This window comes from Arachis ipaensis, chromosome B8 (assembly GCF_059453495.1).
Source record: "Arachis ipaensis isolate K30076 ecotype BB chromosome B8, ASM5945349v1, whole genome shotgun sequence".
Classification (NCBI taxonomy): Eukaryota; Viridiplantae; Streptophyta; class Magnoliopsida; order Fabales; family Fabaceae; genus Arachis; species Arachis ipaensis.
The window spans coordinates 38,725,614-38,797,702 of NC_142443.1; the positions used below are offsets into that span (position 1 = coordinate 38,725,614).

At 39.1% G+C, this 72,089-nt stretch overlaps 2 protein-coding genes, 1 long non-coding RNA gene, 1 other non-coding gene and 2 pseudogenes across 4 annotated transcripts; 3 read left to right on the top strand and 3 right to left on the bottom strand.

The window, feature by feature from the left end:
• Positions 1 to 8,190: 8,190 nt before the first annotated feature.
• On the bottom strand, positions 8,191 to 9,861 carry LOC148547747 (uncharacterized; annotated as a pseudogene).
• A 4,343-nt stretch (positions 9,862 to 14,204) lies between these two features.
• LOC148547748 (small nucleolar RNA R71) lies at positions 14,205 to 14,308 on the bottom strand. The gene has a single exon (XR_015897879.1). It is a non-coding gene; the product is annotated as a small nucleolar RNA R71 (small nucleolar RNA).
• A 17,158-nt stretch (positions 14,309 to 31,466) lies between these two features.
• LOC107610922 (uncharacterized) lies at positions 31,467 to 31,820 on the top strand. Its single transcript, XM_016312901.1, has one exon. The coding sequence runs from the start codon at positions 31,467 to 31,469 to the stop codon at positions 31,818 to 31,820; it is 354 nt and encodes a 117-aa protein (XP_016168387.1).
• An 8,552-nt stretch (positions 31,821 to 40,372) lies between these two features.
• On the bottom strand, positions 40,373 to 48,426 carry LOC148547749 (uncharacterized). The gene is made up of 2 exons (XM_088497495.1): positions 45,634 to 48,426; positions 40,373 to 45,555 (listed from the first exon to the last, which is right to left on the bottom strand). The coding sequence occupies exons 1-2, from the start codon at positions 46,172 to 46,174 to the stop codon at positions 45,200 to 45,202; spliced, it is 897 nt and encodes a 298-aa protein (XP_088353621.1). The 5' UTR covers positions 46,175 to 48,426; the 3' UTR covers positions 40,373 to 45,199.
• A 3,086-nt stretch (positions 48,427 to 51,512) lies between these two features.
• Positions 51,513 to 52,068, top strand: LOC107612304 (uncharacterized). Its single transcript, XR_001613684.3, has 3 exons — positions 51,513 to 51,630; positions 51,808 to 51,889; positions 52,015 to 52,068. It is a non-coding gene; the product is annotated as an uncharacterized LOC107612304 (long non-coding RNA).
• A 183-nt stretch (positions 52,069 to 52,251) lies between these two features.
• LOC107610924 (receptor-like protein 13) lies at positions 52,252 to 58,673 on the top strand (annotated as a pseudogene).
• Positions 58,674 to 72,089: the final 13,416 nt, after the last annotated feature.

The window sequence follows — 72,089 nt, forward strand, 5'->3', positions numbered from 1 at the left end:
GCAGTTCAGAGGCGGGAAGAACTTCGCCCACAACCCGAAGGTGAAGTAGAGCAAGTCCAGATCGGAGATATCCCAGACAAAACAACCAATATTAGTACGATCCTAAAAGGAGACATAAAAGAATCACTCATACAGTTCTTACGAGATAATGTCGACCTCTTTGCATGGAAGGCTGCAGACATGCCGGGCATAGACCCCAAATTAATGTGCCACAAGCTGGCGGTCTACCTAGGATCTCGGCCAGTACAACAGAGACGAAGAAAGCTCGGACCAGAATGATCCCAAGCTGTGGAAGAGCAGGTACAAGCTCTACTGGAGGCAGGATTCATAAGAGAAGTCACGTACTCACTATGGCTAGCCAACGTCGTCTTGTTGAAAAAATCAAATGGGAAGTGGTGAATGTGCACTGACTACACTGATCTCAACAAAGCCTGCCCAAAAGATCCTTACTCACTCCCAAGTATCGACGCGCTGGTAGATGCCTCCTCCGGATATAAATACCTCTCGTTTATGGACGCATATTCGGGATACAACCAAATCCCAATGTATCCACCCGACCAAGAAAAAACTTCATTCTTAATCCCAAAAGCAAACTACTGCTACATCATCATGCCTTTTGGTCTTAAAAACACGGGAGCTACTTATCAGAGATTAATGAATAAGGTCTTTACGGATCATATCAGAAAAATCATGGAAGTCTATGTAGACGACATGTTGATAAAGACGCAAAGTGAAGAGACGCTATTGTCTGACCTGACCCAAGTGTTCGACACTATAAGAAGGCACGGCATGTGACTCAATCCTGCAAAATGCACCTTCGCAGTAGAAGCTGGCAAATTCTTGGGTTTTATACTCACACAAAGAGGAATTGAGGCAAATCCGGATAAATACCAGGCCATACTTGACATGAAGAGCCCGACTTGTGTCAAAGAGGTACAACAACTCAACGGGAGGTTGGCAGCCTTGTCCAGATTTCTAGCCGGATCGACAATAAGATCTCTTCCCTTCTACTCCACTCTAAGGAAGGGAAAGAAGTTCGAATGAACAACGGAGTGCGAGCAAGCCTTCCAAGATTTCAAAAGATTCCTGGGACAACCACCTATCTTAACTCGGCCACGGGAAGGAGAACCACTCATATTGTACCTCGCAGTAGGAAGTCAAGCAGTAGCCTCAGCACTAGTTCGAGAAGACCACAGTGGGCAATAACCCGTATACTTTTTCAGTAAAGCATTACAAGGATCTGAGCTGAACTACCAAAAAATAGAAAAATTTTCCTACGCCCTCATACTAACATCTCGATGACTTTGTCCATACTTCCAAGCTCACACCATTAGGGTTCGGACCAACCAGCCTATAAAAGGGATTTTGCAGAAAACAAACCTAGCAGGCAGAATCTTGCAATGGGCAATCGAGTTGTCCAAATTTGATCTTCAATACAAAGCTTGGACAACCATCAAATCACAATACCTGTCCGACTTCATCACAGAATTTACAGACACCCCGGAACTCCCCATAGAATGGAATCTCTACGTGGATGGTTCCTCAAATAAAACTGGAAGCGGCGTGGGTGTGATAATTGAAAGCGACCAAGGAATCCAAATTGAACTATCCCTCAAATTCGGGTTCCCTGCCTCAAACAACCAAGCAAAATATGAGCCACTACTAGCTGGTTTGAAGCTGGCTAGGGAGGTTGGAGCTCAAAAGCTTATCATCTTTAGTGACTTGCAAGTAGTCACTTCACAAATAGCAGGGAGCTACCAAGCCAAGGATCCCACCATGAAAAAGTATTTGGATAAAACCAGGGAACAGCTCGGACAACTCGGGGAATATGAGATCCGCCACATACCCCGCGAACAAAATGCCTGAGCTGACGCACTCTCAAAGCTAGCCAGCACCAAACCATGAGGCAACAATAGAAGCCTCATCCAGAAAATGCTGTAGAACCCGTCAATTTCAGAAGAGGAAAAAGTTCTAGCCATAACAGGTCTGGATCAAGGATGAATGACTCCCATAATTAACTACCTCAAAACAGAAACACTCCCCACAGATGAAAAGGAGGCAAAGAGGTTAAAACGGGAGGCACAATACTACACTATCATAAACAATACCCTATACAAAAGAGGGATCTGAATACCATTGTTAAAATGTGTACCGACTTCCAACACAAAAGAAGTCCAAGAAGAGATACACAGTGGCATCTGTGGCAATCACCTTGGAGCACAAGCACTTACCAAAAAGGTACTCTGGGCAGGGTTCTATTGGCCAACTTTGCAAAAAGAAGCCACGGACTTCGTAAAAACATGTCCATCATGTCAGAAACATGCCAACTTTCACATCGCCCCGCCAGAGGAACTCATCAGCGTGACCTCACCTTGGCCATTCACAAAATGGGGACTCGACCTTCTCGGACCCTTCCCTCAGGGATCGGGACAAGTTAAATTCCTCATAGTAGGGGTAGACTATTTCACAAAGTGGATCGAGGCAGAACCTCTAGCCAACGCCACTGCTCAAAGAAGTAAAAAATTCCTATATAGGAACATTGTCACAAGGTTCGGGGTTCCATACTCCACCACCACAGACAATGGCACCCAATTCACAGATGCAGGCTTCAGAAAGTTAGTGGCCGACTTAAACATAAAACACCAGTTCACTTCCGTAGAACATCCCCAAGCCAACGGACAAGCCGAGAAGTAATCCCTGAAAGAGACCTGAACAAGGTCCAAGAAAGATGATTACAAAAATAACTTAGAAGGGCCCGACATGATGAAGTCGGCCCAAAACATAAAAGTTATAGAAGTAATCCTTGAAAGAGACCTGAACAAGGTCCAAGAAAGAGGATTACAAAAATAACTTAGAAGGGCCCGATATGACGAAGTCGGCCCAAAACATAAAAGTTATAGAAGTAATCCCTGAAAGAGACCTGAACAAGGTCCAAGAAAGAGGATTACAAAAATAACTTAGAAGGGCCCGACATGACGAAGTCGGCCCAAAATATAAAGTTATAAAAGTAATCCCTGAAAGAGACCTGAACAAGGCCCAAGAAAAAGGATTACAAGAATAACTTAGAAAGATCCGACATGACAAAGTCGGCCTCCCAAAAATCCTAACATTATAAAAAGTAATTCATAGCAGAGACCTCATAAAAGGTCCAAACAAAACAGGATTACTAGAAATAACTTCAGAAGCCTCAAAGGAATCAAAGCCACAAGCAGGAAACGCAAAGGCAATCCAAAGAGGTTGAGCAACAAGGCTCCAACACTGCCAAAAACCTAAAAAAGGTACCAAGATAGATAAAAACTGACATGGTATTAAAAACATGAAGTTATAATAAGAACAAGCTCAAGAGGCTACCCAAATCAGCCCCAAGAACTTGGAAGCTATTTTGTTTTTCAAAATGAAGTTGTGATGCACGAAATTGTGATCATCAACAATGGCGCCAAAGGACTTGGAGCTCTCAAACGTGAATCAAACTTTGTCACAATTCCGCACAACTAACCAGCAAGTGCACTGGGTCGTCCAAGTAATACCTTACGTGAGTAAGGGTCGATCCTACGGAGACTATCGGCTTGAAGCAAGCTATGGTCACCTTGTAAATCTCAGTCAGGCGAATTCAGATGGTAATGGAAAATTGATAATTAAAAGATAAATAAAACATAAAATAAGGATAGAGATACTTATGTAATTCTTTGGTTGGAATTTCATATAAGCGTATGAAGATGCTTTGTTCCTCCTGAACATCTGCTTTCCTATTTCCTTCTTCCAATCATTCATACTCCTTTCCATGGCAAGCTTTATGTTGGGCATCACCGTTGTCAATGGCTACTTCCCGTCCTCTCAGTAAAAACGTTCCAAATGCGCTGTCACCGCACGGCTAATCATCTGTCGGTTCTCGATCATGCTGGAATAGGATCCATTGATCCTTTTACGTCTGTCACACGCCCAACAATCGCGAGTTTGAAGCTCGTCACAGTCATCCCTTCCCAGATCCTACTCAGAATACCACAGACAAGGTTTAGACGTTCCGGATCTCAGGAATGGCCGCCAATAATTCTAGCCTATACCACGAAGGTTCCAATCTTAGATTAGAAACCCAAGAGATACGCATTCAAGCCATTGCTAGTAGAACAGAGGTGGTTGTCAGACACATGTTCATAGGTGAGAATGATGATGAGTGTCACGGATCATCACATTCATCAAGTTGAAGAACGAATGAATATCTTGGAGAAGAAATAGACTTGAGTTGAATAGAAAAACAATAGTACTTTGTATTAATTCATGAAGAACAGCAGAGCTCCACACCTTAATCTATGGTGTGTAGAAACTCCACCGTTGAGAATACATAAGAACAAAAGGTCTAGGCATGGCCGAATGGCTAGCCTCCCAAACGTGATCAAAGGATCAAAAGATAATCCAAAGATGAAAATACAATAGTAAAAGGTCCTATTTATAGAGAACTAGTAGCATAGGGTTTACAGAAATCAGTAATTAATGCAAAAATCTTCTTCCGGGCCCACCTGGTGTGTGCTTGGGCTGAGCATTGAAGCTTTCATGTGTAGAGACTTTTCTTGGAGTTAAACACCAGTTTTTGTGCCAGTTTGGGCGTTTAACTCTAGCTTTTGTGCCAGTTTTGGAGTTAAACGCCAGAATTCTTGAGCTGTCTTGAAACGCCTGTTTGGGCCACCAAATCTTGGGCAAAGTATGGACTATTATATATTTCTGGAAAGCCCAGGATGTCTACTTTCCAACGCAATTGAGAGCGCACCAATTGGACCTCTGTAGCTCCAGAAAATCTACTTCGAGTGTAGGGAGGTCAGAATCCAACAGCATCTGCAGTCCTTTTTCAGCCTCTGAATCAGATTTTTGCTCAGGTCCCTCAATTTCAGCCAGAAAATACCTGAAAACACAGAAAAATACACAAACTCATATTAAAGTCCAGAAGAGTGATTTTTATTTAAAAATAATAAAAATATAATAAAAACTAATTAAAATATACTAAAAACATACTAAAAACAATGCCTAAAAGCGTATAAATTATCCGCTCATCACAACACCAAACTTAAATTGTTGCTTGTCCCCAAGCAACTGAAAATCAAATAGAATCAAAAGTAGAGAATATACAATGAATTCCAAAAACATCTATGAAGATCAGTATTAATTAGATGAGCGGGGCTTTTGGCTTTTTGCTTCTGAACAGTTTTGGCATCTCACTTTATCCCTTGAAGTTCAGAATGATTGGCATCTATAGGAACTCAGAATCCAGATAGTGTTATTTATTCTCCTAGTTAAGTATGTTGATTCTTGAACACAGCTACTTTATGAGTCTTGGCCGTGGCCCTAAGCACTTTGTTTTCCAGTATTACCACCGGATACATAAATGCCACAGACACATAACTGGGTGAACCTTTTCAGATTGTGACTCAGCTTTGCTAGAGTCCCCAATTAGAGGTGTCCAGAGCTCTTAAGCACACTCTTTTTGCTTTGGACCACGACTTTAACCGCTCAGTCTCAAGTTTTCACTTGACACCTTCACGCCACAAGCACATGGTTAGGGACAGCTTGATTTAGCCGCTTAGGCCAGGATTTTATTCCTGTGGACCCTCCTATCCACTGATGCTCAAAGCCTTGAATCCTTTTTATCACCCTTGTCTTTTGGTTTAAAGGGGTATTGGCTTTTTTTGCTTGCTTTTCTTTTTTTCTTTCTTTTTTCTTTTCTCTCTTTTTTTTTCTTTTTTTTTTCTGCAAGCTTTTTACTGCTTTTTCTTGCTTCAAGAATCAATTTTATGATTTTTCAGATCATCAGATAATATTTCTCCTTTTCCCATCATTCTTTCAAGAGCCAACAATTTTAACATTCATAAACAATCAAATTCAAAAATATGCACTGTTCAAGCATTCATTCAGAAAAAACAATAGTATTGCCACCACATCAAAATAATTAAACTGTTTTAAAATTTGAAATTCATGCACTTCTTTTTCTTTTTCAATTAAAAACATTTTTCATTTAAGAAAGGTGATGGATTCATTTTCATAGCTTTAAGGCATAGACACTTAGACACTAATGATCATGTAATAAAGACACAAACATAAATAACATAAGCATAAAAATTTGAAAAACAGGAAAATAAAGAACAAGAAAATTAAAGAACGGGTCCACCTTAGTGATGGCGGCTTGTTCTTCCTCTTGAAGATCTTATGGAGTGCTTGAGCTCCTCAATGTCTCTTCCTTGCCTTTGTTGCTCCTCTCTCATGGTTCTTTGGTCTTCTCTAATTTCATGGAGGAGGATGGAATGCTCTTGGTGCTCCACCCTTAGTTGTCCCATGTTGGAACTTAATTCTCCTAGGGAGGTGTTGATTTGCTCCCAATAGTTTTGTGGAGGAAAATGCATCCCTTGAGGCATCTCAGGGATTTCATGATAAGGAGTTTCCTCATGCTCTTGGTGAGGTTCTCTCACTTGCTCTATCCTTTTCTTAGTGATGGGCTTGTCCTCATCAATGAGGATGTCTTTCTCTATGTCAATTCCAGCTGAATTGCAGAGGTGACAAATGAGATGAGGGAAGGCTAATCTTGCCATAGTAGAGGACTTGTCTGCCACCTTGTAGAGTTCTTGGGATATAACCTCATGAACTTCTACTTCCTCTCTAATCATGATGTTATGAATCATGATAGCCCGGTCTATAGTAACTTTAGACCGGTTGCTAGTAGGAATAATTGAGCGTTGGATGAACTCCAACCATCCTCTAGCCACGGGCTTGAGGTCATGCCTTCTTAGTTGAACCGGCTTTCCTCTTGAATCACTCTTCCATTGAGCGCCCTCTTCACAGATGTCAATGAGGACTTGGTCCAACCTTTGATCAAAGTTGACCCTTCTAGTGTATGGGTGTGCATCTCCTTGCATCATGGGCAAGTTGAATGCCAATCTTACATTTTCCGGACTAAAGTCTAAGTATTTCCCTTGGACCATTATAAGCCAATTCTTGGGGTCCGGGTTCACACTTTGATCATGGTTCTTGGTGATCCATGCATTAGCATAGAACTCTTGAACCATTAAGATTCCGACTTGTTGAATGGGGTTGGTGAGAACTTCCCAACCTCTTCTTCGGATCTCATGTCGGATCTCTGGATATTTGCCATTTTTGAGCTTAAAAGGGACCTCGGGGATCACCTTCTTCTTGGCCACAACTTCATAGAAGTGGTCTTGATGCACCCTTGAGAGGAATCTCTCCATCTCCCATGACTCAGAGGTGGAAGCTTTTGCCTTCCCTTTCCTCTTTCTAGAGATTTCTCCGGCCTTTGGTGCTATAAATGGTTATGGAAAAACAAAAAGCTTTAGCTTTTACCACACCAAACTTAGAAGGTTGCTCGTCCTCGAGCAAAAGAAGAAAGAAGAGAGTAGAAGAAGAAGAAATAGAGGAGATGGATGGGGCTTTGTGTTTCGGCCAAGGGGGATGGGTAGTGTGTATGTTGTGTGAAAATGAAGGAGTGAAGATGGGTTTATATAGGAGTGGAGAGGGGGGTATGGTTCGGCCATTATGGGTGGGTTTGGGTGAGAAAGTGGTTTGAATTTGAATGGTGAGGTAGGTGGGGTTTTATGAAGGATGGATGTGAGTGGTAAAGAGAATGGTGGGATTTGATAGGTGAGGGGTTTTTGGGGAAGAAGTATTGAGGTGATTGGTGAATGGGTGAAGAAGAGAGAGAGAGGTGGGGTAGGTGGGGATCCTGTGGGATCCACAGATCCTGAGGTGTCAAGGATTTCTCATCCCTGCATCATGTGGCGTGCAAAACGCCCCTTGCTGCCAATCCTGGCGTTAAACGCCAGGCTGCTGCCCATTTCTGGCGTTTAACGCCAGCTTCTTGCCCATTCCTGGCGTTAAACACCAGTCTGGTGCCCATTTCTGGCATTAAACGCCCAGTAAATTTGCCAGACTGGGCGTTTAACGCCCATTCTGCTACCCTTACTGGCGTTTAAACGCCAGTAAGTTTCTCCTCCAGGGTGTTCTATTTTTCATTCTGTTTTTCCTTCTATTTTTGCTTTTTCAATTGTTTTTGTGACTTTCACATGATCATCAACCTATAGAAAACATAAAATAACAAAAGAAAATAGAAATTTAACATAAATAAGTAAAAATTGGGTTGCCTCCCAACAAGCGCTTCTTTAATGTCAATAGCTTGACAGTGGCTCTCATGGAGCCTCACAGATGTTCAGAGCAATGTTGGAATCTCCCAACACCAAACTTAGATTTTGAATGTGGGGGTTCAACACCAAACTTAAAGTTTGACTATGGGGGCTCTGTTTGACTCTGTATTGAGAGAAGCTCTTCATGCTTCCTCTCCATGGTGACAGAGGGATATCCTTGAGTTTTAAACACAAGGGAGTCTCCATTCACTTGAATGATCAATTCTCCTCTGTCAACATCAATCACAGCTTTGGCTGTGGTTAGGAAGGGTTTGCCAAGGATGATAAATTCATCTATACACTTCCCAGTTTCTAGGATTATGAAATCAGCAGGGATGTAATGGTTTTCAACCTTTACCAAGACATCCTCTACAAGTCCATAAGCCTGTTTCTTTGAATTGTCTGCCATCTCCAGTGAGATTCTTGCAGCTTGTACCTCAATGATCCCTAGCTTCTCCATTACAGAGAGAGGCATGAGATTTATACTTGACCCTAGGTCACACAGAGCCTTCTCAAAGGTCATAGTGCCTATGGTACAAGGGATGGAGAATTTTCCAAGGTCTTGTCTCTTCAGAGGTAATTTCTGCCTAGTCAAGTCATCCAGTTCTTTGATGAGCAATGGAGGTTCATCCTCCCAAGTCTCATTACCAAACAACTTGGCATTTAGCTTCATGATTGCTCCAAGGTACTTAGCAACTTGCTCTTCAGTAACATCTTCATCCTCTTCAGAGGAAGAATACTCATCAGAGCTCATGAATGGCAGAAGTAAATTCAATGGAATCTCTATGGTCTCAGTCTGAGCCTCAGATTCCCATGGTTCCTCATTAGGGAACTCCATGGAGGTTAGTGGACGTCCATCGAGGTCTTCCTCAGTGGAGATCACCGCCTCTTCCTCCTCTCCAGGTTCGGCCATGTGAGACGTGTTTATGGCCTTGCACTCTCTCTTTGGATTCTCTTCTGTATTGCTTGGGAGAGTACTAGGAGGGAGTTCAGTAATTTTCTTACTCAGTTGACCCACTTGTGCCTCTAAATTTCTAATGGAGGACCTTGTTTCAGTCATGAAACTTTGAGTGGTTTTAATTAGATCAGAGACAATGGTTGCTAAGTCAGAGTGACTTTGCTTAGAATTCTCTGTCTGTTGCTGAGAAGATGATGGAAAAGGCTTGCTATTGCTAAACATGTTTCTTCCACCATTATTGTTGTTGAAACCTTGTTGAGGTCTCTGTTAATCCTTCCATGAGACATTTTGATGATTTCTCCATGAAGGATTATAGGTGTTTCCATAGGGTTCTCCCATGTAATTTACCTCTTCCATTGCTGGGTTCTCAGGATCATAAGCTTCTTCTTCTGAGGAAGCTTCCTTAGTACTGCCTGTTGCTGCTTGCATTCCAGACAGACTCTGAGAAATCATATTGACTTGTTGGGTCAATATTTTATTCTGAGCCAATATGGCATTCAGAGTATCAATCTCAAGAACTCTCTTTTTCTGAGTTGTCCCATTATTCATAGGATTCCTTTCAAAAGTGTACATGAATTGGTTATTTGCAACCATTTCAATGAGTTCCTGAGCTTCTGCAGGCGTCTTCTTTAGATGAAGAGATCCTCCAGCAGAGCTGTCCAATGACATCTTGGACAGTTCAGACAAACCATCATAGAAAATTCCTATGATGCTCCATTCAGAAAGCATGTCAGAAGGACATCTTCTGATCAGTTGCTTGTATCTTTCCCAAGCTTCATAGAGGGACTCACCTTCTTTCTGTCTGAAGGTTTGGACTTCCACTCTAAGCTTGCTCAATTTTTGAGGTGGAAAGAACTTTGCCAAGAACGCATTGACTAGCTTTTCCCAAGAGTTCAGGCTTTCTTTAGGTTGTGAATCCAACCATGTCCTAGCTCTGTCTCTTACAGCAAAAGGAAAAAGTATAAGTCGGTAGACTTCAGGGTCAACCCCATTGGTCTTGACAGTGTTACAGATTTGCAAGAATTCAGCTAAGAACTGATGAGGATCTTCCAATGGAAGTCCATGAAACTTGCAATTCTGTTGCATTAGAGAAAATAATTGAGGCTTAAGCTCAAAGTTGTTTGCTCCAATGGCAGGGATTGAGATGCTTCTCCCATAGAAGTCGGGAGTAGGTGCAGTAAAGTCACCAAGCACCTTCCTTACATTGTTGGCATTGTTGTTTTCGGCTGCCATGGTTTCTTCTTCCTTGAAAAGCTCTGTTAGGCCCTCTAAAGAGAATTGTTCTTTAGCTTCTCTTAGCTTTCTCTTCAAGGTCCTTTCAGGTTCAGGATCAGCTTGAACAAGTATGCCTTTATCTTTGCTCCTGCTCATATGAAAGAGAAGAGAACAAGAAAGTAAGGAATCCTCTATGTCACAGTATAGAGATTCCTTGAGGTGTCAAAGGAAAAGAAGAATAGAAGGAGGAGGTAGATAGAAGAGAATTCGAACTTATCAAGAGGGATAGAGTTCGAATTGCACCTTGAGGAGGAGTGTTAGTCCCTTAAATAGTTGGTTGTGAGAAGAGGGGAAGAATTTTCGAAAATAAATTAAAAAGATTTTGAAATAATAAAAAGATATTTGAAAATTTGATTGAGATTTTCGAAAATTAAGATTGGGAAAGAAATAAAGTGGTTTTTGAAAAAGATTTTGAAATTAGAAATTAAAAAGATATGATTGAAAATTAATTTTGAAAAAGATGTGATTGAAAGGATATGATTGAGAAGATATGATTGAAAATCAGACTAATGATGCCAAGGCATCTTAGGCTAGTTTTACTAGCATTTTTCTGTTAGTTTTAGTTGTTTTATGCATTTTCTTGAGCTTAAAGTAACCAAGAATGGTTAAAAGAAGAACAAAGCAATGAACCATCCGAACAATATGATTTTGATGCAAATTCCATGAGTTTTAGTTATATTACTTGAATGCTATGAATGGAAGATGTCTCATGAAATTTTGCAAGACTTTGATGCAATTGTTTGGATGATTTCAGGGAAGAAGAGGCTAGGCAAGGAAGCAACAAAGTCAATAAAGGAAGCTTGAATATCACATGTGGAGTTTAAGTTCCAGTTTAAGCCTAAACTGGAGCTTAAACGCCAGAATGAAAGTCTCACCAAAGAAGCATTTCCACGTTTAACCTCCAGTTTAACCTTAAACTGGAGGTTAAACGCCAGAATGAGGATGCCAATCAGGAAGCATGTCCACATTTAACCTCCAGTTTAACCTTAAACTGGAGGTTAAACGCCAGAAATGGGAAGTGCACCAGGGAGCCATTTCCACGTTTAAGCTCCAGTTTGACCTTAAACTGGAGCTTAAACGTGTTCGACCAAGTTTTTCCTCCAGGGTTGCTTTCTCCATTTCCACGTTTAAGCTCCAGTTTAACCTTAAACTGGAGCTTAAACGTGTTCGACACCTCCAGGGCTACCTTTCTCAGCTTCCACGTTTAAGCTCCAGTTTAACCTTAAACTGGAGCTTAAACGTGTTCGACACCTCCAGGGCTACCTTTCTCAGCTTCCACGTTTAAGCTCCAGTTTAACCTTAAACTGGAGCTTAAACGTGTTCGACCTCCAGGCCTACCTTTCTCAGCTTCCACGTTTAAGCTCCAGTTTAACCTTAAACTGGAGCTTAAACGTGTTCGACCTCCAAGGCTGCCTTTTCTACCTCCACGTTTAAGCTTCAGTTTAACCTTAAACTGAAGCTTAAACGTGTTCGACTAAGTTACCCTCCAGGGCTGCCTTCTTCCATTTCCACGTTTAAGCTTCAGTTTAACCTTAAACTGAAGCTTAAACGTGCTACCACAAAAGGCATCACTGGAAGTGTCTGGCGTTTAAGCTGCAGTTTAAGCTTAAACTGCAACTTAAACGCCACTCTTGGAAAAGGTTTCTGGGCCAAAAATATTGTGGTTTAAGTTAGTATTTGAGCACAAACATTAACTTAAACTTATTCTGGTATGAAACCCAATTGAACATCATGGTTTATGGGATTGGGCCTGAAGGATTGATGAGTCTGAAATTTCAATTTATTAAGTCATGTGTCATTATTTGATTATCACTAAGTTGGCTCAATGAATGTTACAGAATTTGGATCAACAGCCTCATCAAGATTATGGATCATAAACCCAAGGCAAAAGGAAAGCAGGGAGAGGCCTCAAAGCCCAAGAAACACAACAGAAGCTCAATATAGAAAGTGTATAAAGAGGATAGAATTTAAGTTAGGAAGGACTTTTACCTTTTCATTTAGCTAGTTTTCATATCTTTGTAATTGAATTCAGAGCTATGACTCACTAAACCCCCTTTCATTGGATTAGGGAGCTCTATTGTAATTCAATGAATCAATAATAGTTTATCTTCTTCTTCAATCTTTTCTCTTGAATTTTGTTAGAAAGCTTCTCGATCTAATTCCATTGGGTAGTTGTCTTGGGAAAGAAACTACCCATAATTGGAATCCTTCGGAACCTTGGGAAAGGAATGGAGGATTCATGCTAGAGAAGCTTTCTCACAGTGAATTGGATTGGGGTTTGGATGGATATTGTGACATGTAATCCTACCAAATTGTGGTTCATGAAACTGTGTGGTATAATCAGTGATCGAGCATCATCTCTTCTTATGAACATTTAAACCAAGGGATTGGGAATTTGTTTGTTTTTAGAGAGAATTGGTGAGCCAAGGGATTGGGATCCAATCATATAAGATTGCCAAGCAAAATTCAATGAACGCATTGGTTGAGGAAGAGATAAACATGTTTTGATTCGGAGATCTCAATATCTCCTAACACCCAATGAATTCCCCATTTCTGATTTCCACTTTCTTTTTACATTCTGCAACTCAATTCATGCAATCACCCCCACTCCCTTTTAATTTTCAGCAATTTAGCTTCTGCTCTTTAATTCATGCAATTTAAGATTCTGCCATTTAAATTCCTTGTCATTTCAATTTCTTGTCATTTACGTTTCCCGCCAATTTTACATTCCGCAATTCTCATCTAAATCTTGATTCCGCTCAACTAGAACATACTTCTAATCCGAATTGCTCACTCAACCAATCCTTGTGGGATTCGACCTCACTCTATTGTGAGTTTTTACTTGACGATAACCGGTGCACTTGCCGGAAGGAATTTTGCCGATCGTGCAATTTCCTAAATCGTAGCATAACAAGTTTATGCACATCAAGTTTATGGCGCCGTTGCCGGGGATTGGTTTTCGATTGACAATTCTCCAATTGGAAGTTAACTAGATTGAGCATTTTTTTTTGTTTTGATTAATTCAGTACAAGTTACTTGTTGAATTTTAATTTCTGCACTCTGTTACATGCTTTCTTTCTTTATGCCTTTAAATTCAAGCAACTAACTCACTGACTCACTAACTGTTTGAATTAATTCCTCAATTGCTCTAACCATACTCTTCCATTAACCAAGAGTATTTCACTTGTTTGTTGCCTGTGCTGTGTTCTTGTATGACAGGTAGGAGAGGAGAGACATCAACTCCTCCATATACCGAACCAGAGAGGACCCTTCATAGACTTAGAAGGGAAGCAAGAGGGAAGAGAGTACTGGGAGAAGAAGAATCTGAAGGAGAATATGAGGACGATTTTGAGGAAGCTCTAGATCTCAACATGGATAGAGAAGTTCACAACCATGAGAGAGCTGATGGAAACAATGCCATTCCTGAGAGGAGGGTTCTTAGTTCATACATAAACCCAACCTCTGGGAATTGTGGTAGCAGCATTCAGAAACCACCCATTCAGGCCAACAATTTTGAACTCAAACCACAGCTAATATCACTTGTGGAGAATCATTGTTCATTTGGTGGGAGTGCTAATGAAGATCCCAACCAACATCTCACAAAATTCCTGAGAATTTGTGACACTGTGAAGTCCAATGGAGTCCAGGAAGATGCCTATAAACTGCTTTTGTTCCCATTTTCACTTAGGGACAAGGCAGCTAAGTGGCTGGAATCATTCCCAAGGGGGAGTCTAACAACATGGGATGAGGTGGAAAGCAAGTTTCTGGCACGTTTCTACCCCCCACAAAAGGTCAATAGGCTTCGATCTGAGGTTCAAACTTTTAGACAACAAGATGGTGAAACTCTCTACGAGGCATGGGAGAGATTCAAGGATTTGACAAGGAAATGCCCACCAGACATGTTCCATGATTGGGTGCAATTGCATATTTTCTATGATGGACTCTCTTATGAATCAAGGAAGGCTGTAGACCATTCATCAGGAGGTTCATTGAACAGGAAAAAGACTGTGGAAGAAGCCATTGAAGTGATTGAGACAGTGGCTGAGAATGAGTACTACTATGCATCAGAGAGGCACAACACTAAGGGAGTCATGGAGCTGAACCATGTTGATACAATTCTAGCCCAAAACAAGGTGTTTGCCAAGCAACTAGCAGAGCTTACCAGGCAATTAGAAACAAAGCAAGTGGCTGCAATACACACACAAGATCAAGAGGAAGTAAGCATTGAAGGAGGTGATTGGGAAGAGGCCAACTATTTGGGAAACCAACAAAGGCAATCATATGATCCACATTCCAACACTTACAACCCAGGATGGAAAAATCACCCAAACTTTGGGTGGGGGAACCAACAAACCCAACCACAAAACCACAAACCTTACAACCACAACCAACATAACAATTCCACATACCAAAATTCCAACCAAAGATCATACCAAGCCACACAAAACACTTACTCCCAACCATCATATCATGGCCAAAATAATCAACCTACCCAACCTAATCCGAACCAACAATTTCAAGATCAACTAAACCGGATAGAAGGAATGATGGCAACCATGAGTCAAGACATAACCGAATTGAAAAGCTTCAGGGATGATGTGAGAGCTACCTTAAGAGACCATGGTGAAAAACTCAAGAGGATGGAGTCTCAAGTAGGAGAGCTATCTCAACAGGCCCCCAAATCAACTGCAGTGTTCCCTAGTGACACAGAAAAGAATCCTAAAGGGGAACAAAAGAGAGTGAGATGGGAAGAATGCAAGGCCATCACCATATTGAAGGAAGTTTCAGAAGAAGAAGGAATCAGGCCCTCAGAGCAGGAGCCAGAAATCTTGAAGGAAGGTGTGGAAGAAGTTAAGCAGGAAGGTGAAACTGAGCAAGCCAAGGAACTGCAAAAAGGCACGATGGAAACATACCAACCAAAAGCACCATTTCCTCAGAGGTTAGGAGGAGGTGAAAAAGGGAAAACCTATTCAAGGTTTTTAGAGACATTTAAGTCTCTCCATATCAATATTCCCTTTCTTGAGATTCTCCATCAAATGCCTACACACATCAAGTATTTAAAGGAATTGTTGAGCAAGAAAAGAGTTTTGAAGGGAGGACAAACGGTAACAATGAACAAAGAATGCAGTGCCCTCATCAAGAAGGATACAGTCTCTAAGAAAACAGACCCAGGAAGTTTTCATATTCCTTGCATCATAGGAGAAACAAAAATTGACAGAGGATTCTGTGATCTAGGAGCTAGCATAAATGTGATGCCTCTAACTCTTATGAAGAGGCTACAACTGAATGAGGTGAGATCCACTGATGTAATCATACAACTGGCTGACAAAACTCAGAAGCAAGCTGAAGGAGTGGTTGAGAATGTGCTGGTGAAAGTGGGAGATTATTACTTCCCCACAGACTTTGTCATTTTGGACATGGAGGAAAGCTACCTACACCCTATCATTCTGGGAAGACCATTTCTAGCCACTACTAGAGCGCTCATAGATGTAGAACAAGGAGAGCTAATTCTGAGAATACATGATGAACAGCTCATTTTCAAAGTTTTCAAACCTGCATTTGAGCCTGAACCAGAACCTGAAAAGCCTAAGGATGATAGTAGCCATCTGTGTTTGGAGGAAAGTAATCCAGCAGCTGAAACTCTAAAACAGTCCTTGGAAGGCAAACAAGAGTTGCAAGAGTTAAAGCCACAAGAATCAATGGAAACAGATCAGAAGGATCTTCCTAGCATAAGGGTCAATGAAGAAATCCTCAAGAGAAAGGGAAGAATGATAGGGAAATTACCAAGAGGGTGGAGAAACAAGAAAATTCCCACTGAAGGTTTTTCCCCGGGAGATAAAGTAATATCAAGTCATTATCTGCCAATCCCACCTGGCCTCAAAACCATTCCTTCCCAGCTCCCTCAAGTGTTCACAATCAGGAAAGTTCTTTCTATGGAACATTTAGAGGTCATGAAGGAATCAAGTGGGGACGTTTGCATAGTGAGAGGAGAAGACGTCAAGCACTACAATCCACCCTAACAAGGGACAACCGTCAAGCTAGTGACGTTAAAGAAGCGCTTCATGGGAGGCAACCCATGTTTTTAATATCCTTACTCTTTTTTTGTTTTGTTTTGCATCTAATAAAGCATGGTTTCTTATGCATGAACTTGAATCCTCAGGACAACTGCTGAAAGAGTGCACTAAACATTGCATATAAAATACAATTTGTCTCTAAGTTTGGTGTGCCTGAGGGCACCCCAAACTCTATTCAAAATGCATTCAATTTTTCATGCAAAGAGCACAACCAAACATTAAGTTTGGTGTTCCTCTTTGAACACGGTTCATGAAAAGCAAGAAGTTCCTCTGGATTTCGAAATTCATGACAAGTAGACCATTCGCATGTTTTAATACTTTGATTTCAATTACTTAGGTTAGTAAATTTGTTTAGCATCAAAGAGCCAAAGTAACTATGATTTATTAGAATTATGCACATTCATTAAGGACAACCAATATGGATTTCATGTCATCAGGAGACTTTACCAAACACTAAGTTTGGTGTCCAATAATAAATGTGCATACATACAAAAGTCACGGCTATAAGCTCATGAAGTTAATCATTGATTTACATGTGCAAGTACTATTCATCATTCACATGGACCGAAAAATGATAGCACACTTGTTTGCTTGTGCAGGTACAAAAGAAAAGACAAAAATGGAGGAAAAAGACAAAAGGAGGTACGGTGCTTGGTCAAAAAGAAAGTTCACAAGTCTTTGAAGCTAACACATGGGAAAAGGAAGTTCTGCAAGAAAAGATTGCTACATGTACAACCTAATGCACCCAGAATACTTCCAAGAAAATGAAAAGCAATTCGTCCTTCTCCCTAAATCATATATTTACCATCAAGCCACCCTTCACAAGCCACCCTAGCCGTCCATTTTTCACTTACGGCATTATAAAGAACCACTTGGGGAACGAGTTCAACACCACCAAATCTCCTTCATGCACATTTCCTTCATCATAGCATAAACTATCTCTTGCCGAAAACAACCTCCCCACACTTCCAACAACACTTCTTGCTTCACCTTGTCAACCTTAGCTTGTCACTTACCCCAAAATTAAAGAACAAATGGCAGCTTCATCTAGCCACAAAAGAAGAAAAGACAAACAACCAATGGAGGAGAACAGGGAATTCGATGCAAGGAGATACAAATCAGTTTTCCATGAGATTCAAGCCGAATGGATGAGACCTAAAAGGGTACTAGCTGAAGTTCCCTTTGACCTTGAAAAGGATGAGTTCCCAGGTGTTTGGGAGAAGATCAAAAAGAGGAAGTGGGAGCTCCTGACTAAGCCAATCACTAAAATCAACATCAACTTGGTGAAGGAGTTCTATGCAAATGCAGTGAGGGAAGACTCAACCAAGAAACCCACATACAAAAGCTATGTGAGAGGGGTGGAAGTTGACTTCAGTCCCAAAGCAATCATGAAAACTCTTGGCCTGAAAAACATACACTTCAGCCAAGCAAGTTATGAAGAAAGGATGATAGGAGAACCTGACTATACAACTATTGCTGAAGACCTTTGTGCCATCAGAGCTGAATGGGTGAGAAAAACAAGAGGGGCTCCAAGAGTCTTGAGAAGGGGAGACCTAACACCGGAAGCTAAAGGGTGGTATGCAATAGTTAGGAGATCCATCCTACCCACTGCAAACTCTTCAGAAATAGTCCCTAAAAGAGCCATCTTGCTTCATTGCATTATGGTGGGAGGGGAGATCAAAGTTCATAAACTCATTGCTGAACAGATACAAGAGTTTAGTGAGAAAAGTGACCCTGAATCTTGGCTCCACTTCCCTAGCACCATCATTAGATTATGCATCGATGCCCAAGTACCACTTGAAGATGAAAGTCCTAATTGGCTATATCCTGGATTGGCCATAACTGCGTACAGAATGACTCTTGGCCCAACTCCTCCAAGACATACAAGAAGAAGAAATGAAGAAGGGCAACAAGCGGAAGCCGAGCAAGAAGCAGAACAAGAAGGACAGGAAGGAGAAGACAGAGAAGAAGAGCAAGAAGAGCAAGCAATTCCAGAAAGAAGACAACGAATTCCCAGAGACCCCATGGATATGAGCAGAATGCAGGAAATCATGGAAGGAATGTCTCAACAATACATGAGGTCTCAGGAGAGACAAGAGGACTTTCACCTAAAAATGATGGATATGCAAAGGAACTTTGAATCAAGATTCTTAGATCTGCAAAGGGAACAGAATTTACACTTACAGGAATCCTTCAGCCACATATGCCAACACCAAGATGCCAATGTCATGGCAATCAAGGAAGCCACCACTTTACAGAATGCAAGATACTCAATCCAAGCTGATTACAACATCAGTTCGCAAATCAAGCTTAACTACATAGGAGAACATCTACACAAGATGGACCCAGCATTCCCAGCTTTTGATGAGTATTTCAAAGGGAGAAAAGAAGGAGAAATAAACAAGGCAATGATCCTTGAAAAAGGAGTGGAAGAAACGATGAAAAAGGCTGGATTCTGGAAAAAGCTCATAAGAAAAGACAAAGGAAGCACAAGTGGTCAAAAAGAGGCAGGAAGCAAGAAGAAGCAGGATCCCAAGAATTAAGAAGAACCAAGCAATAAATAAGAGGTGGTCTCGTTCCTTAATAATCAAATGATAATTGGTGAATTGTCTTTATGAGCTTTCTTTCATTATGAGTCATTTAAGTTTTAATGTGAAGTCTCTAGTATGTTTGTCTGTCTATTGCTTTGAATAAAGTGAATGCCTAGATGTTTGGATATAACTTCACCTTCTTAAACAAATGCTTGCTATGCTTGTTCTGTTTCCGAAAATAAAAGAAAAGTTTGAACAAAAGTAACTTGGCTCAATTAGTGACAAATCAAGTAGAATTAAGTGGTGGTATGCATGCTTGATTGTTTAGTCAGATCACTGGAAATAGAGTGTAGAATTATCATTTTTATGTAGAAATTGAAAACTGTCTATGGATCTTGATGAATAAATGTCTTTGGCCATGAAAAAGAAAGAAAAGGAAGAAGAAAAAGCCACTGAAAAAGGGCAACCAAAAAGAAAAAAATTGAGAAAATAAGCTAGGCACCAATGGTTTGAACTTCTGAGACAAATGCCTGTGGTGTTCATGTATTAAGGATATGCTTGGATAAATAGGTTCTGAGGAGTGTTTCAACACTTGGTAACTTGGGTTAACTAACCCGGGATTATCAACCAAAAGTCCATTATCAAGAGCAACCTAAATACAAAACATTTAGTCACACAAAGAGGTGCTGGGCACCAATGTCTCAAGAAGAAATGTGAACTAAAATGCCTGAAGTGGATATGTGTAGTGCACTGATAAGAAAAAGAAAATGCCAAAGGCTTGTGCAACACATGACACTAAGCAAACAAGGAGCAAAGAAGCTCTAAGAAAAAGAAAAGAAAAACAAAGAAGAAAAGTGCCAAGGACATAAGAATAACAAGAGGCCATAGCAGTGTTTGATGGATGCAAGGAAAAAGTGATAATCTTACCTGATAAGAATGAAAAAGTGATGCTGCAACTTTCTGCATAAAACCCTTCTGATGAACTTCAAATGCTTGCTAATATAGCCAATGTAATTGCTTTCTGTTTCATACTTTCTTCTCAAATAACTCAGGACTTGCTTAGGGACAAGCAAGTATTAAGTTTGGTGTTGTGATGCCAAGGCATCTTAGGCTAGTTTCACTAGCATTTTTCTGTTAGTTTTAGTTGTTTTATGCATTTTCTTGAGCTTAAAGTAACCACGAATGGTTAAAAGAAGAACAAAGCAATGAACCATCCGAACAATATGATTTTGATGCAAATTCCATGAGTTTTAGTTATATTACTTGAATGCTATGAATGGAAGATGTCTCATGAAATTTTGCAAGACTTTGATGCAATTGTTTGGATGATTTCAGGGAAGAAGAGGCTAGGCAAGGAAGCAACAAAGTCAATAAAGGAAGCTTGAATATCACATGTGGAGTTTAAGTTCCAGTTTAAGCCTAAACTGGAGCTTAAACGCCAGAATGAAAGTCTCACCAAAGAAGCATTTCCACGTTTAACCTCCAGTTTAACCTTAAACTGGAGGTTAAACGCCAGAATGAGGATGCCAATCAGGAAGCATGTCCACGTTTAACCTCCAGTTTAACCTTAAACTGGAGGTTAAACGCCAGAAATGGGAAGTGCACCAGGGAGCCATTTCCACGTTTAAGCTCCAGTTTGACCTTAAACTGGAGCTTAAACGTGTTCGACCAAGTTTCTCCTCCAGGGTTGCTTTCTCCATTTCCACGTTTAAGCTCCAGTTTAACCTTAAACTGGAGCTTAAACGTGTTCGACACCTCCAGGGCTACCTTTCTCAGCTTCCACGTTTAAGCTCCAGTTTAACCTTAAACTGGAGCTTAAACGTGTTCGACACCTCCAGGGCTACCTTTCTCAGCTTCCACGTTTAAGCTCCAGTTTAACCTTAAACTGGAGCTTAAACGTGTTCGACCTCCAGGGCTACCTTTCTCAGCTTCCACGTTTAAGCTCCAATTTAACCTTAAACTGGAGCTTAAACGTGTTCGACCTCCAAGGCTACCTTTTCTACCTCCACGTTTAAGCTTCAGTTTAACCTTAAACTGAAGCTTAAACGTGTTCGACTAAGTTACCCTCCAGGGCTGCCTTCTTCCATTTCCACGTTTAAGCTTCAGTTTAACCTTAAACTGAAGCTTAAACGTGCTACCACAAAAGGCATCACTGGAAGTGTCTGGCGTTTAAGCTGCAGTTTAAGCTTAAACTGCAACTTAAACGCCACTCTTGGAAAAGGTTTCTGGGCCAAAAATATTGTGGTTTAAGTTAGTATTTGAGCACAAACATTAACTTAAACTTATTCTGGTATGAAACCCAATTGAACATCATGGTTTATGGGATTGGGCCTGAAGGATTGATGAGTCTGAAATTTCAATTTATTAAGTCATGTGTCATTATTTGATTATCACTAAGTTGGCTCAATGAATGTTACAGAATTTGGATCAACAGCCTCATCAAGATTATGGATCATAAACCCAAGGCAAAAGGAAAGCAGGGAGAGGCCTCAAAGCCCAAGAAACACAACAGAAGCTCAATATAGAAAGTGTATAAATAGGATAGAATTTAAGTTAGGAAGGACTTTTACCTTTTCATTTAGCTAGTTTTCATATCTTTGTAATTGAATTCAGAGCTATGACTCACTAAACCCCCTTTCATTGGGTTAGGGAGCTCTATTGTAATTCAATGAATCAATAATAGTTTATCTTCTTCTTCAATCTTTTCTCTTGAATTTTGTTAGAAAGCTTCTCAATCTAATTCCATTGGGTAGTTGTCTTGGGAAAGAAACTACCCATAATTGGAATCCTTCGGAACCTTGGGAAAGGAATGGAGGATTCATGCTAGAGAAGCTTTCTCACAGTGAATTGGATTGGGGTTTGGATGGATATTGTGACATGTAATCCTACCAAATTGTGGTTCATGAAACTGTGTGGTATAATCAGTGATCGAGCATCATCTCTTCTTATGAACATTTAAACCAAGGGATTGGGAATTTGTTTGTTTTTAGAGAGAATTGGTGAGCCAAGGGATTGGGATCCAATCATATAAGATTGCCAAGCAAAATTCAATGAACGCATTGGTTGAGGAAGAGATAAACATGTTTTGATTCGGAGATCTCAATATCTCCTAACACCCAATGAATTCCCCATTTCTGATTTCCACTTTCTTTTTACATTCTGCAACTCAATTCATGCAATCACCCCCACTCCCTTTTAATTTTCAGCAATTTAGCTTCTGCTCTTTAATTCATGCAATTTAAGATTCCGCCATTTAAATTCCTTGTCATTTCAATTTCTTGTCATTTACGTTTCCCGCCAATTTTACATTCCGCAATTCTCATCTAAATCTTGATTCCGCTCAACTAGAACATACTTTTAATCCGAATTGCTCACTCAACCAATCCTTGTGGGATTCGACCTCACTCTATTGTGAGTTTTTACTTGACGATAACCGGTGCACTTGCCGGAAGGAATTTTGCCGATCGTGCAATTTCCTAAATCGTAGCATAACAAGTTTATGCACATCAACTAAAAAGAGAAAGTTTTGAAATTAAAGTTGATTACTTGACAAACAAGAAATTAGAAGATATGATTCTAAAATTAAAACTTTTGATCCTTTCTTAATAGGCAAGTAACAACTTGAAAATTTTGAATTAAATCACTAATTATAACAAGGATTTTTGAAAATAAAAAAATGGAAAGAAATTGATTTTGAAGAGATATGATTGAAAAGATATGATTTGAAAAAGATTTGATTTTGAAAAATTATGAAGATTTGAAAAAAAATTTGAATTAAAAACAAAATCTTCCCTCTAGTGTCATCCTGGTGTTAATCGCCCAGAATGGCATCCATTCTGGCGTTTAACGCCCAAAATCCTACCTTTTTGGGCGTTAAACGCCCAGCCAGGTACCCTGACTGGCGTTTAAACGCCAGTTTTCCTTCTTCACTGGGCGTTTTGAACGCCCAGCTTTTCTGTTTGATTCCTCTGCTGAATGTTCTGAATCTTCAATTCTCTGTATTATTGACTTGAAAAGACATAGTTTTGAAAATATTTTTGAATTTTTGATGATGAGAAACAATAAAAATGCAACTAAGATCAAATAAACAATGCATGCAGGACACCAAACTTAAAAATTTTCATATAAGAGACACTAACAAATTGAGAATGCATATGAGAAACAACAAAACACACAAAACAAGAGAATTTAAAGATCAGAGCAATGAAATCATCAAGAACAACTTGAAGATCAATGAAGAACATATTGCATATTTTTGAAAAATGCAAGAAGAATGCAATTGACACCAAACTTAAAAATTGATACTAGACTCAAACAAGAAACATAAAATATTTTTTGTTTTTTTTTTATTTTATAAATTTTTTTGTGATTTTCGAAACTTATATAGAAAAGAAAATAAGGAGAATCAAAACTTTTAATAAGAATTCCAGGAATCATGCAATGTTAGTCTAAAGCTTCAGTCTAAAAAGATTAGATATGGTTGGCCAAGCTTCAGCAGGACATTACATTCAGCAGCTAAATTGATGAGAATCAATCAGCTTTTGTGATGATAAGAACATCACCTTGAAACTCTAGAATTCATTCTTAAAAATTCTGAAAAATAAAAAGAAAAGTACCTAATCTAAGCAACAAGATGAACCGTCAGTTGTCCAAACTCGAACAATCCCCGGCAATGGCGCCAAAAACTTGGTATGCGAAATTGTGATCATCAACAATGGCGCCAAAGGACTTGGAGCTCTCAAACGTGAATCAAACTTTGTCACAATTCCGCACAACTAACCAGCAAGTGCACTGGGTCGTCCAAGTAATACCTTACGTGAGTAAGGGTCGATCCCACGGAGACTGTCGGCTTGAAGCAAGCTATGGTCACCTTGTAAATCTCAGTCAGGCGAATTCAGATGGTAATAGAAAATTGATAATTAAAAGATAAATAAAACATAAAATAAGGATAGAGATACTTATGTAATTCTTTGGTTGGAATTTCATATAAGCGTATGAAGATGCTTTGTTCCTCCTGAACATCTGCTTTCCTATTTCCTTCTTCCAATCATTCATACTCCTTTCCATGGCAAGCTTTATGTTGGGCATCACCGTTGTCAATGGCTACTTCCCATCCTCTCAGTGAAAACATTCCAAATGCGCTGTCACCGCACGGCTAATCATCTGTCGGTTCTCGATCATGCTGGAATAGGATCCATTGATCCTTTTGCGTCTGTCACACGCCCAACAATCGTGAGTTTGAAGCTCGTCACAGTTATCCCTTTCTAGATCCTACTCAGAATACCACAGACAAGGTTTAGACGTTCCGGATCTCAAGAATGGCCGCCAATAATTCTAGCCTATACCACGAAGGTTCCAATCTTATATTAGAAACCCAAGAGATACGCATTCAAGTCATTGCTAGTAGAACAGAGGTGGTTGTCAGACACATGTTCATAGGTGAGAATGATGATGGGTGTCATGGATCATCACATTCATCAAGTTGAAGAACGAATGAATATCTTGGAGAAGAAATAGACTTGAGTTGAATAGAAAAACAATAGTATTTGGTATTAATTCATGAAGAACAGCAGAGCTCCACACCTTAATCTATGGTGTGTAGAAACTCCACCGTTGAGAATACATAAGAACAAAAGGTCTAGGCATGGCCAAATGGCCAGCCTCCCAAACGTGATCAAAGGATCAAAAGATAATCCAAAGATGAAAATACAATAGTAAAAGGTCCTATTTATAGAGAACTAGTAGCATAGGGTTTACAGAAATCAGTAATTAATGCAGAAATCTTCTTCCGGGCCCACCTGGTATGTGCTTGGGCTGAGCATTGAAGCTTTCATGTGTAGAGACTTTTCTTGGAGTTAAACGCCAGCTTTTGTGCCAGTTTGGGCGTTTAACTCCAGCTTTTGTGCCAGTTTTGGAGTTAAACGCCAGAATTCTTGAGCTGTCTTGGAATGCCTGTTTGGGCCATCAAATCTTGGGAAAAGTATGGACTATTATATATTTCTGGAAAGCCCAGGATGTCTACTTTCCAACTCAATTAAGAGCGCACCAATTGGGCTTTCGTAGCTCCAGAAAATCCTCTTCGACTGCAGAGAGGTCAGAATCCAATAGCATCTGCAGTCTTTTTTCAGCCTCTGAATCAGATTTTTGCTCAGGTCCCTCAATTTCAGCCAAAAAATATCTGAAATCACAGAAAAACACACAAACTCATAGTAAAGTCCAGAAGAGTGATTTTTATTTAAAAACTAATAAAAATATAATAAAAACTAATAAAAATATACTAAAAACGTACTAAAAACAATGCTTAAAAGCGTATAAATTATCCGCTCATCAAGTTGCTATACAAGCAACTAAAAGAGTGTCAACAGTCGGCAACACTACAAAAAGGAAGTTTAAAAGCCCACAGGCTGGGCTATCTACACAAAACATTTACATAATCAGGGAAGATCCGAAGGCTTCTCGGCAGCACGAGGTGAAAGAGGGCGAGTCTGAATGGGCACAGCATCCACAGTCTCATCATCCCGATTTAAGATTTGACAGTCAGGTTCTGACACGGGATGACCGGCCTCAGCTGAAGGAGCTGAAGAAGTCAGCACCACAGAGGCTTTGGCAGCAAGCACAGAGGGAGGTTCAACATCATCGTCATCAGGGTCGTCAGGGACAATCTTGCCATCCTTTACAACATTGTCCAGGCTGAAGAGAGTAAGGTCGACCTCGGGAGCAAGAAATCGAACTTGCTCCTTCAGGTTCTCTTAAGCAGCATTTACGCTGCCTACAAGGTAACCCTGGAGCTCAGCATAATCAACCCGGGCGGACTCCAACTCCTCCCTGAGACGCATCACTTCCCTGTAGGCCGTAACATAACTATCCTTATGCCTCAATGTTGTATCTTCAGCCAACCTCACCGAAGCCGCCAAGGCAACAGAACTAGCCTTTTCGGTCTCCAACTCCTTCTCCAGCTTGGTCACTTTCACTTGGAGCTCCTCCTTCAAACCCTTCATACGGTTGAACTCTTGCTTAGCCTCCTCCATAAAAGCTTTGGTAGCATGAAGAGGGAGGTGTTAGGCAGTTCGGTACAAGGCAGCTCCCATATGCGCCATCTTGACGCTACTCCGAGTAATAAAATCCAAGTGGCGAAGGAGAGAGACATCGTCGGTAGGAATGGTACCGTAAGGACCAATCTGCTGATCGACAAACTCAACCGCGTCAAAGTCAGGGGCATCAAGGTTGAAAGGCTCAGTTGTTTTTTGTTTTTTGTTTGGAGGAGCACCAGAAGTAGCGACATAAACTTAAGAAGGATCAACCAAACGAACCCGGGGAGTAGGGATTACCTTCCTCACCCCCGGTGAGCTCGGTACGGCTTCGACTAAACCTGAGATGATCCCTCACCGACTGCCTTAGCCGAGACGTTTTGAGCTGTAATAGCCTTCCTTGCCCTCTTAAAGGCCTTCATGGATTTATTATTCTTAATCATCTCTGCAAACAAAACACAACAGTGGGAAACCAAGTTATGAATCAGAAAAGAGCTTACAAGAGATACAATCGAAAAAACAATCAAAACAAAAAAATTGACCACTACCCAGCTCAGCTCGGAGGAGAGAGGGGTTGGCTAAAAATTTCTTGGTGTCGAGATGGGGAGGCTGCCCCCAGTTTTCTTCCAGCACAATCACAAAAGCTTGCTCAGCCTCATCTAACATCTCCCACGTATATTTAGATACCATTACATTCTTTTGCCATTCCAAAGGAAAGGCAGGCTCATCATTTTCATCCAGAAAAAAGGGCCGAGCTCCTTCAACAGCTCGGACCCTAAAAAAGTAATTCTTGAAGTCATGGAAAGATTCATCAAACATGGAGAAAACCTTTTTTCCCTAGGAAGCTCGGAAAGAAACCCAAGCGGCTTTCTTCTTAACCACCCCAGGCTTTGTCAAAACAAAGAGATAAAAGAAGAGGGATTGTGAAGCAGGGATACCGAACTCATGACACAACAACTGAAAGATTTTTATAAAACCCCAAGAATTGGGGTGAAGTTGGGATAGAGCTACATTACAGGACCAAAATAGGTTGGTCTCAAAAGAGGAAAAAGGAAGAGTGATATTCATTTGACTAAAAAAGAAGTCGTAGGCATAGAAAAAGGGGCGCTCTCCAGTAATTCGGGTAGAAAAGCAGATCCTCTCCTCAGAGTTTAGAGATACAAGCTCATAGTTCTTTTCATCACCACCATTACCACAAATCCTATGAAATTGCCTAAGTTGCTGACAAAACTCAGAGTCAACCAACGAAACACATAGAAGAACCATGGAATCCACCCAATCAGCCATGCCCTCAGGGACTTAGGAAGACGTCTCAACAATATTTTTGTGAGAAGACATGAGGCCAACTAATCCTACAACAAGAAAAGAAGATCGGATTACTAAAAAATATCTCGGACAAAAGACAAAACAACTCAGCCAACATAATTCAGCGTAGTATAAACAATAAAAAAAACCCCAGGATCCACACCAAAGATCTAGGGGCATCCTTTGGAGGCAGGCACAGAACAAGGACTTAGGAAAACCCACAAGCTCATACCTTGATAGCGACCCCTTTCGACTAAAACGACACTTTGAATAAAAGGCCATGAGCCACGGGTAAAACCATCAGAATAAACTACCCTCCAGACCCACAGTCCCAGTTCAGTCAACAAACGAAGCAACCAAATAAATATTTCAAGAAGAAGTCATCAAAGACACAGCCTTTTTCAAGAATAATAAAAAATAGAAGTTATCTTTTGCAAAATTTGTCAAAGGAGCAACCTTTCGAGAAAGCAAGTGGGTTCGTGCATATCACAGAAGAAGAAAAATAAAATGACAATAAGCAAGAAGATGCACGAAGATTCAAACTTTCTAAAGTCAAAAAAGGCACAATGCAAGCGACGAGGAAAGTAAGAAAGAACCAACCTGGAAAATGGGAGAAAACCCTAAAGAAAGGCTGAGAGCAGAAGCAACAGAAAGTAGAGCCACCTCTCGAACAGAAAGCCTCACAGAAGTAGAAAATGGAAGATGAAATCTAGAGTCGCCCTTTTCACAATAAGGAAAGCACTAATAAACTCCAAGATACGACACAGGGAAGAAATACGAAACCCACAAATTTCAGAAAACAGAAAGAGAGAAAGAAAGGGGAAGTAACGGAGAAGAGAAACCGTTTTTTGGAGTGTGAAATTCAAAAATAAAGAGGCTGAGAGAAACGGGGTAATTAAAAACCAACTAATGAGGATATTAAACTCCTTGCGTATTCCCAAGGCTAAAGAGCGCTAATGTCAAAGCGCGCGCTCTTAAGAAGCAAAAGAAAACGTTCCATATTCAAAAAGATAACGCTACAAAGATGAAATCGACAAGATGCTCGAGTTCGGCTTCACCAGAGAAGGATCGAAGTCTTAAGAACTAGGACTCGACCTCAAAAAGAAAGACCGAGCTCGAGCAGGGGCACTGTTCATACCCTGGCTCAAGCTATTCGACCCAGGATGTTCAGTAACAAGGCGACCGACCCCTTTAGGTCAGACTATCCGACCTCTTCTCAAAGAGCTTGGCCAAATCGACAGGAAAGCCCAAAGAAGGGCCCAAAATCAAGGAACATGACCCAAATCCTAAGGCAGTCCAAGCCTATAGAGAGAAGGGCGGTTCCCTTGAAGATAAGCTGACCTTGCCCAAAGATAAGATAAGATAAAGATAACTAACTTATCTTATCTAAAAAGGTCACTCCACACTACTATAAATACACTGGAGCACCCAGGTATAACTCATACTCTGATTTTACTAAAAACCTGTTTAATACCCATGCTAACTTAAGCATCGGAGTCTCTTGCAGGTACCCCCCACCCTCCGGTGACCAAGGATCAACAGTGCAGCCAGTCCAACAAGTTGGACACGACAGCTCCAGCCGCCACCCACCAGCCGAACACGTCATCTCCGACCAGTACAGAAGATCTCGTCCGAGATCGACCTACAGTTTCAGGTAACCCTCGGAACAAGCATCTATATTAGGGGTGTATATAAAATTCAGTGAAGACAAATTTGCCTTGATTGACTCTAAATAATGATCAGGTCTATTTTTAAAATTTTTACTCGATCTTAGATCTGGTGAAATCATGGATATTACTTTCGGGCCACTCTAAAATTGGATCTAGATCAGGTGAAATCTGGATCTTGATAAACTTTATGTAAAAAATTATAATACATTTATTTATAAAGAAGAAAAAACATACTTGTTAATTATTACCGAAAAGTTGAATTCATATTTGAATTTAAATTTGTCTATAAATTCTAATTTCATATTTTTTTTTATCTATTTCTCAATTCAACAAATGTGATTAAAAATAAAATAATAAATTTATAATTAATATAATATAATAATAGAATTAATTTAATATATATATTAGTCTTTTTAAAGTGTACTAGATAAAACTGGGTTCGTCTTGATCCAGACCCAACTTCAAATAATAATGGAACCGATTTTTAAAATTCATATCAATTCTATACCTAGTAAAATCACATCAAAATAGCTCCAAAATATTTGAATTCGACCTGAATCTTTGAGCCGATCCGAAATATGTACGCCTCTAATTTCATAGTTGAGTACAATATACACGATGGGTCATTTTGAAGGATAGTATCTCTTTGAGTCTAATGTTTAAAAAAAGAAATCACATTTTTAACAGTTTAGCCTAAATGTTAGTTAAATTATTTAAATAACACACAATATATATATATATATATATATATATATATATATATATATATATAGTGGGAATCAAAGAGGGAGTCATGGAGAAGGAGAGATTAGTAGCCTACGATACTAGGCCAACTCTTAGTTGGCAAGAAAATACTTAAAAAGCTAAGTCTTAAGTCTTAACTATCTAAAGAATTAATAATTCATATTACATGAGTAATAAAATAAAAAGTAAAAACTCATTATAGTTTGATTTCATTTCCATAAAATTAATTCTAAGAATTCTAATTCTAACTCTATATGTTACTCAAAATCAAAATATGGAAATTAGCATTGAGAGTTCCAACTTCAAAGGAAACCAAACAAAATAAAAAAAATTGTTAAATGACCAATATTTTTAGTAAAAAAATAAAAAAATAATTAATTAATGTTATTTATATAAAAAAATATTAATTACTTAATATTTTTTTCTATAACCTTTTAACTTTTTTACTAGGGCTAATTGACTGAAGACTCAAGAGAGTCTATTGTAAGCGGTCAACTCAACAACTTCATCCAAAATTAAAATCTATCTACCGAAGCATTCTCTGCTAAATAAGTTGTGTTACGGACTCACACAGTCCAGCCCGATTATCTGGCGGGTCGGGAACACCGCTCCGACCCAAACCCAAACCATCCTCCATGATAGGAAATTCGACGGGTCGGTCCCCCGCGCTCGGCCCGAAGTACGCGCAACTTGCCACTACACGGCTCAAGTCACCGCGCCCAGCAAACCGGTCGGGTCGGTATCCTCGGGGCAGCACCCGAAGCCCCGACCCGAAGTCCGAAACGACCTACTCCTCCCACATGGACTAGGACAGCTCACGGAAGCTTCTTAGCCAGTGGGCTAGGTCATTTATGGGCCCACCCAGCACAGTATATAAGAGGAGAGGTCAGCTCTCCCCCCAAGGTACGCACTATCTTACCTAATTTGGCCATCACATCGTACAGACACTGACTTGATCGTCAGAGTGTCCTTGCAGGTGGCCGTCTCCCTTTGTCCACATCACCTCTGGCGTCGCCAGCCTTCAACCCACATTTCGATTCCCGCTCCAAGTCACGCCGAGGCCTCACCCTCTCGTTCTCTCTTCGATACCCGACTCGACTAGGCCCCGATAATCCCAAGTACCAAACATTGACGTCGTCTGTGGGGAACCTGGAGCAGACATGGAGCAATTTCCCACGTTGGAGGAACTTTGCGAAGGAGGAGGGGCTCGCCTGAGTAGGGCGAGTTTGACGGCCCGTGCCGCCGAACAGCCACGATCCTCCATTCAGCCAAACCAACCAATCTACACCAAGACCCCTGAAAGGCATCCCTTCGGAGGGACGGGAGCCGACAGCGCCAAGATCATGCAGGAAGTTAGACACAGAGTACAAAACCTTGAAAGGGAGCTGATCCCACGGAGACGCTAGCCGGTCCCGCACCCGCTCCTCTCCCCGAAGATACGAGAACAGAGAAAAGAGCTTGACAAAGCGCGAAGATGAAGCACATACGCAGGCGACCTCACGACCTACCCAAGGTAGGTCTGAAAGCCACGGGGAATCCCAAAAGGGAAAAGCCAAAACACGGCTGGAACCCGTCATCATGGGGGCCACCCCCTTCCACCCGTCGATCCTCAAGGTCCGGCTTCCAAGAAATTTCGACAAGCCAACGGACATGAGGTATGATGGGACTAAGGACCCCCAAGAGCACCTCACAGCATTTTAAGCAAGAATGAATTTGGAAGGGGTAGGCGACGCGGTTAGATGCCGAGCATTTCCCGTAACGCTGGCCGGCCCAACAATACGATGGTTTAACGCGCTCCCGCAAGGATCCATCACGGCCTTTGCGGACATTTCCCAAAGCTTCCTGGCCCGGTTCACGACACGCATAGCCAAGGCGAAACATCCAATGAACTTGCTGGGGGTTACCCAAAAACCCGGGGAGCCGACCAGGAAGTTCCTGGATAGGTTCAACGACGAATGCTTAGAAATCGAAGGCCTCACGGACTTGGTTGCCAGCCTCTGCCTAATAAACGGCCTACTAAACGAGGACTTTAGAAAACAACTCACCACCAAGCCTGTCTAGACCATGCGGGAAATTCAAAGCGTGGCTAAGGAATACATCAATGATGAGGAGGTGAGTTAGGTTGTAGCAGCCAACAAATGGCAGCTCTTGAACCCCTCAGTTCGCCAGACCCCCCAAGTCGACAGGTATAAAGAAACTCCCAGGGACGGAACCTTGGCCAAGCAAACCCCACGAGTAGGGAGATTCACGAACTACATGCCACTCACGGTGCCCATAGTAGAAGACTACCAGCAAATTGTGGATAAGGGAATCCTATCCAAGACTAGACCATTGAAAGAGAGAACAGGAGGCAACAAAAGCCTTTACTGTGACTATCATAAGGGGTTCGGTCACAAGACCCAGGATTGCTTCGATCTCAAAGATGCTTTAGAACAGGCCATCTGAGAAGGAAAGTTGAGCGAGTTCTCCTAACTCATCAGAGAACCAAGGAGATGAGAACGTGAACGCTCCGAAGAAGATCATAACCGGGCTGTCAAGCCAAGACAAGAGCCTATAGGGAATGCCGACAACCCCCAACTTTCGTGGTCAACGTCGTGGTCAGACGTGACAACCCCTCCAAATCTAAGTCAGCAGCAAAAAAGGATATTCGGGTCCTATCCATCTCAACATGAGGTACCGTCGCCCCAAGCAGAGGACCTCCCCTGATATCCTTTGGCCCAGAAGATCAATGGTTCCACGATCTTCCCGAAAATCCCCCCATGGTGATCACAGCGATGATCGGCGCAGGATTAGTTAGACGAATTCTCGTTGATACAGGAGCCGACTCCAACATCCTGTTCAGGAATGTATTTGACGCCATGGGACTCAAGGAGTCGGACCTCAAGAATCACCAACACGGGGTCATGGGGCTAGGAGATAACTACATAAAGCTCGACGGGACGATCTTTCTCTCAATTTGTCTAGGAGCCAGTGACACCAGGAGGTCGGTTATGGCGGACTTCGTAGTCCTCAAAGACTCCACAGCCTACAACATCATTCTGGGGAGAAAGGCCATCAACGAGTTCTCAGCCGTAATATGTACCAAATTTCTAACAATGAAATTCGTAACGGACAAGGGAACCGTTGGCACTATTAGGGGAGACTTAAAAGCGGCGGTCGCCTGTGACAATGCCAGTCTCTCCCTAAGGAGAGAGTCCAAGAAGGCAGTCGGCGTATTCTTAGCAGACCTGGATGTAAGGATGGAGGACAAGCCGAGGCCAGAACCAAAGGGGGACATGAAAAAGTTCCAGATCGGAGAATCAACAGAACAGTTTACCTTCGCAAATAGAAACCTGCCTCACAAATTCAAAGGACCCCTCATGGAGGTTGTAAGGGCAAACAGCGACCTTTTCGCATGGACACCGTCAGACATGCCGGGCTTGGATCCCGAAGTCATGTCCCGCCGGCTAGCCGTCAAACTAGACGCCAAACCAGTAGCCCAACAATGAAGAAAGATGTCTCAAGAAAGGGCTAATGAGGTCGCCAAACAAACAGCTGGGCTACTGACATTAGGATTTTTGCCAGTAAAGAATTTTATAAAAACATTCGCGTTGTAGATATAGTCTCTAAACCGACGGAAATCCCTTTGTACAAACGTTTTGGTTGTCACAAGTAACAAATCCCTTTGAAATTGATAACCGAGTATTCAAACCTCGGGTCGTCTTCTCAAGGAATTGCAGGGAGGTGTTCTTATTATTGGTTATGAGTCTTGTAAATTGGGGGTTTTGAAAGTAAGGAAGCAGTATGTTGAATGATAAGAAAAATAAATAATAATAATAATAAAATAAACTCTTGGCGAGGTATTAGAAATTGGAAGTCCAAACTTAGTTATCCTTATCAATAATAATGAAAGTTGAATCTTAATTCCACTTAGTCAACCTTTACTAAAGTAAAGGAAAGTCAAGGGATTAATTAGTTTGATCTTCGAATCCTATTTATTTCCTAAGAAAAGATTGGGATTATTGAAGTTCAATTCAATTGGCAAGATAACAATTATCAATTATGCTGTTGAATTGGATAACTCCTGAGTTACTGATTTCTTAACCAAAACCAAGAATGTAAAAAGCTAAATATAAATCACAAATCTGAAAATACCTCAATTGCATTAATAAAGAAAATCATAACACGAAAGCCATAAGCCAATTATTCAAAAGATAAATATCAATTAAAGTACTAAGGTGAATAAAAATGGAAACAAAATTAAACAGAAAAGAACATTAAACCTGGGATCGAGAGTCACTCCTAAAACTAAGAGAAGTCCTAAATCCTAATCCTAAGAGAGAGAGAGAGAGGAGAGAACCTCTCTCTCTAAAACTACGTCTAAAACATAAAAAGTGAATTATGAGAGCCTCCTTATGAATGGATGCATTCCCCCACTTTATAGCTTCTAATCTGTGTTTTCTGGGCCGTAAACTGGGTCAGAAACAGCCCAGAATTCGCTGGTCCTGAATTCAACCACGCTGGATTTCCGTCACTGCGATGCGGCCGCATAGATCACGCGGTTGCGTCACCTAGCGTCAGAGAAACTATAGCATATTATTATATATCAAATCAAAGCCCCAGACGTTAGCTTCCCAATGCAACTGGAACCGCGTCATTTGGACCTCTGTAGCTAAAGTTATAGCCGTTTGAGTGCGAAGAGGTCAGGCTGGACAGCTTAGCAATTTCTCCAACTTCTTGTATTCCTTCCACTTTTGCATGCTTCCTTTCCATCCTCCAAGCCATTCCTGCCCTATAATCTCTGAAAACACTTAACACACATATCAAGGCATCTAATGGTAATAAGAGAGGATTAATAATAAGCAAATATAAGATCAAAGAAGCATGTTTTCAATCAAAACACATAGTTAGGAAGAAAATATAAAACCATGCAAATAGTATGAATAAGTGGGTAAAGAGTTAATAAAAACCACTCAATTGAGTACAAGATAAACCATAAAATAGTGGTTTATCAACCTCCCCACACTTAAACACTAGCATGTCCTCATGCTAAGCTCAAGAGAAGCTATAAAGATGAAGAGGAATGGTATGAAATGCAACCTATGAATGCAACTAAATGCTAAATGCTTTTACTTACTTGGTTAAGAGTAAATAAGTTCTCCAAGACAAATACAAATTAATTTCTACTAATTCAAATCATACAATAAAAAGCAAGTGAACTTGTAAGAAGACAGCTCATGAAAGCAGGGAACATAGAATTTAAGCGTTGAACCCTCACTGGAAGTGTATATCACTCTAATCTCTCAATTGTATAGGGTAATTCACTCTAGTCTTCTCTAATCATGCTTTCTAAAACTTTGTTCTTTATCTAACCAATCAACAAAATTTAGTATACCAATGCAAACATCATGAGGTCTTTTCAAGGTTGTAATGGGGCTAAGGTAAGGGTAAAGATATATATATATAAGGCTAAGTGAGCTAACAAATTGAATCCTTGACTAGTCTAAGATCTCACCTAACATATACATACTTTATACAATTTTAAAATACTGTACCTAACTACCCAAATTTTTCCCACTTGTATTACATGCTCATGTATCAAACTTATTTTTGAATTTTATCCCATGTGCATTGATTCTTTTTATTTTGCATTTGGGGTAATATATTTTTTTTTTCATTTTTTCTTTTCTTCTTCTTCGCTCTTTTTTTTTATTTTTTTTATTTTTGTATCCCCTTATTTAATTACTTAATATATTTTTCTTTAATGCACATGGTAATTTAATTATTTTGGTTTCACATGAGCATGCTTCCCAAATTTTCAAATAACTTATTCAATTTAATTCCCTACTTTTTCATATCATCCCATGTTCCCATAAAATTCCCCACACTTAAATTTTACACAATATCTATCTTAAGCTAACCAAGGATTCAACTTGGGATTCTTATTTTGTTTTTCTGCTTAAGGCTAGTAATGTGGTTATAAAACAGAAGGGATTTAAAAGCTCAAGGGGGCTAACAAGGGTGATGTAAAAGGTAGGCTAATTTTGGGATAAGTGAGCTAAAATCAAACAATGGCCTCAATCATATGCAAGCATGTAAATACACTAAATATTGGACATATAGAATGGAACAAAGTAAAGATTACAATCATAGAGAAGGGAACACACAGGAATAAAATATTTATGGTTAAATAATGTAACCATATAAATAAGCTCGAATCTCACAGGTTGTGTGTTCTTTAGCTCAAAAACCATGTTCCAAATACAACTTCCAAACAAGTTTAACACAAAAAATTTTTTCAATTTAAATTAGTGAAATATTATAAAAATTTCTTGAAAAAGAAAATATTACTTCAACCAAGTAGTAACTAAATGCATAAAATCAAATAAACATGCAATTAAATATGCAAATGTAACAATTAACAAAGAAAATAAAATATTGGTGTTTGAGACAGGAAAGTACTAACCCATGGAGATCGGTATCGACCTCCCCACACTTAAAGATTGCACTGTCCTCGATGCATACTGAGATGTGCAGGTGGACGGGTTGTTTCAACTGTTGCTTTTCTCTAAGGATTGTGCAGATGGACTTGTCTGTCTCCCCATGTAAACGTCTTCCGGTTCTCTTCCTGGTGGCCATCCTAAAAGAAAAAGGGAAGAAAGGTAACCCAATAATAGAGATAAGAAAATAAATGAAGTATGGTTGGGTTAATACCGAATGAAAAAGGTCTCATTTACATGGAAGCTTCAACATGTACGTGAGAAAAAAATAGAAGCCATGGCATACCAATGGTGCAAAATTTGCAACAATGGGGAAGAGTGTGGGTAATGAAAATATCAATATAAGTACATGTCAATGCAAGAGGAGTACAAGTATCATAAAAATTAGCATTGATTTAAATAATGTTATCCAATCAGAATAAAACAAGTCATAAGCACCAAGATAATACCAGAAAAGATATAACAGTTGAATAAGAACATTTGAACACCAATAATTTTAGAAAAATAAAAATATGCACAAAATTAAAATACAATGAATGAAAGTATGTAAATAAATAAAATAAAATAAAAGATAAGAAGAATGAGAAGGGAAAGAAATAAAGTAAGAAAGAAAGAAGAAAGAAGAAAAGATAGAAGAAATTAGGATTGGGAAAGAAAAATAAGATAATTGGCACTAATCTGGATAGGTTGTGCGACGCTGGCGACGCGGACGCGTGGGTCATGCGATCGCGTGGCCTGATTTGTGCGATTGGCGCGAGTGCAGCCTCGCATTCGCACAACTCTCTGTTTGAGATGTATTTTTGCAAAAAATCTGGGTGACGCGGTCGCGTGGTTGACGCGATCGCGTGGATGGCCTATTTCCAATATGACGCGGACGTGTGGGTGACGTGTTCGCGTGGGAGGGCTTGGGCTTCCAACACGAGTCCAGCCCCATTCCAGCTTAACCTTTAGCCATCCACCCTTGTGACGTCGATTTACATGGCACGCGGCCGCGTGGGTGACGCGGTCGCGTGGGAGGCCAAAGTTCCCATGTGACGCGGACGCGTCGGCGACGCAGTCGCGTGGGTCGATTTGTGCCACTGGCACGCCTCCAGCCACACTCCAGCGTGACTCTCTGTTCGTTTTTATTTTCTCCCCTCTCCTTGCGACGCGGATGCGTCGCTGATGCGGTTGCGTCGCGTGGCATTTTTTTTTAATCTGAAAAGAAAATGCAGAATGCAGTGTTAATATGAATGTGATGCAAAACTCCAGGTTCAATAAAATTAAATAAAACTCAAAAACAAATAAAACTAAATAAAAATGAAAAAGGAACTATCATACCACGGTGGGTTGTCTCCCACCTAGCACTTTTAGTTATTGTCCTTAAGTTGGACATTTGGGGAATCCTTTGTTATGGTGGCTTGTGCTTGAACTCATCCAGGAATCTCCACCAATGTTTATGATTCCAATGTCCTCCGGGATCCCAAACTAGGCGCAGAAAGCCTTCAAGTAAGTTAAAGCATGTGACAAGGCCCCAAGAGTGCTGATTTCTAGATTGGATTCCGGGGTCCCAAATCTTGCTTTTGCACCCGTCTTCTTGTTGATCATCATGATTCCATCCGGGTGGTAGGCAATCTGAATTCTCTCTAAAGCGGCTAAACAACTTCCTAGACCCATTCAGTGGAGCTTTACACCAACCTTTACATTTAAACTTTAAGCTTTCAACCATAATGAACCTTGCAGGACAATTCTTACCACTGACCATTTTCCTCTTACTCTTAATGCCACAAAGAGCTCTAAGTTGACCATCCGTCTCCAGTAGCCCATATTCAAGTGGGATTAGAAAGCTAAGGGATATGAATTTTACCCACTTGAATGTTGTGAAGGATGATGGCAACTTAGGGGGAGGGGTCTCCAATAACTTTGGCAAGGTGATTTCAAGCTCCACTCCCTTGTGCTCTTTGACTACTTCCACCTCTTTGCAAGCTTCTTCAATTTCAACCTCTTCCTCTTGGTAGCTTTCTTCCAATTCAATTTCTTCTTCATTGCTCACCAAGGGCATGGGAGGTTGTACTTCTTCTTCTTTAATCTCCATCTCTTGATCAACCTCTACAAAGTCTTCAACCATGATCTGCCTTGGAGGTTGTACGCTCTCTTCAACATCAACATCAAACACCATGGAAGGAGGCTCTGTGACTGGACTTTCCAATGGAGGTACAGCATCTCTTAAGTCTGCAACCACTTCTTCCTTTTTAATAATTGTTGCTTTGTCCAGTTGTTTAAGGATGAAATCGTACTCATCCTCGATGATTTCCTTTCCATGACAACTCCTTTCAACTACTCCTTTATCTTCAAGGGTCTCTCCTACCTTTACCCGTAAGGCCTCCTCTAGCTCCTTATGAAGTATGGATTCGCGAAGATGATTCCTTTTTTCTGTTCCATATCAATATCATAATTGGGATCATCTTGCTCTTGGATTGATAGATGTGGGTGCTCTTCTATGGAGGGTGGTGATGGGATGAAAAGATCATTATGTGGTTGAAAAGGAAGTGCACCAGAGCTTGAGGGTTGGATTTTGGAGGTAGAGAGTTGGTTCATGCGGGATATAAGATTTTGGAGTGTAGAGGTGAGACCAATGATGTTAGAGATGAGTATATTGTTATCCAATGGAGGTTGGGGTGGATCTATGTATGGCTCATTCGGTTCATAGGGTGGTTGGTATGGTGGATGTGGGTTAGGGTCATATGGAGGTGAATGGCGGTAGTTGGCTTGTGAGTGTGGTGGTTCAAAGTTGTGTTGAGGAAAGGGTTCATAGGCATATGATGGTGGTTGTTGATAGTCCATTGGAGGTGGTTATTGCCATAAGGGTTGATCAAATCCTTGTGGTTCCTCCCATCTTTGATTGTTCCAACCTGGATGCCTATTCTCATTGTAATTTCTTCTTCCTACAACATAATTGTAACCAGACTCATAGCCAAAGGGGTGAGAGTTCATAGTAGTAAATAAAAATTAAAAATGAAAATAAAAATAAATTTAAATTAAAAGTTTATTTAAATTTTGAATTTGAAAATTAAATTTTGACATTTGAAATTTGATTTTTGAAATAAGATAAGATAAGATAAAAATTTTAAAAATAAAAATCTGAAATTTTTTTTTTCGAAAAAAAATTAATTAAAAATATTTTTAAATTTAATGAGGAAAGAGAAAAACAATAAAATGACACCAAATTTCAAATTTTTAGATCAAAACGAAGAAAACAACTAAGAATAGCTTGAAGGTCAAGATGAATGTGAAGAACAACTTGAAGATCAAGATGAACACTAAGAACAAATTTTTGAAAAATTTTTTTTAATAACTAAATAAAAACAAATAACCTTTTAATTTATGGAAAAGCAAAAATAAAAACAAAAATAAAAACAAATAAACAAGCAAAAATCAAAAAAATATTTACAATAACCAATAATAAGGCACACGTTTGCAATTTCCCGGCAACGGCGCCATTTTGACGTTAGGATTTTTGCCAGTAAAGAATTTCATAAAAACATTCGCGTTGTAGATATAGTCTCTAAACCGACGGAAATCCCTTCGTACAAACGTTTTGGTTGTCACAAGTAACAAACCCCTTTGAAATTGATAACTGAGTATTCAAACCTCGGGTCGTCTTCTCAAGGAATTGCAGGGAGGTGTTCTTATTATTGGTTATGAGTCTTGTAAATTGGGGGTTTTGAAAGTAAGGAAGCAGTATGTTGAATGATAAGAAAAATAAATAATAATAATAAAATAAACTCTTGGCGAGGTATTAGAAATTGGAAGTCTAGACTTAGTTATCCTTATCAATAATAATGAAAGTTGAATCTTAATTCCACTTAGTCAACCTTTACTAAAGTAAAGGAAAGTCAAGGGATTAATTAGTTTGATCTTCGAATCCTATTTATTTCCTAAGAAAAGATTGGGATTATTGAAGTTCAATTCAATTGGCAAGATAACAATTATCAATTATGCTGTTGAATTGGATAACTCCTGAGTTACTGATTTCTTAACCAAAACCAAGAATGTAAAAAGCTAAATATAAATCACAAATATGAAAATACCTCAATTGCATTAATAAAGAAAATCATAACACGAAAGCCATAAGCCAATTATTCAAAAGATAAATATCAATTAAAGTACTAAGGTGAATAAAAATGGAAACGAAATTAAACAGAAAAGAACATTAAACCTGGGATCGAGAGTCACTCCTAAAACTAAGAGAAGTCCTAAATCCTAATCCTAAGAGAGAGAGAGAGGAGAGAACCTCTCTCTCTAAAACTACGTCTAAAACATAAAAAGTGAATTATGAGAGCCTCCTAATGAATAGATGCATTCCCCTACTTTATAGCCTCTAATCTGTGTTTTCTGGGCCGCAAACTGGGTCAGAAACAGCCCAGAATTCGCTGGTCCTGAATTCAACCACGCTGGATTTCCGTCACTACGACGCGGCCGCATGGATCACGCGGTCGCGTCACCTAGCGTCAGGGAAACTATATCATATTATTATATATCAAATCGAAGCCCCGGACGTTAGCTTCCCAATGCAACTGGAACCGCGTCATTTGGACCTCTGTAGCTAAAGTTATAGCTGTTTGAGTGCGAAGAGGTCAGGCTGGACAGCTTAGCAATTTCTCCAACTTCTTGTATTCCTTCCACTTTTGCATGCTTCCTTTCCATCCTCCAAGCCATTCCTGCCCTATAATCTCTGAAAACACTTAACACACATATCAAGGCATCTAATGGTAATAAGAGAGGATTAATAATAAGCAAATATAAGATCAAAGAAGCATGTTTTTAATCAAAACACATAGTTAGGAAGAAAATATAAAACCATGCAAATAGTATGAATAAGTGGGTAAAGAGTTAATAAAAACCACTCAATTGAGTACAAGATAAACCATAAAATAGTGATTTATCAGCTACTAGAAGCTGGGTTCATCGAAGAACTCGAGTACTCGACATGGCTGTCCAACATCGTCCTCGTTAAAAAAGCCAACGAGAGGTGGAGAATGTGTGTCGACTATTCCAATTTAAACAAGGCATGCCCTAAAGACTCTTTTTCCCTCCCCAACATCGACACCATGGGGGACTCGGCGGTAGGGTATCGTTTTCTCAGCTTCATGGATGCGTACTCCAGCTATTACCAGATCCCGATGCACCAGTCTGATGAAGACAAAATGGCGTTCATAACGCCATGAGGCACCTATTGCTACAAAGTAATGCCATTCGGACTGAAGAACGCAGGAGCCACCTACCAAATACTAATGAACAAAGTCTTCTATGACCTTATCGGCAAGACGGTAGAGGTTTATGTCGACGACATCTTGGTGAAAACAGTAGAACCAAGCAACCTTATAGACGACCTCCAAGCTGTCTTCAAAGCACTAAGAAAATTCAAGATGAGGCTCAACCCACTCAAATGCGCATTTGCCATGGAGGCCGGAAATTCCTAGGCTTCATGATAACACAAAGAGGGGTAGAGGCCAACCCAGACAAATGCGAAGCCATCCTCAAAATGACAAGCCCAGGGTGCGTCAAGGATGTGCAGCGACTCACTGGGAAGCTCACGAATCTATCCCGGTTCCTCGGGGCCTCAGCAGAAAGGGCCATCCCATTCTTCAACCTAATGAAGAAAGGAATCGCCTTTGAGTGGACCCTGGCATGCGAAGAAGCGTTCAGCCATTTCAAAAAGATACTCTTAAAACCTCCCATGCTCAGCAAACCCAGAGAAGGAGAACCTCTGTACTTATACCTGGCGGTGACCACACAAGCCATGGCGGCAGTCCTCGTCTGGGAAGAAAACAAAACTCAATGCCCAATATACTTTATCAGCAAAGTACTCCAAGGGGCGGAGTTGAAATACACCAAGTTGAAAAAATTGGCTTACGCCCTACTAACCTCATCTAGAAGGCTAAAGCAGTACTTCCAAGGGCACGCAATCATTCTGAGAACCAACCAGGCCATTCAGTAAGTCCTCTAGAAACCCCACCTCGCGGGGAGAATGATGGCATGGGTAGTAGAGCTGTCCCAATATGACTTACAATACGAGCCCAGGTAGGCAATCAAAGCCCAGACAATGGCAGATTTCCTGGTGAAGGTCGCAGGAGAAGCACCCGACATACTGAACACACGGTGGAAGCTCCACGTTGACGGAGCATCCAACCAAACATTCGGAGGGACTGGGATCATTCTCGAGAACTCGGCAAGAGTAGCTTACGAGTAGTCGATCAAGTTCGATTTCTCAGTCTCCAACAACCAGGCAGAATACGAAGCATTGATAGGAGGGTTAATCCTAGCTAAAGAGGTCGGAGCGTTAAGGATAGAAGTTAGTAGTGACTCCCAGATCGTCACATCCCAAGTAAACGGAAGCTACCAGGCAAGGGACACACTAGTACAAAAATACTTAGAAAAGGTAAAAGAACTATGCAAAAGCTTCGAGGAAGTCGTAATCCAGCATGTTCCTAGAGAAAGAAACGCTCGGGCAGACCTCCTCTCCAAGCTAGCGAGCACCAAACCTGGGACGGGGAACAGGTCTCTAATCCAAGGGCTGGCAACTGAACCAGCAATCATCTTATGCGCAACCTAGCCACCAAGCCCTCCCTCATGGATAGACCATATCCTCCGATATTTGGAGCATGGCGAAGCACCCCAGAACGAGAAGGAAGCACAAGCCACCAGGAGGGAAGCCCCCAAATATGTGATCATACAAGGACAGTTATACAAGCGAGGGCTCCACCAACCCCTATCAAATGTCTACGCCTTGACCAGACGGACTACGTCCTAAGCGAAGTCCACGAGGGGGTGTTGTGGTCACCATATTAGAGGAAGGTCGTTGGCGAGGAAGATCATCCGATCAGGGTATTACTGGCCCACAATGATGTCGGACGCCCAGGAGTTCGTCAGGAAATGCAAAAAATGCCAAGAAAATGCCAACTTCCACAAAGCTCCACCTGAAGAACTCAGTCTGATGATGGCGCCCCGACCTTTCGTCCAATGGGGAGTCGACCTCTTAGGGCCATTCCCACCTGGGCCAGAACAAGTAAAATACTTGATAGTAGCCATAGACTACTACACCAAATGGGTGGAAGCTGAACCACTAGCTAGAATATCTTCAGCAAATTGCCAAAAATTCATGTTGAGGCAAGTAGTCACCAGATTCGGAATCCCAAAAACTGTCATATCAGATAATGGGACACAATTCACCGACAAGAAGTTCAAAGAATTCCTCTCAGGACTAGGAATCAAGCAAAGGTTCTCTTCAGTTGAGCACCCCCAAAGCAACGGCCAGGTAGAAGCAGCCAACAAAGTCATCTTAAAAGGGCTAAAGAAACGACTTGAAGGGAAGAAGGGCTCATGGGAAGACGAGCTAGCCTCAATCTTATGGTCTTAGAGAACTCTCCCCTAATCATCCACCAGCGAAACCCTCTTCCGACTCACATACGGGGTCGATGCAGTCATCCCAGTCGAAATAGGGGAGCCGAGTCCAAGATTACTTCTCGGAGGAGGAAGCGAGGTAGTCGAGAAAGACCTGGTTGACGAAACAAGACAGATGGCACACCTGACAGAGATAGTAATCAAGAAAAGGATAGCCCTAAGGTACAACGGCAAAATACTAAAAATAAGCCTCGGGGAAGGCGACCTGGTCTTACGATGCAACGACATAAAACCGCCAACCCCGGGAGAAGGCAAGTTGGCCGCAAACTGGGAAGGACCTTACAGGGTAAGAGAAGTCCTCGGCAAGGGCGCATACAAGCTAGAGAGGTTGGATGGAAACAAGGTACCGAGGACATTGAACATGGCAAACCTAAAAAGGTTTTACTCATAAGAAAAAGCGACCTCACGGCCTGACGACCCCGCCACCTCCACTTTAATTTTCCTGCCATATTTTTCTCCTTTTTCTTTACTTTTATTTCTTTTAATTATGTATTACATCATTCCTTTGTTTTAAGTTCTACATATGCATAAACAATAACCTTGTCTTTTGTAAGATATAGCCAATACGGCAAAATGACAAAAACGACGAGCGGTCGACCTAACAAAAATCCGGGACTGATCACCCCCGGGAACCGAAGGGACCCAAAGCTAAAACGCACAACTTAAAAAGCAACAAGCGACAAAAATGGCAAATAGCATAAAACGGTAAACCAAACATCAAAGAAGGCCACGACGGCCCGGATAAGCAAAACAATAAAGAAAGTAAAGCCACAACGGCCCGAGCAAGCAAACAATAACAAACAAAAATGGCTTAGTCAAAATAAAGTGCCAAAGTATTCATTACAATCAAAAAGCGCCTCAAACAAGCCCAAAGGTAAAAGCAATAAATTACAAGAAGCAATGCAAGGAATACAAAAGCTGAAAGAGGTATCCATCTCAAGGCTTGAGGATATCAACGATCCTCCCGTTCTCAACCGTCTTGAGATCCCCAACCTGAGAAAGATCGAGGTCGGGAGCCAGCACAGCCACCTGAAGCTTAATCCCCCCCTCGGTCAGCTTCACGGCCTCCCAGGCCCCCTTTGCAATCTCCTTGTTTTTCTTCTTCAGGGTGGCTATCTCCTGATGAGCAGTCGTTGTCGAGCTCTCCACCAACTTCAGTTTCTCTCCAAATCCTTGTCCTTCTTCTCAGCAGCGGCAATCTCAGCACAAGAAGTATTCAAATTTTTCATCAAGGTGAAGGTCCGCTCCACCAGCCTATTGATCTCTTTGGCATCCTCCTCAGCCTTCTCCTCCCGCTCAGTTAACTTTGTCTTCAAACAATCCTTCCGAGACCTCGAATCCGTCAGATCCTTCTGGGAGTTCCGAAGCTTCCCTTCCAAGACATGAATATTTCCCAAGACAGGTTCCACCTTCTTGGCAATAGCGGCAGCTCGGAGAAGACTGCGATAGATCCACCTCGCCTGACCTGCAAGGTCGGCATCCTGGAAGAACTCTTTAGTACCAGGAAGCAATTGGGACTCAATGAAACCCCCAGCATCGAAGTTCTTCTCCATAACAGAAAGGCCCCCCCGAGTCCCGCTTTCTCTTCTTCGGGTTGCCAACGACCTGCAGGTCGTCATCACTAGACCCCAGATCCTCCTCCCCAAAAAGAACCTCCTCCTCCACACCTGGGTTCCTCGGGGCATTTTCAGGAGGGACCTCAGCCGTCTCCGCCTGACCTTGGTCAGCCCCGTTAACCCGACCACTACCTTCCTCGGCATCCTCCTGGCCATGACTAGCTGAAGGAGTCACCGAGGAGTCCTCACCACCCTCATCACCCTCTTGAATGAGGTTCATTAACTCAGCCAGGGTAGTCTTTCCGCCAGCCATGGAAACTGCAAGCAAAAAGCAAAGCTGTGAGCAATAGAAAAGTAAAACACTAAACAAAAATACAAGAAAAATAAAGAACTCACCAACATACGACCGACCGGTCTCCCGATCCCCCATAACCATATGAGGATTAAGATTTTTCTCGCCAAAAATGGCCAACAAGATGTCGGCAATGTTACGCTCTTCCGAGCTCAACCAATCATAGGATATTTTTATTAAGTAATCGGATCCCGCCCCAAAGCTCCAATAAGTCGGGATCCGCCTTTCTCCCTCGGCAGTAAGCCTGAAGGGTTGATGACCCTCAATTGGTCTGACCTTGAAAAAAGTAGACTTAAAATCATGAAAGGAGTCCTCAAAAAGGCCAAAGATCCTGCGACTTTGTTGAGCCCTAAAGGACATATACCCCTTTTTCGTCTTTCCTTCTCGAGAAGGGTTCGTAAGAAGGAAAAGGTAGAGGAAAACGTTCACAGAGATCGGAAGCTCTAGATACTCAGAAACCATCTCGAAGCATCGAATGGCAGCCCAGCTGTTCGGATGCAGTTGCGACGGAGCAACATCACAACGGTTTAGCAAAACCATGACAAAGGGAGAAAAAGGTAAACGAACTCCCAAAGTCATGAACATGGGTTTATAAACCCACAACCAGTCAACAACTCGTGGAGCTGCCAGGTTCTTTTAGCAGATACGCTCCCGATCAGCAGGAACATAAACTTGGTACAATGCTTCCTCGGGGCCACCTCCACACAAGAGCCCAGCTTGGCGCAGATCCTGGAGGCTCTCCCGGGTGACCTTGGAGGGGGTGTCCTTCACATCGGAAGTAACCCAGGCATAATGGTCAATGAAATCGGCTAGCGGCCGCTGAGCCAGGTTCGGAAATACGGGGCGCTCGGCTATACCTACAACGGGGGCACCACTTAGTCAGAACGGGAGGTCGGGAACCCTTAAAGCAGTAAAAACAAGCTACAACTCCCTAAAACCACCTCCTGGACACCCCTACGCTAACCCAAAACTTAAGCTAAACCCAGAAAAAACCCAGTGGCACCCCCTCTAAAGGAAGAAGCAGCAAAAAGCAAAAGAAACCCAGACATTCACAAAAAACGCACGAAAACACCAAGGAAAACCAGATAGCAAGAAAAACTGTAACAACGTACCAAGAAATGTAGAATCTGTAAAAGTTGAAGGAAGAATCCAAAGGATCGAAGCAGCAGTAAAAGCGGGGAAGAGAATAGAAGCAGCAGCAGTGCGAGAAAATAAAAGAAAAAGAAAAGAAGAATAGAGTTATGAGGGAGTTGTAAAATAAAAAGAGGACAAAAGGCGTAACCGCCGAGGAGGAGCACCAAAAGGCAAGGGCACATTCGCCATTTCACGCGAATTTCAAATCATAAAATGATGGGCATTTAATGCCTAGCGCAGAAGTCAAGGAGGCAGCATCCAGGGAGAGGCGAGATGACTACGCGTGGGGAACACGAACGGCATCAGCGAGCTCCCGAGAAGAGGGATACGTCCCGACTCGGCGAGTAAGTCAAATGCGCCCAGCCACGAGCTTCAAACCTCACGACTGGCGCGTTGGGGGTACTGTTACGGACTCACACGGTCCAGCCCGATTACCCGACGGGTCAGGAACACCGCTCCGATCCAAGCCCGAACCATCCTTTATGATAGGAAAACCCGACGGGTCGGTCCCCCACGCCCGGCCCGAAGTACGCGCGACTTGCCACTACACGGTTCAAATCACCGTGCCCAGCAAACTGGTCGGGTCGGTATCCTCGGGGCAGCACCCGAAGTCCCGATCCGAAATCCGGAACGACCTGCTCCTCCCACGTGGACTAGGACAGCTCACAGAAGTTTCTTGGCCAGTTGGCTAGGTCATTTATGGACCCACCCAGCACAGTATATAAGAGGAGAGGCCAGCTCTCCCTCAAGGTACGCACTATCTTACCTAATTTGGCCATCACATCGTACAGACACTGACTTGATCGTCGGAATGTTCTTGTAGGTGGTCGTCCCCCTTCGTCCACATCACCCCCGGCGTCGCCAGCCTTCAACCCACGTTCCGACTCCCGCTCCAAGTCACGTCAAGGCCTCACCCTCTCGTTCTCTCTTCGATACCCGACTCGACTAGGACCCCATAATCCCAGGTACCGAACAAGTTGTTTATGAGAATAGATAACCCAATCAAAATGAGCCAGAAAGAGAAACGATCAAATAGTGTTGACTTGAAGACTTTAACGAATTGACTTGACCCAGAATCATGTGTAGCCGGCTAATGACTCAGTCACTATAATTTGACTATCAATAAAAAATATAGCGCAGTTGTTACATTTGATAGAACACAAAATCTTGCAACATCATTTTATCTAAAACTGGGCGCTATTGAATAAGCAGCATCTTGCAGGGATCTCGTGTTCGAATTCCATGTTTTTTGTTTAAATCTTCCATACCATCTTTCAAAAAAATAAATTAAAAAAAAACGCACACACACAGACACTAATACCAAGAGGCCGTTAGAGTTACCACAGATCCAGATATGGAGGGTCCTTGGAAGAAGCCATGGGTGATTTTGATGGAAGGAATAGTATTGATTCAATTATTCGGTAGGAATAATGGGTGCTTTACGGAAGAGAAGAGGTCTTTGCTTGATTTCAAGGCTTCTTATTCCAATTATGCTTTGTTGCCTTCTTGGGTGAATGATAGTCCAAAGAGCAACTGTTGTGAATGGGAGCGTGTAACTTGTGATCCCTTCTCTGGCCACGTCACCCATCTCTCTCTGGAATCTGTAAATAGAAACTCCGGTCGAACCGGTTGGGGTGGATGCCTTGATAATACAAATTCAAGCAGCTTAAATGGGTCTTTATTCTTATCTTTCAAGTATCTGAGATATCTTAGTCTGTCTGCTAATTGTTTTGATGGCTTCATTTGGGAGAGAGGTATATACACTAATATAAAAATGTCATATTTGCGTTTATACAAATCAATTATTAACTTATTATTCAATCAACTATTATATATATATATATATATATATATATATATATATATATATATATATATATATATTGTATTTGAATATATATTTTATACGAACGACGATATTTTTTAATTTACATATTGAAAAAATGTTAATGTTATACGTTGTTATCGATTCATTGTATGTTATTTAGGGTATAAAATTTGAAAAGTAACTAAAAACCAATTGAACCATCCGATTTAAGAAGACCATAAATCGGAAGGTCGATATTAAACTTCTTAATTTTTTATTTTATTTTTTGAAACCTCAAAACTGATCCACTAATTTTTCAGCCTTCAAAAAATATAAGAAAAACCTCAAATCAGAGGCTCCAATTTACAACCTCGCACTACTACATTTTGAGCATTTGGTAACATTTATTGCTTAACATTTGTTAAAGTGTTAGTAATTATTATAAAATTATATATAAAGTAACATTTATAATGAAATGTTAGTAAATATATATAATTTTTTAAAAAAACTTCAAAAGTGTTACCTATTTCAATCTGGAAATCAAAATCGGAGGTTACCTTAGCTATTGGAACGGAAGAAAGATCAGGAACCTGCTCCAAATCTCGTTCTCCTTCACTCTCGCTCTCAATCTCACCCCAAATCTCGTTCTCCTTCACACTCTCGCTCTCAATCTCTGCTTCGCACTCTCGCTCTCAATCTTACTGGCGCTCTCGATCGTGCTCCTTCTCTGCTTCGCACTCTCGCTCTCAATCTCACTGGCGCTCTCGATCGTGCTCCTCCGCTCCTTGAATATCTCTCTCATTTCAACAAATTCTAGGGTTGGGATTGTTATTCTCTGTTTTGAGGTGAGTCTAATGGAGGAGGAGAAGAACCTCCTTTCGTGTTCTTTCTTCTCTAATTTTCACTGCTTCATTATTATTCTTTGCAATCTTCTTAAGTGTTTTTGTATATATTTGTTAAGATTTGTTGGCCGTGAATTGATTGAATTCCTAATGTTAAGATCTGCTTAATTCAACCCCGAGAATCCTGAAGAGGACACTGGTGATTTCAGAATTGCATCTCCAGCTGCTAAGGCTCTCCTTTTTCTTTCCTCGCTTCATTTCCGAAATTCATTTAGTTATCCTAGCAATATTTTTCACTAGAAAGCAAAGTGTTAGTAGTTAGTAACTAGAACGAGAGAAGCAAGACTTGGATATGATGTGACATGTTACAACTATTGTGATATGATATTGTCATGCCTGTTCTGTTTCTGTTTGTAAACTTAACTAGTTAACTAACCAGCTTTGAGTTTTTGCTATGGAGACAGCAATGACATGAATAATGTTCAGCTAAATGATGATGTTCTTGGCCTGATTGTATTCAAATCAGACCTCCATGACCCTTCTTCATCTCTTGCTTCATGGAAAGATGATTCAAGTGCTTGTTCATAGAACCGGGTTCAATGCAATCCAGCAACAGGAAGAGTCACTGAGATCAATCTTGTTGGGTTAGGATTATCTGGAAGAATTGGAAAAGGCCTTGAGAAGTTGCAGCATCTAATGGTATTGTCTCTTTCTCATAACGATTTCAATGGTAGCATTACTCCTTCACTTACACTTTCCAGCACCATTCAGAATCTTAATCAAAGTCACAATGGCTTCTCCGGTCAAATGCCAACTTCATTTTTCAACATGAGTTCAATTAGGTCTCTTGATCTTTCTCACAACTCATTCTCAGGACATATCCCTCAAAGTTTCTTTGACAGTTACAATTTCCTTCACTACTTTTCTTTGTCCAATAACCTGTTTGAAGGACAAAGTCCTAGCAGAATCTCTAGATGTTCTTCATTGAATAGCACTAATCTTTCGAATAACCATTTTGCCGGTTATATTGATTTTGCTGTTGTTTGGTCATTGAGCAGGCTTAGGCAATTGGATTTTTTCAGCAATGCCTTATCAGGTTCTTTGCCTAATGAAATTTCTAAATTGCAGCTGCATCTGACTCATTTTGATCCTCGGGTTAACTAGAAAAGGCCATAGGGGATATTAAGGGGCTTATCACTTAAATTGCTAGTGTTGATCATTTTTCATGTCAACTTAAACATTGTTTTTGTCTGCAGGCAGTTAGAGCACATTGTTCTTGTACATTATCATTTTCTTCTTTGAATTTTTGGCATATTATTTTCGATTTTCATGACCTTTCCTGACGAACATTTGGGAGCATCAAACATTGTTTAGCAAAATATATGGCAAAAATCCTTTCTTTATCTATCTTCTGTTGTACTTTCCCTAAGTTCTTGACGCTTACAATCAGCTTGTTCTGTTCCTAATTCTATTATTCATGCTTACCCCAAAATAATCTTTTGGTTGACATCAAAATTCCATACAAGTTGAGATAAACTTGCTTACAAGTCAACCAGTCTTTGCTGGTCCCAACACAGTGCCTAAGTGATCTCGTATTAATTTAAAACCTCACAACAAGATTAAAGTTTGTATTGCTTAAATAATCAACATTAAAATATGCATAAATTAAGTGTTATCTCCCTGTCCCTGGTTTCCCCTTTATAGCTTATGGATATTCTGAGTATTATCCTAGGTTGCAGAATTTCTCTTACTTTCTATGAGTAATTTTTTGAGTCTCATTTGTTTTTGCAGTTGTCTTGGTAAATGTATCTTTGGGTGGATTGCAAATGTTATTGTTATGGTGACTCTTATTTTGAGTAGAAATTTCTTGCATTGTCTTTTCTACAAAATGTTCTACACCATTTTGATTCCTGTGGTATGAAATGTTATAGCCAAGCTATCCCCGCACGCCATCTATTCGAAAGGGTTGGGTCTTTCGTCAAGTTGTCACGCTGATAATATTTACAGGATTAATGGGATTTATAATAGAACAAGTAAGAAATGCCTGTATTTTTTTCTTAATTCTTATTTTCTCGAATTCTTCAGGTTTTCTGACCGTGTTTTTATGATTTAACTTTGCAGTATATTAATCCAATCGTATAGAATTCACAGCATCCTTTGAAGGGAAACCTTTTATATGCGATTGAGAGAGTCTTGAAGCTTTCTGTTCCAAATTTATATGTGTGGCTCTGCATGTTCTACTGCTTTTTCCACCTTTGGTTTGTATTTAATCTCGGGCTCATCCATTGTTTATATTTGCTGGTGTGTTTACATGTAAACTGAAGGATTGTAGCTCTAGTTACCTGTGCTTAACATGGACTTCTGTACTGTGCAATTTGATTATGATAAAACACCCGTGATCTATCACAAACAATATTTGCAATTTTGCAATGTAGGTTAAATATACTTGCAGAGCTTCTGCGATTTGGTGATCGTGAATTTTACAAGGATTGGTGGAATGCAAAAACTGTTGATGAGGTAATTTCTTTGTCTCGGCACTCTCTTAGGTTGTTTATTTATAATTATTTGTTAAGTGAATTTTTCACATATTTTCCTTTTGTTTAATGTTGTCGTGATGCTGCTTCTGTTGTCACATTCGTCAGTATTGGAGGTTGTGGAATATGGTATGTCTTTTCCGGACTTAATTTTGAAGACCAAGTTCTTTCTTTATTATTTTTTCTCTTCCTGGGAAATGATTTGCTGGGCTTGTGTAGTGATGAAATTCTTGTGAATATATATTTTATATAGTTATTCTACCAGGTGTAATCATGGTTTACCACTCTTTACATTAAAAAAAGGGTTTACAAATTATAATTCTCTGAAATTAACAAAAGGAAGAAATGGAAGCTGCAGGTTTCCATATGTTTCTTGCTGATGTAGTTTCTCAGTTGTTACTGTGTAAATGGTTCTAAAACCATATATAGAACTTTGCAGGTTTATTTGTTATTTTCAAGTGTATTTCTAATCCATTACTCTAATATAATTTCATTGGATTGAACTATTATACCACCAACTATGCTTCCAATGCACCTAAGCTATTGTCTGCAAAACCAAATTATGCCACTTATTCTAATGTTAATCTTGCAAGTAAAGACATTTTTCTTTATCTTTCAATTAATCTCAATATATATATATACCTGTCATAATAGAAAATTCTACCTAGACTGTAGGAAGTGCTGTGCAGCTAGGCTGATATGTCTTAATGGGTTTAAGTAGGTAGAATGATCTACAATCTTCTCGGTGCAGTAGTAATCCTTGTATTGAGTTTATTTTCAATATTAAATTCTGATGGCAATTTGTGCCTGCCAATGTATTGCAGAATGAAGATGGTTTGGTATTTTATAGCAAGGCTCTCGTTATTGTGTAATCAATCTTCCTGGCCTATGAATATTCAGGATTACTTGATGCCAAAACTTGATTAAGATTTAGTTTAGAATATAATGAGTTCTTTAAAGGGTTATATAAACTTCTTTAACTCTGACCATTTATTTTTCGTCCGTTGGCTTGAATCTTATCTTATGACCCCTTGATTGGAGTCACATTGGGGTTGCTAAATGCTAATATTTCTTATGGGTAGGCTTTTATTAGTGTTACTTATGCGTGATGATTTTTGGTATTCTAAATTAAGTACTAATAATAGGAGTTCTCCATAGGTCTTCGTTTTAGATTTTGTTTACCTTGTTTCTAATTAAGTACTAATAATGTCACACTTATGTGTTTGAAATGTTTAGGGTCTTAGAGAGAAAGTGGCAACAGCACCTAGTGCTCCACCTGCTACAACACCCCAGCCTGTCAGTGAGTATTACAGCTTATGATTATGCCATAGTTAAATTTTTGTAAATGGAGAATATTTGAATTTCTGGGAAGAATTTCATTGGACGTGAACATTGGGAGTTTGATCCAAATGCAGGCATTGAAGAAGAATGTGCTGAGGTTGAAAGTTTGCGCCAAAAATTCAACAACAATTTATTCTCCATTAAACAAAGTTCTGACCTCTTAATGAGACTCCAGGTATGTACTTTTTGACCTACATTAATCAATTATGAAATTTTTTTAATTAAAAACTAATGATATAATTTGAAATAATATTTAATTGATTTTGATCCACCATTTACAATTGATTATGAGTACATCAAACCGGAAATCCAACTATGCATTATGCATATAGAAGTTTGACTAACGTTTAAGCATCCTTATTTCATTTTTTTTTTTTTTTTTGGGTAGGAGCATTCTTATTTCATTGAAGTAGCCTAAGAGTAAAAGAAGGTTGGAGTGAAGGGACTGGGGAAGAAGAAAACATATGAGTCAGAGCACTTTGTTTGGAAGGATGACATCAAAGTCCCTTGGGGAAGGATAGTTGCATCAAAGCATAAAGATAGTCCTTTGGAATACAATGAGTATGTTGTTTATGATCCTAAGTAGGTGAGAATATGCTACTTGGTGGAGTCAGTATGAGAAGAGAGCTATGATGGATACCGCAGAGTGAAAAGACCAGCATTTATGTGGTGAAATTAAGGACCATGTGTTTTGGCTGAAGCTCCTTCAAGTTTAGAAAGAAGTTTGGAACCATTGGTCAGCATTGAATATTTGTTCTCTTGTGTGATTAGTAAAATATTTGTATCACTTTTTCTTTTTTATTTATATGGAATATTCATAAAGTTTAAGTGCTATAAGTATTTTTTTTCTTTTTTCATTTTATTTGCATTACGAAGCAAACTTATACAATGATTATTGATTAATGAAAGAGGTTATAAAAATTTCATTTTGTGAATTTAATGAAAAATTTCATGTTGTAGTAATTAATTTTAGTATATTTATATTGTGTATAATATAAAATAAAAAATATTATAATATAACTAAAAAATATTATTAAAGATCTTTTGTAATATTTTTTAAGTGTTAAAAAAAATGTCTATGGTAACATTTTTTGAAGTATTACAAAAAAATATTTATGGTAACACTTTTCTAAGTGTTAGATAAAATATCTATTGTAACATTTTTTAAGTGTTACAAAAAATATCTATAGTAACATTTTTTCAAGTGTTACAAAATATATCTATGATAACATTTCTTTAAGTGTTACTAAGAAATATCTATTGTAACATTTCTCATAATATTAGTATAGAAGATCTATTGTAACATTTTTACTAAATGTTATTAAATCTTTAGAAAAATGTTAGTAAAACTCTTTAGTAACATAAGGTATATTTAACATTTGTTAAAATGTTACTAATATATATTGATAACATTTTAATATGATTTGGTAACATTTTTTAAATGTTAGTAAAAATCAAATATGTAGTAGTGCTTCCAATTTGAGTTTGTCATTCTAAACCTCAGTTTTCTATACCTCCCAAAAAAAGAGTTGTTTCTGATTTGTATTTTTAAATTAAAAAAAAAGTCATTTTTATATTATTTAAAAAATATATCAATCATCTATATTTATGCAAAATACGTTCTCTGGAAGCAAAACAAAAAAAATGAGTGATGAATATAACACGTTTTTTAAAAACATAACAAAAAAAATTATTTTTATATTGCATTTGAATATATATTTTATACGAATGGCAATGGATATAAAAACTGATTTTTTTTTATCCAAAATATGATGATACCAAATCTGCTGTGCATCCGTTTAAGGGTTGTCATAAAAGTTATATTTGAAAAGTTTCAAGTGAAAATTTGTTGAGCCTAAAATAACTTATGCCTAGTTTAGAAAAGAAAATTATGTAGATAATACGTTTAATGAAATTGAGTTTTTTTAATTATTAAAAGAAATATACGATATACTTCGTAGTTCGTACTTTTGTTGTGTTATATGTTCATGAATCTGATATATTCCGGGAACTATATTGAAGAATGAAGATAATGGAAGCAAGTCAACATTAAAGAGGTTGGAGACATTAGATTTCAGTTTCAATAACTTCAAGGAGAATATAATGGAGTTCTTGTATAGTCTAATATCCCTAAGGAAATTAATTCTTGCACATAACAAAATTGGTGGACTCTTTCCTAGCAAAGGTATGAATTTAACATAAAGGATGGCTGTTCGTTTTGTTTAAATATTTTAGCAGATAAATCTAATGTGTATTTTTTGTTCAGAACTATCAGTTTTATGCAACTTGAAGTCATTGGACTTGAGTTTCAATGATCTTAGCGGCAGCCTGACAACTCAAGGTATCCACCTGAATTGCTTTGTTGTGCTTATTAATTAATTAAAAATCGAAAAAGCATGATGATTCAATATTTCTTTGAAAAAGTATTAGGAACTAACATTAATACACAGTTAATATTATAATTAATATTCAACATAAAAAAATAAATATTCAAAACTCTTAAAAATAAAATATTTATAATTTAAATTAAAAAAATATATAAAATCTAAACTTAACAAAATTTTATTTTTAGCGAATTTTATATTAGACTTATTTGATAATTTACTATAATATTAACTGAAATTATCTGTTACAATATTAATTTTCTAGCATTATTCTTGTTTTTAGTATACTTTCTCTTTCGTTTATTATATGAACAGTGGCGGAACTTGAAACAAAATTTTGGGGGTTCAGATAGAAAATAATTGTCAAAATATTTTTGATATGGACCACATTTAAGATAAGCTCGTCTAATCTCATCTCTCTGGTTTGGGTGTTGCCAAATTTAAAGCCGTTTCTCAAGATCTCGTTCCAAAAAGTTAAGGTTAAAGTCATCAGATGTAACTTTTTGAACTTTTGAAGGTTATATCTCACTTTCTTCGTGATTCATTAAAGTAGAAGAACTATCTACATATATTGATATTGTAAAAGTTATATGTTCTCTTTCTTAAATATTAGTCTCCTTCTTAAAAAATGTATCAATTTTTTGATTTTTTATTATTATTTTATATAAAAATTTGAATATATATCCTGTAAAATATGTAAAGAAGAAGTTAGAAGAACAAATATTAAAATTTATAATATTTATTGAATTTTTTTTATCAATCTATACAAATACAATAATATTAATACTTATTAAATGTTTTATTATTTTTTATCATATAAAATTAAATTAAATAAATAGTCAAATATAAAATAATATTAAATTAAATAAATAAAAAATATCTAATTTTTTATATTTGAACTTAAAGATAGAGAGAGTGTTGTTTATTAAACTTATTAGATACTTTAAATCATAGTAAAGTATTTAAGTCAATTGAACTATTTTTTATCTTTTGTAAAAGTATTACTAAATTTTTTTATAAAAAGTTTGGGCCATGGCCCCTTGTCTGCTCCACCACTGTATATGAGTAAACTCACTTCATTAGTTTATTATAATTTTCTTAAATTATTGGATTAATAGATATTAATTAATTCAAATTAATTCACTATTTATGTGCAGGACCTTTTTCTCTGGGAAATTTGACATCGCTTCAAACTCTTGATCTCTCACATAACTCTTTGAGCGGGAACATTCCAGAACCTTTGCTTGCTAGACTTTCATCATTGGAGCATCTGTCTCTTTGTTTCAACAATTTTGAGGGTTTATTTTCATTGAACATTTTGGCTAATCAATCAAAGCTTAAGGTTTTGCAAATAGGACATATGAGTTCTAAAACATTTCAGGTTCAAACTGAAAACATCCCTTGGAATGCATCATTTCAATTGGAAGACTTAGAGATTTTCTCTTGTAAATTAAACCTACCTACAAGAACCTTTCCTTCTTTCCTTTCGTCTCAAAATGCCTTGAGACGAGTTGATCTATCAGAAGCCAATTTGGCTGGTACGTTTCCCAATTCGTTCTTCATGAACAAACCCAGATTGAAATATATGTTTTTATCAAAGAACTCATTTGTTGGATCTTTTGAGCTACCTGTTAATCAAAGTCAACAGATGAACCAATTATACACATTGGACATATCAAACAACTTGATTGAAGGTGAGCTTCCCACCAACATGGGGTTCTTCTTCCCATTTTTAGACTACTTGGATGTTTCAAGCAACAGATTTGATGGCTCTATTCCTTCATCAATTGGAGAGATGTCAACCTTGACTGTCTTGGATTTGTCATACAATAATTTTTCTGGGAATGTTCCCAAACACTTTTTTAAAGGATGCATCTCTCTACAATCATTGCTAGTGGACAATAACAATTTCAACGGAGCATTCCCAAGCTTTGTTAGAAGTCCGAACCTAACAAGAATAACAGCATCAAGGAATAATTTTGAAGGCCAAATAACAGAAGAGATGTGTGAACTGATTAGGCTTCTGGCTTTAGACTTGTCTTACAATAACTTCTCAGGTGCACTGCCTTCTTGCTTGAACATGCCATCTGCAGGACTCATTAGCTTGCAAGGAAATAGTCTTACGGGCACAATACCCGAAGCGTTATTAAATGGAACAATGAGGATGGCTATTGATCTCAGCAACAACAAATTAGTGTGGGTGGCCTTCAAAGTTTGATGTTTCTTTTGTTGGGAGGTAATCAGTTGCAAGGCCAGATTCCCAATCAAATATGTCAGTTAAAATATTTGCAGATATTAGACCTTTCCCAAAATAATTTCACTGGCTCAGTACCTTCTTGCTTCAATAGTACTACGTTTGCTTCAGGGAAACAATCACTGTTGTTTGGATTTTTTTTCAATCCGTTGCTACAACTCATAATAAAAGGTTTATCCCTTTCGTACAATACAGAATTGCTTGAAATCATTACAGTTTTGGACTTGTCATCTAATCAATTGACAGGAGAAATTCCGGACCAAATAGGAGACCTGAGTGGCCTTCATGCACTCAATTTATCCCACAACCATTTGGAAGGTCCAATTCCAACAAGCTTCCACAATCTACAAAGCATTGAGAGTATGGATCTTTCAAATAACAGTTTGAGTGGTGAAATTCCTCTACAGTTAGAGGACTTGCACTATTTATCTGTCTTCAATGTGTGCTACAACAATCTATCAGGTAAAGCACCTAACCAAGGACAATTTGGTACTTTTGATGAGAGTAGTTATAGAGGAAATCAATATCTCAAGTGGGGTAATAGTAATAGAGGCAATGCAACACTTCTTCCACCTCCTCCAAATCTGCCTAGTGGAGGAGACAATGACGATTCTGTAATTGATTTCACTTCTTTCTGTTGGAGTTCTGTTGCATCCTTTGTCACAGTGCTCTTAACATTTGTGACGATTCTTTGGATCAATCCTTATTGGCGCAGAGTATGGTTTTATTTTATGGAAGAGCTCCTCTTTAAATGCTTTGGTTGGTTCCTTGAAGATGCATTCTACTAGAAACTGTGCTTGTCATTCGGTTGTTCTTTATGTTAATATTGTGTTTTGTAAAGTTATAGACGTGGATGTACTTTTGTATTTGGTACTAGAATCTTGAAGTTGTATGCTGTTATGACTTACAAAGTTTTTTATAAAGTTTTTGGGCATGCTATTGTATAATTTGTATCTATGTTATGTTGAGTAAAGTAATTATGATGCCTTAAATAATATTGTTAAAATTAAAGTAAATTTTTTATTATTTAATAATATTTTTTAATTTAAAAAATAAAAATATTATTAAAATATAAAAATATAATTTTAATAATATTTGTATAGTGTCACCAAAACTAAAAACACCGTAAACTTCATCTAAAATTTTTAATGCAATCAATCTATCCAAAATATTTTTTAATGATTTTTAATTTTGTAAAAGAAATTGTGAAATAAATTACTCTTATAATTTTAAAAATAGGTCAAATAATATATTTGATATTTCTTTTCTTCCACTAAATGTGCTTTGTAACGTGATTTATTCTTGCGGGAGACTAAGTTGGTTATTACTAATCTAACAACTTATTTGTAATATTTTATTATTTAATTTACCACCACTACTTTGATTTTGGTGCTTCTTTTCTCTTTGGTTAACATTATCTTGTCCATCGAGGTGGCAAACGAGCCTAAATTTGTCAGATCAATCTGCGTAACTCGCTAAAAAAGGTGAATTGGACTAAAAAAATTAAAATTACTAATGAGCAAAAATCTGCCTAACTCACACCGCTTAAACTACGGAATTTAGTGGGGCGGGGCAAAATTCCCCATCGGACTTAGTTTTTTTTGGCAAGGCAATATTTTTGTAATTTTTTGGCTAAAATTCAACTTCCCCCAATTCAACTTACAAGAGTATGAAGATGAAAATTGAGTGTTTTGGATTATGTTTATGTTGCTTTGGAGACAATATTTATAATTATGTTTTGAATTATGTTTATTTTGCTTTGGAGACAATATTTATAATTATGTTTTGGATGAAAACTTGGTTTATAATTATATTTATTAGATATTTATAATTACAAAAACTTTAATATTTGTGAATATAAAAAATATAATTTTTTTATATCTTTAAAAATTATAAATTTATTAAGATGGTTGTGAAATTATATATATTATTTAGTAGTTAATAGTAAAAAAAAAAACAAAAAAAACAAAGAGAAGCTTTGGCAGACTTAGCCCGCCAGCCCGCAGTTAGGCGGGACGGGGTGAGATTCTAGGACCGCCTCACTAGGCGGGGCGGGGCGGGGTGGACTAGTCTGCCAAAGAACAGGCTTCTGATGGGGTGGGGCGGGGCGGGGCGGGGCGGGGCGGACTTTCCCGCTTGCCACCCCTACTTATCCATATATTCTCTGAATTTCTTTTTGAACAAACCTTCTTTTCTTTCATTGCTTTTAATGATAAATTAATTTTTGAAAATATTCATTTCTAGTAAGGTCAAGGCAAGACTATAAGATAGGTCAACATTTATTTCTTAAACTTTTTTTTTATTATTTTAAGTTAGATCCACTCAATCCTATGACACATATTTAACCATATTGATTATCGAAGAATAAAATATAGAAGGTAAACATTGAAGACTAAAATCATAGTTAATGATATCTGTTTATACTCTGATCCAAAATATAAAGTCAGACCTAATAAAAAAGAAATGCCCAAACCTTAAAAGGAGGTCTCAACCCCATGTCCGACATTTTTAAAGAGGTCGGACACCGACAAAGGGGTTTAGCTCTACTTATCCAAACAAGTAACTGCCTCCAGATATCCCTCCGCTATATCTAGAAGGGAGATCTTAACAGAATTTCAAGATAAAGGGAACAATTAACCATTAATAAAGATAGAACTACTCCAACAAAAGTGGCTATCTATCCTACTATAAATACACTGATACCCCTCAAGTATATTCACGTTCTACTCTACTAAAAAGCTGCCTAAAGCCTTTGCTAATTTAAGCATCAGAGTCTCTTGCAGGTACCACCCCCACCTCCTCACGAGGGACTCGGACAGGCAGCACCTCGGCACCAACAAATCGGATGGTGCCATACTAAGGGACCTATACCTCATGTTTAGGCCCAAATCAACGTTTCAGGTGACCCTCAGAACATTGACACCATTGCCGGGGACTTGTAATTCACCTTCTAATAATGACGGACTATCAACATGAAGACGTCCATATGGCTTCTGAATCTGAAGCTGAGCCCCAACTGGAAGACAATGCCCTTATATTGCCTCCACCACACCAAACGCGTGAACCCCGTGAAGAAGGGCCATCAGAAAATTCACGTCCCAGGAGGGTCCATTCCAAAATTCACCATCCCGAAGATGAGAAACCCCCTCATACAACCGAGATCCTGGACCTAGTTCATGGTCAGGAAAATCGACTAGAACAGCTTGAACACGAGGATGAGTGACAATGGGAAGCAGAACAAGAGCTACAGAGAGAAGCAAGACGACAGAGGGAGCCAGAAGAAAACCTCCGAAAGCTGGAAGCTGACCTTCGAAACCAGACTAACAAGTCGGATCGGGAAGAAAGCCCCTTAGGTAGAGAAGATCTATTCACAGAAGAGATCATGAGGACAAAGGTTCCCAGGAATTTTAAAACACCCGATATGAATCTCTATGACGGGACAACTGACCCAAGACACCACCTCATCAACTTCAAAAGTAGGATGTACCTGCCTGATGCTTCCGATGCCACCCAATGTAAGGCCTTCTCGACTACTTTAACGAATGTGGCCATGAAGTGTTTCGATAACCTGCCACCCAGATTGATAACCAATTTCGACGACCTGGCCAGAAAGTTCTTAACCAGGTTCTCTATCCAAAAGGATAAAACCAAGCACAAGGCTTTGGAACAAATGCCTCTTTATGCTAAATTCATGAAGGAGTTGCTATCCTAGAAGAGGACTTTAAAGGGAGATGAAACATAATGATGACCAAGGAATATAGTGCAATTATTCAAAGAAATTTGCCAAGAAAAATGCAAGATCAAAGGAGTTTCTAAATTCCATGCACCATTAGAAATATACTCTTTAAAAAAGCCTTGTGTGACTTCAGAGCAAGTATCAATCTAACACCCTTGTCTGTGATGAAAAAGTTACAAATCAAAGAGGAGCAACCAATAAGGATAGCTCTACAAATGGCGGACAAATCACTCAAATATGCACATGGAATAGTTGAGAACATCTTAGTTAAAGTGGAAAAATTTTTTCTCCCAACAGATTTTGTGATTCTTGACATGGAGGAGGATGTAAATGCCTCTATTATTCTAGAGAGACCATTCCTAGCCACTGGAAGAACCTTTATTGATGTTGAAAAGGGTAAATTCATGTTGAGAGTGCATGATGAACATTAGTCTTTAATGTTTTCAAAACCATGCATCATTCAAGTGAGAAGGAGAATTGCGTGAAGGATAAATCAAGTGATCCAAGCCTCCAAAAATCCCTTGACATCAAACCTAAGTTTGGTATTGGGAGTGTATCACCAAATGAAGAAAAGAAAGTTCTCAAGAATGTACCTAGAGAGTGAAGAAACAAGAAGATCCCTATAAAAAATTTCTCACCAGGGGAGAAAGTGATGTTAGTTCACCATTCCTTGAAGCCATATACAGTAAACATGATTCTATCCCTTGAACATGTTGAACTCATAGATGTAGACAATGGAAGAAGATTCACAGTGAGAGGGGAGGAGTTGAAGTACCATGATCATCCTCCACCTTAGCAAGCATTAACCATCAAGCTAATGACGTTAAAAGAGTTCTTGTTGGAAGGCAACCCAACCATTGATAACCTTTTAGTTTGTCTTTAATTTTGTTTTATTTGAATAAGCGTTTGCATCACTTATTTGTTTTCACTAGATAACCATGATTATTCATATTTTCATCACCACTGTTTTTCTTTTTTGCTTGAGGACAAGCAACCATTCTAAGTTTGGTGTTGGAGGCTATGATCTACATAGCCTAGAAGATGATGAAGAGGGAAGTAACTCTATCCTTGAGCTTTTATTTCTTATATCTTGCATCTATTTTTGTTCTTAGTTAATAATTATGATTCATTCATATTTCATGCCACCTTATTTTTGAAATTTCTTTCACCCAACATCTTAAGCATGGAACAAAGAATTTTTGAATGAAAAAAGTTGAAGAAATTTTTTAAAATGGGGCAAGTAAGATTAAGAAAAGTGAAGATTCTGATAATGTAAGTATGTCATGAGGTTACATATTTGTGAAAAAGTGCATGGGGAGCTCTAAGACATGGAATGAAGTTTAAAGAAGTATTATGGAGGTTTTCAAAAAATCAATAATATCAAGAAGTAACGAGAAAAGAAAAGAAAGGAAAAAAAAACAAAAAACAAGGCCCAAGGCTCTGAGCACCACTGGTTAGGAAGGTAAAAAGGAATCAAATCTCAAAGAGTTTTTTTCCTAGTTAAGTACATGTAGTGTTTCTGTGTCAAGAAAAGAACATTTAAATTCAAAGCCAAGTGCAAATAACCTACATAAAAGAGAAGGCAAAGGCTCTAAGCACCACTGACTAGGAAAGTTAAAAAGAAAACGTGAATCCAAAGTGTAACACCCTATTATCCTAAGTCTTACCTCATGCCGTAAAGCAAAAGATAACAAAGTACCACAATAGTTTTAAAGCTGAACGATATCAAGATGTTATTGCTTTTTATAGTAAGTTCTTGATGAAATAAGGACAAAAACTTGATGACGGAAAAATTGCATCCGCACAAACTACCTGCAAGTATACCAGGTCGCATCAAGTAGTAAAACTCACAAGAGTGAGGTCGATCCCACAGGGATTGATGGATCAAGCAACTTTAGTAAGGTGATGAGTCTAGTCAAGCTAATATTGAAAGGAGTTTGGTAAAATTTAACTAACAGAATGTAAATTGCAAGAATTCTAAAGTGCTGAAAGTAAATGGCAGAATGTAAATTGCGAAAACGTAAATGACAAGAAACTTAAATTGCATGAAAAGTAAATTACATCAAATGTAAATGGGAATTGGGTGTTGGGAAATTAAAGGAAGCAGTAAATTCAAAGCAATTAAATGAAACTCAAGGCAATCAAAGTGAGAAATAACAGAGAGAAAGATTCATTAGGGATTGGAGATATCATAATCCATCATGAATTAAATGGATCTCAACTTCCTTCTCGATCATATGAGTAGATCTATGGCGGATTATAATTGATTGGATCCCAATTCCTTGACAACCCAATCTCTCTAATCACAATCAATCTTGCCAATTCCTTGATCTAATTGTCATGAGAAGAGGTTAAGCACATTCTCTTATCCATAAGCGACACAAATTCTCAAGACCTCAATTCTTCCCGAATAGTGTTGGTCAAGAGAATTGTGAAGGATATAGCTCCAATTCTAATGCTCATGATTCTCCTTGCGAGGCTCACACAAGCATTCAACATATTTAAACCCCCTTCCGGAGTGAGTGAATCTCAATCAAAACAGAAGATATCCTATAGCTACACAAGCGGATTGAGAAGAAGAAGATGTTCATTCATTTATAAGGATTACAATAGAGCTCCTTCCCTAATGAAATGGGGGTTTAGTTGATCATCGCTCTAAGAACAAGTGCAAGAAATTTAAATTGCATAAAAGTAAATTGAACGCAATACGAACGGAAATGTAAATGCGAAGAAGAAGAACTGTATGAAATTTAAATTGCATAAGAGAAATTAAACTCAATACAAGCTGAAGTGTAAAAATTGCATAAAAGAGAAGTGTATCTAAACTAAGAATCATATACTAAGCTCCCTGGAGTCTCTAATCCTCCAGCCTTCAGAGCCTTTTTCAATCTTCAAAAACTCTTCTATTTATACTTTTCTTCTCATCTTCAAAATGGGCCTTCAAGTACTTGGATGTGGTCCTTGGCCTTGATTGAAGCAGTTAGGAATGACTCTTGATGATGTTGACATTGGGATTAATTCACTAGACGTTCATAATCTTGCATGGTGCCATTTGGAATGAAATTGGCCTGGGCGTTGATGGCTAACGTTGGTGGGCACTAACAGTGGCCAACGTTCCTTTTAAAACCATTGAGGAATGTTTGTGGCAACGTTTGTGCACCAACGTTACTACCAACGTTTGCCTGGTCATGCGTACGCGTCAAAGCTGTTTTTTTGCCATTTCACGCGTGTGCGTCGCCTACGCGTACGCGTCACAACAAATTTTCCAAGGATTTTATCGAAGATGTTGGTGAGCAACGTTTGAGGCAACGTTTGCACACCAACATTGGCATAGTCACACGTGCGCGTCACCCACGCGTACGCATGGATTGCCAATTTCCATGCCCACGCGTACGCGTCGCAGCAAATTTTTCCAATTCTAAATTGACATTTTATCGAAGATGTTGGTGGTAATGTTTGTTCACCAACGTTCCCAACAATGTTGGCACCCTTTCAATTAACGTTGCCAGCAACGTTGGTGAGCCAACTTTGGCCACCAACGTTTAATATCAAGCCTTAGAACGTTGCCAACAACCACCAACGTTGCTTGCCTCCCTTGAGCCAATGTTTGTGGCAATGTTGGTGGGCCAACTTTGGCCACTAACGTTGCCATCTTTGCTTCTTCCTTGCCCTTCCTTTGCTTCTTTCACCTATCATCAACCAAACAAATACATCAAAGTCTTGCCATAATCACAAGATTTTTCATCATTCATAGCATCAAGTAAATCTTGCATAAATCTCATAAAAATGCACATAATTAACCATGTTTGATTGAATCAAGATATGCATGAAATTCTCATCCAAATACTTACTTATTGCCAAAGAAATGCATGAAAACCAAGTAAAAACAAATGAAAAAGGCTTGTGAAACTAGCCTAAGATGCCTAGGCATCATACGATAATATATATAGAAGGAAATAATAATACTAGAAGTCCGATGAAGAAATAAAGCTCAAAACAGAGATACAAAAGCACGAAGCGTTCACACGATCAACTAAAAGCGCAAAGGATAAGATACACAAGATAAAGATACAAGATCATAAGATATATAGATATATATGTATAATATCCAAAAGAATACTAGCCTCAGCTCGCGAAGTTTAGGCCGACTAGTTAATACAGACATAACAAAGTTTTTGGAAATTTAAAACAGTCACATCCTAACTCTATAAGTAAGCCTCCAAGGCATCAAAATACAAAATACAAAATGTGAGAGATCTACATAATTAAAATCAAAATACAAAATATAACAAGTGATCCTCTGCTCTGTCACTATTCCGTAACTCACTGAGGTGGGTTACGACCTGCATATGAAAAACATCAACAACATATGGTATGAGAACCGGAGGTTCTCAGTATGGTAAAAGTGCCCAATATATAAGATATAAAGTTCTGAGATGCTAAAGAAAATCCTAGAACTTCACATCGATATAGATATTCAAACTTAACGAAATGTAAAATATAAACCATAAATAGGGTATTCTAACTTAGGGGATTTCTAACCAACATAACACTGCTGTCTCACAGCCTTCGCCAGCCTAACCTCCATGCGATTCCATTGCCACCACCTACTGAGCCTCTTCAATCCCAGCAGAAAATACAGGTATTGCAAACAAGTAAAGCACAAGTAAAGAACATATACAACAAGTAGAACAAATAGCAAGTAGGCATGTGATTCATTTAAGCATAATAGAAGTTAAGCAAAGCAAACAAACATATAAAAGATGCATATGATGAATGTCTATCCTAATTGGCTCGTGATATCACTTGTCGGTCTATAAATACCAATCCAACACATCCTTTAAGATGTAGCCTTTCTGCCACATCAAGGATATAGTACCCTGCACACTATTGTTCTGTGGATATAGTGCCCAGCACACTATCGTTCCGAGGATATAGTTCCTGGCAAACTTGCATGCTCATTCCAAGGATATAGTGTCTGACACACTCTTGTAGTAGAGAAGGTTATGCGAGCGGGATACCACCCCAGCCCTCACATCTCAACGTAAGCAGGATTAACTACCGTCCTTACGCCGGTGCTGCGACCTCGACAAGCGGGATTCACTACCATCTTTGCCCGAGGCGCATAGCGACTCAACAGTCTCAGTATGAAATAGTATATAACAATAGTCCTCAGTGATCACTTCAGTACTCATCAAATTCTTTCATTCAACTTCGAGTCCCAAACTCGTCTTAAACATCAGTCCTTAAGTCCTCAAGTCCTCAAGTTCAACATCAATATAGTACTCCATCACAATGCCCAACTTGTTCATTCTCAGTACTTCAGAAACCTAAGTCTCCGCCTTCTAAACTCATAACAGAAAATCACTAATTTAAATCACTAATTCATCTTTACTAGTCTTAGAGTCTGATTACTAGCTAAGAGTCTTAACGAGAAGTTAGAGAAGTTTGGAAAGCTAGAGAACCCTTAAAAGTGAAGAAAAATAAGTTTTCAATAAAATAAGATTTTCGCGTACACAAACCTCTGTCCATGTAAGCACAAGGTTGAAAATGGGTGGTTGCGTACGCGACACCTCCCTCACATACGCGAGTATCCAAAACAGAATGGAATCCTCGCGTCGCGTGTTAAAAACTCGCGTACGCATACCTAAAAAATACATGCCCGCGTACGCATGCTAGTGCCTGCGTACGCGAGAGCACCTGGTAGTGGCCAATGCTCATGTCGCATGCACAAGTCCGCGTACGCATGCCTTATCAGACTTAGAAAACTTTTAAAGTTGCAAAATTTCAGATTTTCATACCAAACTTCAAACGCGCATAACTTTTTTGTTTTGAAATATTTTCTTTCCGTTCTTTGAATGTTGTAAAGCTCTCTGACACAAATTTTATTTAAATGAAATTTTATCAAAAACAAAGGTTTAGAAGCCAAGTTATGCCTTACCAAAGTTCATCAAAATTAAGTTTTACAAAATGTGACAAGTTCTCAAGTTCTCTAGTTTTTCCAAAACTTCCAACCAATACCAAACCAAAACCATTCAAAACAACCCAAGTATCCATAGTAGACACTCTCAATCCATTTCTCATTTATTCACTATCAAAACCACTTAATTTTTACCAATCTACTTAAATTCCTATCAACCTCATCATCATAAATCATCATCACTACAATCCAAATCCATAATCATTCTTATTCATCAATTCAATCAATAATCAAAACTCACTATTCACCACCATTTAATATCAACATCAACCACAAGGTTCCACATCCAATACCATCATCAACATTTATCATCAAACATTAACAATCACCATCATAATTCATGAAAATCATCACAATCATTAATAATCATCATACGTCATTAACAATTCATACTTATCCTAAGGTATACTAGCCTAAGGTTCACGAAATATTACATATTATATAGAGAAAACTGAAATCATACCTTAGCCAATTTTCACACAACCCAAAACTTGAGTTCCAAGAAGTTCAACAAGTTTAAAGCACCAACACCACTTCCAAAACTCACAAACTATCAAGTTATACACATATAATAGACCAAAATGAATATCTAGGGGTTCACAAAATACCAAACCATAAAGGGTTAAGAGCAAGCTTACCTTACCCACAGAAAATGGGGATGAAACACAATAATTTTCCACTATTGGTTGGCACATAAACAACCAAATCACAAAAATCTACTCAAAACCATAACCTATATTTTTGAAATTATTAGGGCTAAAAAATGGAGTGGAAAATTCAAGTTCTTGCTTACAATTCCTAGCTAGAACTGATGGGTTCAGTGAGAGTTTTGTGTGGCCACAAACAGAACGCGAATCGGAGCACCGTAGCTCAATATACAAGCAAATGAAGGTGAATGTGAATAGTGCTTCTTCTTCTTCCTCTGTCTCAATTCTCAGCTGCTAGGGCTTATGTTTAGGGTGTTATGAAGCTGAAATGGCTTCATAATGAACTTATATAATGTTGGGCTTGGGTGCAATTTGGATCCGGTCCAACCCGTTAGCATTTTTTGCCCGTTTGGCCCAACTTTGGGCAAAACCTTTAAAATTAGTGCCCGGTTTTTAATTCTAAATATTTTTCTAATTTTTTCTACTTTTTTATTACTCTCTCGTAGTACCGGACAGACTTAAATTGGTACTACTGGCTAATTTACCGGTATGCATTTTTGCACAATTTTCCGCAGAAAATCACATTTTCCCACTCGGAAAAATTTACTGAATTTAAATCTCACCGTTAAATTTTAAAATTAAGACTTCTAAATTTTAAACCTATTTTGGGCGATTAATTTATTATTTTATATTATCTAAACAGTTGATTTTAAGTTATGGTTCTTACACAAAGAGTTCCGCAGTCAAGTACTTATGGTGTTTTTGTGTCAAGCTAAGCTTGAGACAAAACATTTAGAGTCACGACTAGGCTTAAGGTGTAAAGAACCCAATAAAAGAAAAGGAGAAGCTGTCTTCAAGGTGAAATTATATAAAGAAACCTCCATAATATCATCTGAATGGAATTCTTAAGTTCTAGACTTTCAATGGTAAGCCCAACAAGCACTGGAATCCATACATGATCACACAATTCGGAGTTCACCCGATCACTTCACTCATTAAAATATCAAGCAATTCTTCAACCCACTCCAATTTAGTGGACTTTATGCATAATTTTTTCTTGCTTCGGGACAAACAAGATCTTAAGTTTGGTGTTGTGATGCATTTGCATCTTTAGTAGTTTTTCATTCTTAATTTCAGTCTATAAGCTAATGATTCTTGTTATTTTAAGTAATCAATTCATGGTTTAGTGTATATTACTTTGAGTGTGTGAATTTCTTTTGTTACAGGAGAATCTTGAAAGAAATCAAGCAAATTCAAGAAGGAAGAAGAGCAAGCATTAGCAACAAGCAAGAAAAGGATGGAAGGAGATAAACAAGAGGAGTTTTTTTTTCTAAAGACATAGCTCCCAGGGGATACCACCTTTCCATGCACCTCACGCCTTCAGCCTTGTGCCTCATGTCCCCCTTTGGTATGCCTCACACCTCTCTTCTTGTGCTTTACGCATCACAACAGAGCCAACATGACTCCACGTTCATCTACTGTGCCTCATGCCTTAACCATGCACCTCACGCAAGCCATTGATCTCACCTTCAGGGGCTGCCCTTCCTCCATGCGCCTCATGCCCCAGCACACACGCTTCACGCATGGCTTCATGCGCCTCATGTAGCAACCAAACAGAGGCCCCCAACTTTGGGCTTGCGCTTCACGTGGATCCCCATGCGCCTTACGCACCATCATGGGCCACTCTTAGGATTGTGGTTCCTTTCTAAATCTCTCACTAATCTCCAATCCTTTAAAGTACCTAAGTTGATGATTAAAGCTTAAACACAAGGCCCATAATTTGAAGCACTGATTGACAATTATGAAGAATTATCGACGGCTTTACTTGGATGAAAAACTATTGAAGGAACATTAATTATTAGTTTAGATTTGATTTGGTTTTAATTTGGTTTTGTTTGAATTCTAAAATAATTAGGTTTAGCGTTAGTATTTATGGTGGAGAAATACTCACGTGTCTCTCGCTTCTCTATTCTCTGGCTCATAGCCATTTTTCAATTTAGAATTTTATTTTTCTTTGCATCATAAGCAACTAATCTCCTTTGTTAAGGTTAGGAGCTATGTTCATTTTTTTATGGATTATTAATCTAAGTGTTTTAATTTATTTGAGGTTTATGCTTTGATCTATTTTATGATAGAGTTTTCATTCTTCATCCCTAAAGATTTAGAATTGTTGAAAAACATTCTAACTCCGTTTTGAATTTTAAATATTGTTTTGGAAAAAGTAATATTGGAATTAGCTTGTGATGGTAATCAGTGGCTAAGAGAAGGGGGTTGAATCTTGGTCTCCTTTTAATTTTGCTTGTAACCTAGCGTTATGTTGAGAACTATGAGTAGAACACAAGAGAGTCATTGATTTTTTCTCCTGATATGGTAGGAGCCAGAACAGAGTTGCTTGCAAGAAGTGTTATAGTGAAATTTTGTCTCCTATACTGCAGAACCAGAAACAGAGAAGAGAATAGAAAATGACACACAGATGTATCCTGGTTCGGCTACCCAGTGCAATGTAGCTTGTATCTACTCTCTGTCACAACAGTGATGGAATTTCACTATCTTTCAATCCAAATTACAATCACCAATTCTCCTTAGGACTCTTTCTATCCAATCCTATTTGGGACAAGTCCAGTTTCTAACCCAAACTGAACTTGACTAGGACTCACCCTACCTTTCAACTGCAAAATGCTAACCCAACATATAAGAAAATTCCCTCAGGATCATGACAACAAAACAGAAATATATACAAAGAATTTATGAGATAACTATAGCTTTTTCTCCAAGTGTAGCTCTCTGTCTTTTTCCACTCAACGACTTTTACATACAAACCTCACCAATTTTCTTTTCACCATTGAAACTCAGACATAATAAACTGAGAAAAAGAAATACACAATAAAAACCATGAAGGAGAATGATGTGAAAAATCGTGATTCACACTTTTCACAACTCCGCACAACTAACCAGCAAGTGCACTGGGTCGTCCAAGTAATACCTTACGTGAGTAAGGGTCGATCCCACAGAGATTGTCGGCTTGAAGCAAGTTATGGTCATCTTGTAAATCTTAGTCAGGCGGATTCAAATGGTTATGAAGTTTTGATAATTAAAAGATAAATAAAACAGAAAATAAGATAAAGGTATTTATGTAATTCATTAGTGGGAATTTTAGATAAGCGTTTGGAGATGCTTTGTTGCTTCTGAACCTCTGCTTTCCTATTGTCTTCTTCCAATCATGCGTGCTCCCTTCCATGGCAAGCTGTAGGATCCTCTCGGATGAAAAATACCAGGTACGATCTCTGCACGGCTAATCAACTGTCGGATTTCTCGTATCGGATGAAAAATACCATGTACAGCTACCGTACGGCTAATCATCTGTCGGTTCTCGCTAGCGTCGGAATAGGATCTCTATATCCTTTTTCACACTATCACTGCACCCAACATTCACAAGTTTGAAGCTCGTCACAGTCATCCCTTCCCAGATCCTACTCGGAATACCACAGACAAGGTTTAGACTTTCCAGATCTTAGGAATGTTGCCAATGGTTCTAGTCTATACCATGAAGATAATAATATCACGGACTCGGTCCGTGTATTAGATACCCAAGAGAATATACTTCGGCTGTTGTCCAATGACTACGTTGAATATCATGTAGACCGCTTGTGGTTGTCAGGCACGCAGATCTTGGCGAAGCGAGTAACGAAGATAGTGGGTGATTGTCACGGGTCACCCCTTCATTCTAACTTAACTGAATTAAGTACAAGAGTATATCTTGGAGAAGAAGTGGGTGTGAATTGAAAGAAAAATAATAGTACTTGCATTAATTCATGAAGAACAGCAGAGCTCCACACCATAA

What these genes read in the sequence shown, in the direction of transcription:
- LOC148547749 (XM_088497495.1), bottom strand. Translation starts at nt 46,174, where the DNA reads ATGTTCATGACTTTGGGAGTTCGTTTACCTTTTTCTCCCTTTGTCATG. An exon ending in GACCGGTCGGTCGTATGTTG is followed by an intron (nt 45,556 to 45,633) that starts GTGAGTTCTTTA and finishes TTTTGCTTGCAG; the next exon opens with TTTCCATGGCTGGCGGAAAG.
- LOC107610922 (XM_016312901.1), top strand. Translation starts at nt 31,467, where the DNA reads ATGAATTTGGAAGGGGTAGGCGACGCGGTTAGATGCCGAGCATTTCCC.